We start from the raw sequence: 72,089 nt of genomic DNA on the forward strand, positions 1-72,089 counted from the left end.
TATTGATACCCACATTTAAAATTTAGAGGGGCCCACCATAGTATTTATTTTTCATCCAATCTGTTTATAAGGTCACAAGGACTTGAATCAATAAAATAAAATAAAAATAAATAAATATCATATTGGTCCGGAACTTCTGTGACGCCAAGAGAGTTTCAATGGTAGACGTTGAATCTCATTGTTTTCTGCAGTGTGGTCCACATGACATTAGATCTGTTTTTTTTTTGTCCCAAGCCTTAAGATTGGCTCACCAAATGGATGGGCGGTTGGATGAGCCACATCCATCAGGGTGGGGTCCACAAACGTGGCCCACCGTAGCACGAGCTCGCCAAATGGGTAAACGGTTTGGATGACATATATAAGTCATGGAAGGGCCCACCGTCCAGATGGCTGGACGGTGGGATACAAAACCTACATTTATGGTGGGGTCCAACCCACCTGCTGACGCCAGCAGCAGCTGCTGTGGCAGCTGCAAAACAGGTGCACGGCGTGGATGAAATCCACAACACGGTGGGACCCGTCCAAAGGGACGGACGGTGTGGATTAAGGCCCATACATCGCGTGGACTCCACCCGTCCAGATTACTGGATGGCGTGGGTATAACATATACTAGTGGTGGGTTCCACACACGTGGCCCACCTTACATATATATATATATATATAAAATATAATATAATATATTATATTATATTATATTATAATATAATATATCATATTATAATATAATATAATAACATACACCAGTGGTGGGTCCCACACACGTGGCCCACCTTATATATATATATATATAATATAATATAATATATCATATTATAATATAATATAATATACATAAATCATAAAGAGTCACCGTCTAGACCCTGAATGTTCTGGACGGTGCAGATCCATGCATACTTACATGGTGGGTCTTCACATGGGGTGGGCCCCACTTGGACACACGCATGATGGTGTGGTCCGACTAGATGGAGGGATGGCGTGAATGGGTCCCATGGACCCCACCGTCTGTACACACTTCACTGTTAGTGCACCCACGTCAGTGCACCCCCTGTCAGTCCACACCCATGCCAGTACACATACTCCATGTTAGCCACCTCCACAGGGATCGATACCAAGACCTCAAGTGTTGAAACGAGGCATCTTTCACTTGGTCTGCCACCTGAGCTATGGTCTGGGTGGGTCCCAGCATTGAAACGAGGTATCTCTCACTCAATCTACCACGTGAGCTATGTGGTGCTGGGACCTACGTCAGAGTACACTTCACTGGCAGCCACATCCCACGGTTAGCCACCTCATCAAGGTGGGCTCCCTATGGACGGTTGGGATAGCATATAAACATCATGGCATGTCCCACATGGATGGGGTCCACCGGTAAATGGCTTGGATGATATACACACATTATAGGTGGGCCATAATCATAGAAAGAGAGAGAGAGAAAAAAAGAGAGAGACATCGGCAAAGATGGAGGGGCCCTGCCACTATGGGCCCCTCTTTGATACAAAGCCTACATCAAGGTGGGTCCCACCATAAGTGGGCCCTTACATCACAAAGAAAAATTAGTGGAGATTTAAGATCACCCACCGTTCCTTCTTGCTCCCCAGGCTTCCTTTGCTCCTTAGCTTCAATCCTAACGGAGGAGATGGAGTTTGGATGGTTGAGATGAGAGATGAGAGAGTAGGAAGTAGGTCACACACAAAGCTCTCTTGGAGGTTTGGGAAAATGCTTGGACGTGGGATTTTTTGCTTGCTTGGGAAAGTGAGTTAGTAAATGAGAGAGAGGGTTGTAAAGAGAGGGAGAGAAAGAGATGGGTGATGGATGTGGTGGTGATGGATGTGTAAGATACTTTTTGACTTTTGTGGTAGATTGTGTAAGAAGGGGTATGAGCTTGTAAGAAACTTTTGACTTTAGGGGTTGCTTGGGGAAGGGTGAGAGGTGATGTGTACTTGACATGTACTTGACATGATATGATTGATTTGTTGATTGATTGATGTGACAAGTCGTAGAGATTCTCTCAGAATTCGTACCCGCGGTGTTTCCCTCGCACCAAACGCTGGCCCACATCTCCTGGTTAAAGTATCGCCTTGGCACGCGAGACGCGGTATCGAAACCTTGGCGACGACGTGGTCGCTAGGGTACAAGTCTCGGGTTGAGTTGACTCGGGTTGATGGCATGTGACTCAGGGTCGCGCGCAAATGCCGGTTAAGGGTCGAAGGTTGCCGAAATTCGACCGGAAAGACCGCAGAAGTCTACGGAATGGTATGGTCTAGGATACGAGTCTTAAAAAAAGAATCAAAGCATTTCAAACAAATCACAAGACAAGATATACGTGAAAAAACTCCAACAAAGGTAAAAACCACGGATGCAAACTTTCACTATGAAGAAAAAAGAAGATTACAAGGCAATATACTAACCTCTCCCTTGTAATCTTCATTTTTCTTCATAGTGGAAGTTTGCATCTGTGATTTTTTACCCTTGTTGGGATTTTTCCACGTATATCTTGTCTTGTGGTTTGTTTGGAATGCTTTGATTCTGTTTCTGGTTTATATTTCTTCCTGTTTATCGTTTGTGGGTGAGACCGGAGATTGGATCTCGGTTCACTGCGTTGTTGGCGTGCTACGCAACACTCTTAACCAAACACCTTCTTTGAATGCCTTCGTCACTTCCATATACTAAGCTCCGGTTGTGAAAAGAGAAACCACATACTGAAGCTTTAACTTCCAACTGATCGCTTCACTTGCTAATATAAATAACTAACCAAAACTCAACCTTCTATTATTCATGTTTCTAGCGTAATCCGAATCCACACAACATACAAGTTTTTCTTCTAATTTTCGAATGTTAAGACGTAGTCCTTCATACCTCGTAGATATCGAAGTAGCTATTTTATTGCCTCTCAATGTTGCTTGCCGGGGTTTGACATGTATTTACTTACAACATTGACTACATGTGAAATATCACGTCTCATAGAGACCATGTCATACATCAATTTGCCGTTTGCGCTCAAGTAGAGCACATGAGACAAATGCTTTTCTTCATCTATAGTGGGATATTACTAGGGCAGTACACGAACCGAGTTAGCTCGGTTGGTCGCTCGACTCGACTCGAAAAATCTCGATTCAACTCGATTTGAAACTGAGTTATAACGTCATGGATTTTCGCTATTTTGGATTTTCAAAAACCCTTGAAAATTTTTATTATAATTAACTTATATTGTCACTTACTAACCATTAACACTCGATGTTAGCCTATACGTGAACGGTACCAATAAAGAACCACACAAATCCGATTAATCGACCGTAAGAAGCCAATGAATTCAGCCGACCACTTAAATACCGAGTTTAGCCACATGATTTGTTCACATGGGGCCCAAATTTAGTTGTCCTGTCACTGACTAATTAAGGTAATCGCAACTAAATAAAGACCCACCTAAAGTCGAGACAACTAGGGGTCAGATCTTAATTAATAAACCAAACTGACCTATTATTCTTTTAGCCTAAGAACCAAACTGACCCGTCATTTACACTAGTTGCGAATAGGCCATACCATAAATTTAGCTAATTCAAACTCTAAACATGGTGCACAAGAAATCTCGCTACCCAATTCATTCCAGAAATGCCCTAATTATCCAAACAAGCTCTAGACCACTCGTTAGTGGGCCACTAAACCCGAGGCTATAGAAATATGTTTATCTTAATGAGCTTGACGTCTATCGCAGGACATCGAGCTGAGATCGTGTCTCGAATCATTGGACTTGGACTCATAAGTCGAGTGCTTGGATTGTGTAAATACCTTATATGAAAATATGGAACTTAAGTGAAATAAGTCCATCTGTTCTTTCACAAAGTTGTAACTTTGGGACCGTCAATTCACGACCAAATTCGGGGTACCGACTAATGATATTGCCCCACACATATCTATATAGCCGTGGCCCCGATCGACCATTGGTAACCGTCAAACAGACTTCTGATCATACTCGTCAATCGATGTGTCCAAATGGCAGGCCAATTATGTCTGTCTGTAGATCATCACTAGGGCCAATTATCCTATGATGGGTGTCGACTCCTACGCCCCATAGTGGCCCCCAAATGGTAGAAAAATACTTCCCTAGGGCTAGTATAGTAAAAACTTTAGGGCCATTTACACCAAATCTGGTATTATATAAAGCATTCATTTGGGCACCCCCTCCTCCCATACGAATTTCAACAAGAGAGAAAGGAAGGGAGAGAGAAAGAGGAAGAGAGGAAGAGAGTGAGGTCCTTGGTGCTTGCTTGAACTGGAATTCGTTCGACCAAATCCAAGCCATTACCGTTTTTCTCCGTCGAATCCACCTCGATGCACAATCGAAGGTAAGAAATGCTTCCCATCACCAATTTAAACTATCTCATGTTAGATTCTATGAATCTTACCTACGTTTTCTTTGATTTGATTAGGAATTGATATTTTTTCCTAAAACCCCAACCCTATAGGCGCTAAGTCGGACTAATCATTGTAAAGGTGCAGACCATTATGCTTAGGTTTTCATTTATCGACCCTTGAGGGTGTCAGTTAATGATGTCTTGTGGTGAACGATTTGTAAATATCTAACATGTCTATATTTCGAGTTTGATTGCAATATGTGTCATTGGTTGTTTATTGATGTTTACATGTTTGATAAAATGCCCAGGTGATTAAATGCGTTGTTCTAATGATGCTCACATGTTTGGTTGAATGCTCGATTGGATGTGTTGATTTGTTGATGCTTACATATTTGATTAAATGCTCTAGTGAATCTATTATTCCATAGAGGCTCACATATTTGGTAAAATGCCTAGGTGATTAGATGAGCGTTCTATATATGCTCTCATGTTTGATAAAATTCTTATGTGGTTGTGTCGTTGAATCTATATTGACAGCATGATGAATTGCTAAGTTTGTAGTGATGCTTAGGTTGCTTAAAATGTCAGGTCGGTCGGTAAATTGCCTAAACCAAGGTGTGGCCCTAGTTCGGTCGGCTACTATAGGTTTGTTTGATCAACCTGGGTGAACACGGATGACCGACAGTAGCTAGACTACATGGTCTGCTTGCACCCAATGCCAGTTGCGTCGGGGTTCTCTAAGGTCAATTAAATTAGTCCATTAGCTAACTAATCATGTATGTTCACAATGTATGACATGGTTAAATTGAATCTAGGATACCACGTTTCTAATGGATGGTCTATTCATAACTATTATTGCGATACGATCCCCCTAAGACTCATGTACCGGATATGGTAGTATAGGACACCGAATCCAAGCTGTCGGCCTACGTCGGGGTGATGAGCCTCCCCCTAGTGACCAGTGAGCACTAATGGAGGTGATAGGTCATTGTTCGAACGACCCCCGTCAAATTACCTGGCCAATAGTTCTGTGCTAGAGTATCGTTCGAATGACCCGGATGTGAATGGAATTGGGTGATGAGCCATTTTCTTTATGTGTTTTTGATTTGATGTGATAAGCCCGCACCTTAGAACTGAGTGATCATACTTGGTGTTTGGGTGATGACTCATATCGGGTTGATCCTCATACCTTTGGGTATCATACTGTACCTTTGAAATTATTGATTGGTGAGATAAACAGGCGATACCTAAAGTTGGATCAAGGGATACTTCTAAGGAACCGCTATATGCGGTAACGAGCCATGTGATCAGGATAGGGACTCGTGATATAACGTCGGTATGCTAGCTTCGCCAATATGCTGTATGAATGGAACTAAATAATTACTTAGCTAACATACGCATCAATCGCATTGGATTAGATAGGATGTGACGATTTGGCGTTAGACTCGTGTGATGAGGGAGTGTTGGCATTTGCAAAATAGGCATTGATGTCGCATGTGAGGGAGTGTTAGATTGAAAGTGCATGCATTATTTCATAATCTCATTCATACACTTAACAGGAGTATTGAGGAAATGCTTGATGTCTTGTTTATCATTAACTGTGTTGATTGAGTTAATAACACATGTAACTTAGAACTAATAGAACCACTGAGTTAGCTACTTACTCCCACCTGGGATGGTGTTTTAAAACACCAACCAGGCATTGTTGTTGATGCGGGTTCTACCGAAGCCTTTGGCGGGTAGACTTTGGTCCGCTTGCACTTTCGCCGTGATTCCTTGGGAGCGTCGGGCGAAGCTGGAAGACCTTGCTTTTATTTTAGTTCTCTGCTTTATGTGTAAATTTTATTGCATGTTCGTTGTGTCTTGTATAATCCTCATTTTGGGCGATCATCACTATCGGAATTGTATTTTTGACTCTTAGCCCCATATTTTTAAATCTTTTGTTATCTCTATCTCGCTTTAGTTTCTCTAAGATGAATTTCGCAACTGTTATTATCTGTGTGTGAAATGAATTTGAATCTGAATGAGGACACATGTGTGTTTTCATTTGGTTAACACTTGGGAACTCGGGACCAAAGTCTATGTACTCGGGTGCCGATTTTCGGGGCGTTACATGAGTTCGAGCCGAGTCGAGCTGATTTTTTGAGCTCAAAAAAATTTCGAACTAAGTTTGAGCTTGCCTAAGCTCAACTTGACTCGGATTGAACCCAACTCGAATTGAAATCGGATCGAACAAGTTCGGTGACTCGGTTACTTTGATATTGATGTTGCTCACCAAGTGTTTGATGAAATGACTCAACGAAGCGTCGACTGGTGGCAAGAAAGGTATGTTTCATTCAATAAATACCATTTTTTCTTGATTTTGATGTTTCCTACAACGTGTTTGATGGGCATGAACCGATTACCTGTAAAACCGATGTTGGTGTTTTACATATAGTGATAATTTGAAGGTGCAGTTCATGTGTTTATAAAAATACTGCATGGGTGATCTTGGCTCGAACTAGCCCGAGCTGCTGATCGGATCGAACCGAGCCGAGCTGGCCAGTCAGGCTTGAGGACCGAGTCAAGCTAAGTTCGAGCTGAGGTCAGCTAGTGGCCGTGCCGAGTCGAGTTATGCCAAGCTTAACTCAGATCGACTCGTATACACCTCTAAATATTACTATAAAGAAAGCTGAAAGTAAGCAGCATGGGGTGTGCTAACCGGTTTAGCCTTGTCTATCCTAAACTTGACCAACACTTTCTCAAGATATTTTTCCTAATACAATTGTAACCTATTTCTATCCCTATCTTTATATATATATATCAATGCTGAGAATCCTCTTTAAAACCCCTATATCTTTCATCTCAAATGTCCCTGATAATTAAGTTTTCAATATATTGATCTTAGATATGCTATAGTTGGCAATAAGCATGTCATCAATATATAATACCAGGATAATGAATTCTCCATCACTTACTGCCTTAAAGTAGACACAATGATCATATTCACTTCTGGTAAACTACTTACTTGCCATAAAAGAATCAAATCTTTTATACCATTGCCTTGGCGATTGTTTTAGGCTGTACAATGACATTCTCAACTTGCAAACCTTATTCTCTGACCTCTGTATCTTGAACCCTTTTGGTTGCTTCATGTAAATATGTTTTTCCAATTCCCCATATAGGAAAGTGATCTTTACATCCATTTGTTTCGGTTCTAGATTGTATTGGGCAATCGCCATGATCTTCTGGTGCTTCGATGGAGCAACTGCTATTTCAGTTGGTGAAATATGAGGAGATGTCATGGTGGATTTGGTTTTCGACTTATTCGTCCTTCGATTAAGTGTAACGACTGATAAAGGTGATGTTCTTTTCTTTCTTTTAGCTCAATCTGGGAAGAAAGTTAAGCTATAATCTCTTCTTAAGATTTATTTATTAATTTCTGATAATGGCTCTCATACCAATCGACAAAAGTATCCATTGCTTGTAAATGATTTAAATAGAAGGGAAGATCAAGAGCCATACTAGCTTCTTAGAAAGAAGAATGTAGAAAGTAGTAGAGTTCGACGTTGTCAACAACTGGTCGATTAAAAGGGAGTTGGTTACAAGTTTTCTGGGTGAATGGATAGGGGATGCATTGAACTAAACTGAATTTTTGAGCAAGCAAGTTTGGGCAATATTGCTTGATCCCGACCTAAGCATTTTTGCCGGAATCGATCGTACCTTCATAGGGAAGGTCTCGAACGATGAGGTAACTCTCCCAAGCTAGGTGTGTCTAGGATGCCTCATGGTCGTTCTCCTGTGTAAATCGACCAGTAAACCAACCAGGATAGTATTCTCCATCATGAAATGGAGTGAACGATCGATTTCATTTATTTCTACTCAATGAAAAAATAAATTGTTCATATAGGAAGAGAATGGTTGGATTGATTGAGGGGAATGGATGATGTGTTCGCCATGGGAAGAGTAAACAGCCTTAGAGTGGATGGAGTGGTATACGATGGTGTTGAAGGTCAAATATTGCATATTAGACCTCAGTTATCACCTGATTTTACGAACATGATACTGTTTAATGGCCTATTTCAATCGTGTTTGTGTTGCAAGATGAATTTAGGAGCCTGGACTGAAAAATGGTATTAAAAGCATGAATTTAATGCTCATAAATCACCAAGGTAAGAGATGGACCTCAGGGGACTGAGATCGAAGAATTTACATGCCAGAGATCTAAGAAAATCAAGCCATTCATGCTAAAGAGGCTTGAAAATCGTCCACAATGCAAGATCACAGGGTTTCCACCATTCGTTTGGCTCAAAGCCTTATATCTGGCCTGAAATCCAAAATTAACCGTACACGTTGAATTTCAGCCATTGGATCCTTTTGGAAGTGGCCCAATAGACAGATTAAGTCTTAAAATACTAATTTAGAGCCCACCTGATATCTGGATATGCTTCAATTTTAGTCTCAACCCCTTAAATGAGGTGGCAAAACGGATGGACGAAGTGGATTTCTCACGAACATCATGATGGACCTACATGCACATTGCATGTACATAGGGTACACATGCACGAGATGTGCACCGGATAGAGAGTCCGGTCAAACAGAGGGCTGACCGACTCAAACTCCTTCCTGCGCGAGATGTCCAATGGACGCACCTACCCGATCCGGTTTTGAGTAGTGAGGCCCACCCATCATCCAAATGGATAATCCGGACCATCTATATGCTCTAGATGGGGGGCTCGACCTTAGTAATGGTGGCCTTTTGGCCCCATGCACATGTATACATATGGATCGTTAGAAAATGCAGGATGAATGACGAGTTGATTTGATACACTGGACTGCACCAATACTCGACCAAAACCACTCCTTTTCGACTGAAATTTCGCCATGAATCCAATGATCGAGGTGGATTTCATCGAAAACATCACTATGGGGCCCATCGAACATGTCAGCGCAATAACTTTCTAAAACGGATGTCTGGATGCATCCGAGAGTTGCAGGGAGTTGTGGCCCACCATCCTTGATCGGTTGGATGATCTGAACTGTTTAGAGGAATCCCAAGCAAAAAAAAAGACCAAAGCCATAGAGAAAAACCAAGTTTTTGACACTTCCTTTGGCTGAAAATTCCACCCGAACACAACATGTTTGCATTTTTGCGAATTGCATTGCGAAAGGCTTTCTCCACTGTCTCCAGCACTCTAAATCATCCCTGAAGCCTATTAAAGTGAGGGAGGACGTGGAGAACATCTATCTCTGGATGAAGAAAAGAAGAGAGAGAGAGAGAGAGAGAGAGAGAGAGAGAGAGAGAGAGAGAGAGAGTGAGAAATCGGGGGTCGGCCGTGGACGACTTCATGCTTAATCTTTCCTATTCATTATTTCTATTTCTTCTTTCCTTCAAGTTTAGATGATCATGGTTATGGCTAGCTAAACCTCTTAGCTAGGGCTAAGAGGTGAAGCATGTAGCGTGATGGGTAGTTTTTTATGGCTTTAATTCATGTTTAGGAACTCTCTTTGATTATAGTTTGATTATATGGAATATTCATAGTTTTTAATGGTTTGTTGTGACTTAAATTACAATGGATCTGCGATAGCTTTGGATATTTTCTATACATGTATGGAGGTTATGGTCGTAGGAACACTGTTGTTCACCATCGTCTCACGGGCATGGTTGGATGACGGAACCTTTCCCTATGTTCATAACTCTCTTAGATTGGATGTGGATTAGTTAAATTCTGTTGTTTACTTTGTCTCATGGGCATCGTTTTGTGATGGAATCAAGTCTAATTCTCATAACTCTCATATCTTGAAAATTGGATCAAAGGAAGTTCAGATTTGATTTTTAAGGTTATATCCTCCAGCTGGATGAAGATGGGACTCTAAATCCAGTTGTGTTCTTGAATCAAGCGTAAATCTCCTTGATCTCTATAAGCGGATCCTTAGAAACCCTAGTTTCCCATCTTTGAATTTTACAAATTTTAATTAAAGTGTTTCACCATTATTCTCTTAAATTTACCTGATTTAGATTACATCTTCGTCTAATTCTAGTTCTAGTTACTTTCAGATTATGTATAAGGTTTAGTCCCTGTGGATTCGACCTCGGTCTTACCGAGATTATTACTATATCGCAACCCTATACTTGGGGTGTGAACAAGAAGGATGAAAGTACTCATAGATATACATTTGAAGAAGCCACAATGGTCCTCCTTTAAGAAATAGACCGTTAGTGGTAACTTTGTAAATACTCTTGTACAAGTGGTTGAGTACAAAAGGTGCTAAAGCAACTTTTCGACCTTAAGCAAGGGCCTTGGCCAGATGAACGTATTCATTAGTAACTTGTAGGGCATTCATGCAGAGCAGGTAATAGAAAATCCAAAGTAGCAAAAAAACCATGTGTTCCTTGTAACTGACTGGTTCACTGCGATTATAGTAAGCTTGCAGAAAGTGAGAATAGGCTTTACCATATTTATTCAAAAAACATTTTACCTCTTTCTATGTGAAACTTAGATAAACGACTTCACCAAAAAGAAGAAGTTGAGTGACAGGTGTGATGTCGAAGATGGTTGGACTCATGCGATTGCAGCCAAAGAAGAATGTATTGGTAGAAGAGCTCTAGAATGTCGAAGATGCAACAAGGATAGCGAGATCTGAAGGCTAATCGTAGATGGAGAGCTTGATGCACTTATAAATGGCTGATTCTCTCCATGTTGTCTCATATTGAGATGAGACACGAGCATACCAAATGACCCATTTAGGGAGGGGTTTTGGCCATGATCGAGGATTCTTTAGAGCATTAGAAGGATCATGAATGTTTTCTGACTGGATCAACAAAGTTTTGCCAGGGCAAATTAGAAACAAAGTGTCCATCATACTGACTTCTTCAACACCAGTCGTTGGAGTGAATGCCGGGCCTATATATTAGTAGTCTCTAATGGGTGATTGCAAGATCATTTTATCGATGTATTTCTTCGTGAGAGCATCCATCAATGTGACGAGATCATTTTACTGGAATGATGGGTAAAAGATGAGGAGGCAGCCATTGCTTGAGAAAATGTTGAAATTCAAAGTTACTTTGAAGAAGAGGGAATGAAGGCATAAGAATGAAAATGGATTTCGAAACAATGCTTATATCGGCCGAGGTAGAGGAGTATTTGTTAGGGTATAATTGCAATTTTATGTGAAATGATGTAATAACACGTGTTGGCATGGGGTTCGATTCTTGCTTCGATAAAAGGCAACCATCCCTAACGTATTATGATGAATCGGCCGAGGGAAGTTATTGGCCTGCTGCCACGTGTGGATAATAAATACTGAATTAATGAGGCGTCACACGACGCTTTCACCTTTTTCGAAAGGCGAAGTGTTCACACCCCAAGTATAGAGTTGTGATGTAGTAATAAACTCGGTAAGACTGAGGTCGAATCCACAGAGACTGTACCTTGTACGTAATTTGAAAGTAACTCGAACTAGAACTAGGCGAAGATGTAATCTAAATCAGGTAAAAAGAAGGGAATAATTGTGAATTTATCAATTAAAACTTGTAAAATTTAAAGGTGGGAAACTAGGGTTCAAGGATCTACTTGTAGAGATCAGGGAGATCGTATGCTTGATTCAGGAACGCAACTGGACTTAGAGTCCCATCTTCATCCAGTTGGAAGATATAACCATGAAAATCAAATCTGAACTTCCTTTGATCCAGTTTTCAAGAGATGAGAGGTATGAGAATTAGACTTGATTCCATCAGAAGATCATGTCCATGAGACAAAGCAAACAACAGAATTTAACCAATCCATAACCAATTTGAGAGAGTTATGAACGTCATCCAACCTTGCCCGTGAGACGATGGTGAACAATAGGGCTCCTACAACCATAACCTCTATTCATGCATAGAAAATACTTAAAGATATCGCAAATCCATTGTAATTTAAGTCACAACAAACCATTAAAAACGATGAATATTCCATATAATCAAACTAGAATCGAAGAGAGTTCAATACACATGAATCAAAGCCGTAGAACACACCCCATCATGCTACAAGCTTCACCTCTTAGCCCTAGCTAAGAGGTTTAGCCTGACATAATCATGCTAAAATCTCAGAAAAGGAAATGAATAAACAAAGAAAAAAAAAGAAAAGGAAGAAAGATCTCCTGAAAACCGGCTTCACACTACTTCAAGATGCCTCCACGGCTGCCCACGTCCTCGGATCTGATTTGATGCCCTTCTCCATGCTCGCTCTCCTCCTTTTATAGACTAAGGTGGTCGGTGGAGTGGTTGTTTACACACAGCAACATGTGCAGCCGCGAAAACGCAAGTTGAGTTGCATTTTGATGGAATTTTCGGACGGTGGACGATCCAAGAGTCAATTTTGCCTCCATGGTTGGGTTAAAGATCCCCTATGAAGGTTCTGAACGGTTTGGATCACCCATCTGACCACAAACAGAGGCCCACAACTCCCCGCAACGTCCAGAAAAATCGGACGTGTGTTTCTTACGAATTTTACTGCGATGGCATGTTCGGTGGGGCCCACAGAGATGTTTTCAGAGAAATCCACCCCGTTCATTGGATTCCTGACGAAATTTTAGTAAAAAAGAAGTAATTTTAGTCGAGTTTTGGTGTGGTCCACTTATTAAAACAACTCACCGTTTATCCTGCATTTTCTAGAGATCCACGTGTGTACGTTTGTATGGGGCCAAAAGGCCACCATGGTTAGGGTCTTCCCCACCCCAAGGATGCAATGGACGGTCCAGATCAGTGATTCGGACGATTAGTGGGGTCCACTGGGCATCGCAGCGTTGGACAATGTTGGACGCTATCTCCTAGCGCGAGACGGAGTGGAAAGAGACAGGCGGGGCTTAGTCAAAGAATGTTGACCAATCCCGTGTTGTGTGCATGCGCGTGCAATGTGTGCACACTCAACCCCATGTGGAGTCAACTATGATGTATATGAGGAATCTGTTCCGTCTATCCCTTTTCTCATCTAATTTAAGTGGTTGAGACCGAAATTGAGGCATATCCAGAAATTAGCTGGGCCCCAGATCAGTATTTTAGGGGCTGATCTGTCTGTTTGGTTACTTCAACAAGGATAAAATGGCTGAAATTCAACGTGTATGGTTAATTTATGGTCTTCAGGCTAAATATAAAGTTTCAAGCCAAACGAATGGTAGGAACCTTGTGATCTTGCATTCTGGGCGATTTTCAGGCCCGTTTAACGTGAGTGACGTGATTTTCTCAGATCTCTGACGTGTAAATTCTTCGATCTTAGTCCCCTAAGGTTTGTCCCTTGCCTTGGTGATTTTTGAGCATTAAATCCATGTTTTTAGTACCATTTTCCAGTCTAGGCTCCTAAATATACCTTGCAACACAAATACGATTAAAATAGGCCGTTAAACAGCATCATGTTTGTAAATTCAGGTAATAACTGGGGTCTAATATGCAATATTTGACCCTTAACACGAAGTGACTTGGGGGGCAATGTTCATCCCATTATCGCCATTCCTTATGAGAACCAATCAGAATAGGCTACGTGTGATCTATACAGATCTGCATGGTATATTTGAAGATTTGAAGAAGAGTTTTTGGTAATAACAACTGGAATGTATCAAACAATGCCACATCATTATTTAAGCGACTGATAGAAGAGCAATCGTGAAGGGGCGATTACGAGACATATGACAAAAGAAGAAACAGAGGAAGTCATGTAGTGGTGAACAGTTATGGCAATCGTTAGAACATGGGAATGATCCAGATGACCGGATTAAGGTAATAAATAGTAAAGTAACCAAACATGAAAATTTTATCTATACTAACCTAATCAAACCAAACATTACCTTTCAATTATCCTTTTAATTACCAGTCAATTTACATTACATAGTGTAATCTTTTATCTTCCCTGTCAAGCTATTTCTTAGTATAACCCTTTACTTTCAGCTAGCTGTTTACATTCCGTAGTGTAACGTAGCACTAATCAAGTAGCTGGTAGTTTTAGCTGTAATTTGAGTCTATGCTTTCACGCTGGATTCAGTTCTTTATTTAGAAATGTGTTTTGCAGCTGTTCTCTGCAATCGACTGTAAGAATCCCTCTCTCATTTTACTTTCTATGTATTGAAAAGTCCTTTCGTATGAAAGGCAAATGTGTAACCTATCATTAGAGGAAGAACCCCACCCTCTAAATATCGCCTAATCCTATTTACACATTAACAAGTGGTTGAACAGGTGGCCGATCTCATCAGATCTTGGTCATACACTATGTGTTAGCCTATCTTGGGGCTTGGGGTCATAGTTATTTGGTTTGAATTGAGCCTTAATTCCAATTATGGCATGCCCGTATTCCAACTGCCGACTGCCGAAAACCAAACACAGCAACCAACAGAAGTTAGGTCTCTCTAAATATAGAAAACTAGCAGCATGGTAAACAATTCTGTAGGCAAAATTCCCTAGCTAATTTGGTGAAGCCCAACCTCTACAAAGCCCATCTTTACAAGAAAGTAATAAAATTTGTTTTTTTTTTCTTTCTTTTTTCAAGGATAGTAATTTCCTAGGGAAACTACTTCCCTTTGCTTGTGAAAATCTTTCTCCTTATGTGTGAGTCTCATATACATCAATCCATGCACCCAATTTACAAGGCACATTATAGATGGACCACTGAGGTAGGACATGGCATGGATACACTTGAATTGAGCCTCAGGTGAAATAAAAGCAAAAGTAGTCCATCATATTCAGGCTGGATTGGGCATGGTGTAATTGGGCCTCAGGTGTGTTTGGTTTGAGGAAATTTAATTCGAATAAGGAGTTGTTGTTTGAAGTATGAGCCGTAAATCAACCATAACTTTTGATCTGAGTATTGTTACGGGACGCGTAACCTATCAATACCATAATGGGCCATTTGGGGTCAACCAGGATGTGGGTTGCATCTATCCGTTTTGTGAGAAAACGCATGCTTTCATATAAAAAATAAAATTAAAAAAAAAAACCATTACCATTTCATGCTAGGACTCCACTAAGATTTATCTGAACTTTCTATTTTTGGTAAATTAGACTTTAAATTCGTTTTATTATTCTGGATAACTTTTAATTAGGATTAAAATTTTATTATTTTGGATAATTTTAAATTAGGATTTTAGTTTTTCTTTATTACTATAATAATTGAGAAATCATACACATTACACATTATTCAATAAAATATTCGACTTTTCTCTCTTATTATTTCTTGCAGATTCAAGAACCACCCATCTTCCTCTTCACTTTTCATGTTCTTCTCTACTATGTTAGTTTGGCATTCATTTAGTCCAAATACGTCAAGCCCCACGTAGGATTGGACCTGGATTTGATGGACTACTTCCACTTCAGCTGTTTGGCTTTCTTTTGGTCTATCCATGTTAGGAATGTATCTATGCCATGTCCTACATCAACTACACTTCTTAAATCACACTAATAAAATAATCCTAGCCATCTAATTGATGTCTATCACAACAGTTTGATAGAAGTAAAATACTAAGTGGTCCAAATTCTAAGGGCACGATCAGATGGTAAATATCATAACTACATTTTAGTTTTTAAGCTATGATTCCACCCACAACTAATTGGTTAATCTAAAACTATGCCGTTTTTCAGGATAATGATATGACCTATCCTAATAAGGAAAACAACATTTTACAAGTGGGTCTCCATTCCCATCCCACAATTCTCAAATCAAAATTCCTCGGAACATGCATTTCAGGTGCATGCACTTCTCTACTTTTGAATAATTGACCAAAGCCAGACGGCCGTCAGCTTTGGTCAATTTTTTGGTACGCATAAAAATCAACCAATCACGTGAGAGTCTCTTAATTTGATATCTCCATCCATTGAAATCAACTGAGGACAAACCAAATAGTGGACCCCATAAGCCGCCGATACCATCCACATCTTATAAGTCGGGCCTTCCCCTAGCTAGGTTTTTCTACTTGTCCTTCTTTATTGAATTAAACATTTCCATCTCCATAGAAGATAAGCGTAAGGTAGGAGTAACCATGGCCACTCAAAGCAAGATCCTGATCTTTGGAGGAACTGGGTATATTGGAAAATACATGGTGAAGGCAAGCCTCTCAATGGGCCATCCTACGTATGTTTATGTGCGCCCCACCTTCAATAATAACAACATTTCCAGGCTAGAGTTATTACAGGAATTCAAGTCCATGGGAGTGAAGATTTTTCAGGTACATATATCTTTCACTTGAGTTTCAACTTAGAGAAATGAAAGAGGAATTACAATTTTCAGTTGGCTTGATAGGCCCACCTCCTCATGATCTGACCTGATCGTATGGTGAGTGAGCGTTGAAATTGAATAGGGCGTGAGACATACGTCATCTTTAAATTCACTTCAGTCCCTTTTTGTTTTTTTTGTCACATGCCCTAAAAGATATGAGAAAAAAATGGATGGACCGTATCAATCTAATACATACATCATGATGGCCCCACGGAAGCTTCACATGTCGATGTGACTTATTTCCTTCTCTCCAGCAAGAAGCGAAATTTCTTGACGTGCGAAATTCATGACACGGGCCTTATGATGATGTATTTGTTAGATCCACACCGTCCATCCATTTTCAGATCATTTTAGGATGTGAATCTTAAAAAAGGTAAGATCCAAAGCTCAAGTGGACCACACCACAGGAAATTATATGAATTGACGCTCCTGTTGAAAACTTCTTAGGGCCACAAATGGCTCTGATCAAGCCGTTACTTATATATGTTTTACCTTCATCTAAGTATGGGTGACATTATGAACAAGTTAGATGGTAAATAAGCCTCACGGTTGGCACTAGGAAAGTTTCAATGGCAGTTTGTTTAATGCCCCCGATTTCTGTGGTGTGGTCCACTTGGGCTTTGGATGTAACTCATTTTTGGGATCATGCTTTAAAATTATCTTGAAAAATTGTTGGACGGTGTGAATCAAACACAAAAATCATGGTGGGCATGAAGAAGTTCTACACATTAAAAGTTAGTGTTGTGTGGTAAGCAATTTATCTCAGAGAGAAATTTGGCCTATCTTGTGAACTGGACTCATCAAATGGCACCATGCAATGATAAGTGCCGGCACCGAAATTTCCTGTTACCATTCAAGATGGAGTCTGTGTCGCCAACAGTTGGCCCGCACCTATGTTTTGAACCGTCCATATTATTCTTATTATCACAAATATAATTATTTTGTTTTGTTTGTTTGTTTTTTTTTCCTAAAATCACACCCGATAAATGATCTTATCTATGAATTTATAGTTGAGTGCGAGCCATTGAAAACGTTCTTACATTATTATTATTGTTATTATTCTGAATTCATTTCGGACATAGAGGTGGTGGCTAAAATCATCCTTTCAATGTAAGTTTCATGAGTAGTGTAAGTATCTAGAGCCCACAACCCTTGATAAATATCAGCTTGATTCAAAACTTCCGTGATTCCATAAAGATTTCAACGGTGAGATTTCAATCCCTACTGTTTTATGTGATCTGATCCAAAACTTTTGTGATTATTTCTTGGGCTCGTGCCCTCAAATGAGTGCAAAATGCCGGACGATGGGCTCACAGAGCTTTGACATGAGCTAGCTGGGACGCAGATTGCATACTGACAGCGTCAGTAGGGCGGTGGCTACTGACAGAGCTCCGCTGGTCAGGCATCAGTATATATGTTTTTATTTTTATTTTTATTTTTAACACACGCACACACACCTCCACACACTCACGCCGTAGTGGGCTTTCACCACCTATAGATACTCGAACCCTTAACCAAGTGTTGAAACTCCTGGGAGCCTACCACCCGAGCAAGAGCAAGGATCCTCATCAATATGTATGTGTTTTAGAGAAGCAGTCACTCTATTTTTATTTTTATTTTTCAAATTATTGTAGAGAGGGAGCCTGAAAATGAGGGACATCCAAATCTCGAGTGGACCACGCTACAAGAAAATAGTGGCAATTGCCCACTATTAAAAGCTTCTTAAGTCTCACTGTAATGTTTATTTGTCATCTAACCTGTTGATCACGCACACGTGGATGAAGAGAAACCACAAATATCAACTTAATATAAAAATTTTGTACCTCCTAAGAGAATGTTCAATGACCACTCTTTTCTGTGGTGTGGATCATATGAGATTTGGATCTGCCTCATTTTTGGGCTCATGCCATAAAATAGTCTGCAGAAATGGATGGAAGGCGTGGATAATATATATACAACATGAGGGGCCTGTAGAGCACTGTAAGTAGCCACCTCCCTATCGCGGCTGTCAGATCTGGGACCCACCATTGGCACGTGGTGCAAGGACTTTGCGGGATCCATCGTCAGCATACTGTGTAAGGACTCTGTAAACCCCACCGTGGTGTATGCGTTTTATCTGTACCTTCCATCCTTTCTACCAACTCATTTCAGAGCATGATCCCAAAATTGAAAGATATCCAAAGCTCAAGTAGACCACACCATATAAAGTAATGAGAATTGAACACCTACTGTTGAAAACTTCTTATGGCTACAGATGTTTTGGATCAAGCTGATATTTATATTTTCCCTTTTCCCATCTTTATAACCTTATGAACAGCTTGGATAGTAAATAAACATGGTAGTGGCCCAAGGTAAGTTTCAATTGTGGGTATCATTGTCCCTCTACTCTTTGTGGTGTGGTCCACTTGAACTTTGGATCTGTCTCATTTTTTAAGCTCATGACTTAAAATGATCTTGCAAAATGAATGAATGGTAACACATACATCATTGTGGGGCTCACAAAAGTTTGCTACGTCGCCGTTGGTCAGTTGCTATGTTTACCCAATGTGGAAATACGTATACAATGAAAATGTTAATATGTATGTATTTTTATTTTTTTTATTTTTAAAAAATTTACAGTTAATATCGCCTGAGGCCATGAGCGGTGACGTGGATAGTAAGAGGAGGTGGGACATAAATTCACTTTGCGCTCAACATAGACGATCCACACACAATAATAACATATTTCTTTGGAATATCTTATATAATATGGTCCGAGTGTTGCACTCCTATGAGAGTTTACCACGATTTTGTTGCAAAAAATATTGATTTTTAAATATATTTTAAATAAAATATAATATATATTATATAAAAAAAGTTTTGGAAAAAGCTTTTTGGGGGTTTTTTAAGAATAGTCGCACATGGAAAATGGAAGAGAAGTTTTTGTGGTTTAAATGAAAACAGTGAAGTATTGTAATATTTACTTACCTAGTCCAAGGACTATGGACCTTGCGTGTTCCAATGCGTGGCACTGGAACACCCGTGCGCGCGCTTGCGCTCGGACTCGGGCTCGGGCTCGGTGCGAGGGCGCGGGCATGTGAGGCAGTGTGGCTGTAGAGGCGCTAGTGGCGCACTTTGCATTGAGACATTAAACCACTATGCCATTAGTCCTTCTGAATATATAGAGAGCTGAAAAAAGAGCTGTTGCGGCAAGTCTGTAACAGCTGTGCCATTAGTGCAGGGTCCAGCAGTAACTGCTACATGGCTAGCCCAACAGCTAGAAAACGGCTAGCTGCTGTCTCACAACAGTCAGCATGCAGCAGCTTAATGGCCTATGGACAACAATCAGAAAACGGCCATAAAACGGCTAGTTTTCTCTAACAGCTAGAAAATGGTCATGGGATTTAATTTCCTGGACCATAACCCCAGCCACCATAGCCTATAAAAGGAGGGCCTAGATGGGTTTCCAAACCATCTCTCAACCCACTCTAACAGACCCACACGAACTGAGATAGTCCTCCACTCTTCTCTGGTAATTCCAGCAAGACAGCAAGGGTTGAACCTTTGCTTGAAGAACAGAGCAACAGTGTGGTCTAGAATAGTTCGACTGAACCAGTGGTTGAAGATTTAACCAGTGCAGTGGTGTAAATCTCATAATTTTTTCTTCTCTTTCTTTCTTCTGGGATTTTTTCTTTTATTGTATTTCTGCCAGACTGAGTGTAACAGAGTTCCAACAGGCGGGCCTTCGTGTTTGTTAAACGCAGACCCACACCAGGCTCGTCGTATCTTAGAAACGGTTTGCCTGTAACCTATCAGCATATTCAATTCACTTGAATAGAGGCAAATAACATTTTAAGGACAGTGTTTTAGACGTGCTTCAGCCTGTCCATATTTCAGATTAATTTGCGTTTTTCGGATTCCATATTTTACAGAAAAAATATTATTCTGTAAATTTCCAACACATTTGACCTTGTTTTAGCTAAGAGAGACATGGAACACCCAAGCTTTTTAGGGCCAATATGTCGTATATTGTGAATCCACTTCATTCATCAAGTGATAATTCTATATTAGGTCCTTTCTCTTGGTCCAGTGGGAGACTCCCAGGAGTTTCAACACCGGGTCAAGGGGTCGAGCACCCATAGGTGGTGAAATCCCACCTAGGCGTGAGTGTGCGGTGGTGTGTGTGCGTGTGTTTAAAAAAAGAAGAGAAAAAAGTGATAATTCTATATTCACATCATCCTAGTTAACTGTGCTAAGATAGGTGAAATCGATCCATGGGAATGATATAAATTTTTGATTGAAACATTTAGTTCATGCAAGCATTGTTGCTTACTTGAATATTGAACGAGCCTGATTTTTGTATACTCTCTTCAACTTGGTGAGTTACATATGATAAATGAGTTTGACAGAATATATACATCATCGTGACCACACACATGAACCTATAATTGGCATCCCATCTCTGATATTTCTTGTGGTATGCCCCCAACTGAGTTATAGATTTAGCAACATGGCGTGCTCTAAAGAGCGATGCAGTAATAACTTAACAAAATTGAAGTTGATCCATATAAAATTTAGTGAGAATATACTAGGAATTTAATTTAAGGGAAACAATTGGTACAAGTTTTTAATCCAACGAAATAGAAGAGTTGTAAAATAATTAATAAAAATGACTAAGGATTCGAAAATTCCCAAGCAATAAACTTTTAATCTAATTCGTCTTCTTGAGTTGATAACTCGGTGTTCGAATTATCTCTGACATTATCGAAATATATCCGATTTTATCTCCAACTCGGCGATAACGATAACACTGGTAGCGATACCAATAACATTGATAATATTAGAAATTTCAAGTATTAGAATGTATTGCTAAGTATCGCCAACATATCAACATCGCTAATGTAATCACCAATATTTTTTTTAACTATGTAAATTCTAGGTTTGACTTGTATTGCCAATTCATCAATATCACTAATGTATCACCAATATTTTCAACTATATAAATTCTAGGTAATACTTGTATTATAAATGTATCAACGATATTTTAATAATATCACCAACATATTGATATCATCAAAATTTTGTTTATTAGAAATTTTTTTATTTCATTTTTTTTTTCATGGGCACATGGTTATATGCAGTATTCAATTTGTAATTGATGATATTGATAATATCTCGATATTATCAATATCGCAATATGCGCGATATTGAGACCACAATCTTTCGTTTCCTTTTCAATTTTGATTTCTTTGTGGAATATCATGTGTTGTTGATATTTTGCAATATTAATGAATGTTTGGAAGGAAGGTTAGATAATTAAATAGGCCAAATGAGATGGTAGACTGATTTCTTATAACAACATATGCTTTTAAGGCCTCAGTAAATGTAAACTTGTTATGTATGCATTCTTTTTTGCATTTTTTTTTAAATTTCTAAATATGCAAATTAATATGTACATTTTAACATCTCCTAAAGTTTCGTTGAAAATTTCACCATTTTCCTATGTTTTCCAGCATTTCTGGTTATCAGCGACATTATTAGCGATATAGATATTGTTTCTGTATCCCTGGCCAGCGAAACTTATAGCAACACTAATACTTCGAACACTGAACTCAACTAGAATTAGAATTCAATCCGTTTTAATTGGAAGATAATACAATAACATCAACAAAAACATCCAATATAGATTAGAATTATGATATGTGTGATCTCTTAAGAAGATATAGGTAATCACATAGCAGGAAATTGAACGAATTTAATTTAACCAAAGGTAACAATGGATTAAACAACTTTACAGATTGATTCATTTTTCAATTTAAGAATTTAATCATATTCAATCATAATTCAATATAACAACCTTAACTTTCATTGAAAAATGAATTAACTATCAAATATTCATTAAAAGCATTATCTCTTAACTTTAGATAAGAGATTAGCCAAATATGACTAATATCTTAAACAAAACGAAAAGAAAAACTCTAAAAATAAACTAGAACCGATGGATTGAGAATGAATGATGATTCTAAAGAAGTTTTGTCACTCTTAGGTCTTTCTCTCAAGCTCTAATTCATCCTTGGATCAGCTTAGAATATCATTTTAAATAGAAAAAATTCGCACCAACTTGAAATCAACTTCAAATTTACGCACTTATGTTACACTTCGGTTGCACTGAGTCCAGCTAAATTTCATAAAAATATATCTAAAATCTCTGTCTCCCTTAGGTTACACCGAACTCTCATTCGGTGACACCGAACATGACTTCGGTTGGACCAACATGTTGAGCCGAATTATCTCTGAAAACCATGATTTATCATTAGACTATTCTGTGCAATCGGACCGAACCAACCTCAGGTGGGATCGAACTGTTTGTTACTTCTGTTCTTATACTTTGTGATATTTCACTCAATTCTTCACCATTTATCCTTGGTTTCTTGGATTTATGACATGTGAATTATTCAATAATGTCCTCCAAATTTTCAATTCTTTACTTGATTAATCTTTGCACTTTAATCATCATTCTTAAGTATAATTTCGTCTTTGTTTTCCATATTACATTGCATGTATAAAATATATGTTAGTTAATCAATTAAGTACTTTGAATATATGAAAACTAATGCAATTAAGAAGATAAATATATAATATTTAGACATTATCAGGTTTAACTAAGGTTAGGGTGGTTAATCAAGGTTAGGGGCTTAATGCATAATTAAAGAGGCTAATGAGGCTTGGTTGTAGATTCTATGGATATGGGGAGAGGAGATGTAAGGTATGGAGAAGAGATGAAAGTGTTTACTTTTATGTTACATGAGATGGGGTTAGTATGGGGAGGTGATGTCATGGGGAGGGGTAGAGATTTCCCCACACATATGATACTTGGTGCACGTGTGAGTAATGTGTGTGGCGTAAATGTGTAGGCATGTTGTGTATGATGTCATGTGTGTTTGAGAGAAATCCAATCCGTTCACAAGTTTTTTAAGTTTATTTTACCTAGGGGACCAAAATATGAGGCGAATCCAGTGCTCAAGTGGGCCACAATCCAAGAAAAAGCGAACCATTAAAGGCCATTATCAAAATTACTCCTGCTATGGATTACACCTGGGCATTGGATCAGCCTTGATTTTGGTCACTTGCCCTAAATGAGAAATGAAAAATGGTGGATGGGTCAGATTTGTCAGTCTCACAAAAGTAGGCCCCACCAGGATTAAGGCCTGCATCCAAACATGGGATGTTTGGAGACATGCGGTGATGGTGGGCCCAACGTGTTGCTTGAGAGAAATTCAATCCATCTGTAAGTTTTGATAGTTAATTTTACTTTGGGTACCGAAAGATGGGGCATAATATTGCGCGCTCAAACTGGCCACAATTTAAGAAAAAGTGGATCGTTAACACCACCATATGACTTTTTCCTACTGTGGGACCTACCTATCGATTTTGGGTCCACTAACTAAAAATGGGAAAAATGCTGAACGTGTGTGATTTGTTACAAGCCTTGCAAAAGTGGGACCCACCAAGATAAAGGGCTGCATTACCATGACATGGCACCTATCGCATCTCCGCCAACTCGAGAGAAATTGAAGCCGTCCATAATTTTAGCCATCCAGTGATCAAAGAGGGCCACAATGCAAGAAAAAATAGGCTGTTAAACGCCATCGTTGGATTTATTTATTTATTTTATTTTTTTCTATTGTGCAACCCACTTGGGCATTGGATTAGCCTTGATTTTGGGCCATGCTCTAAAATATGAACGAGAAAATGGCAGTGTTGGATTTGTCAGAAGCCAAACGAAGGTGGCCTCACATGATTCAAAAGGTTTTTGGTTAATTTAATTAGTAAATACCAAAATAATTTTATGGCACATGAGACTCACAATAGCAGTTCTGTGTAAAGCCAAGTCGAGGGCGAGCAAGAGGGCTCAGCTCAAAACTCAACTCAGACCTCAACTCACTACATAATAATAATAATAATAATAAATTTTCACCGGTGCATGTCTTCCATGCCATCATAGTGGACCCCACCTGTTTTCATGATAACATTGATAATCATAGTGGAACCCACCGGATTCAATTCTCAATTTTCATGATAAAATTGATAATCACAAGAGCATTCAGGATAACCATAACCTAAATCAAAACTTGCCTTACAGTTCAACTTTCATTCTTTCAGCTTTTGATTTTTCCATTAATGGCTTTTACGCTATGTCAATCTTTTTAAAGATCCTTAATAGGTATCCCTTTTCGATGATAACTGTTTTTTTGGCTGAGTATTCTTTTTCCTTTTTTTTTTCTTCAATTCTTTTTATTGAACATGATGGACAAATTTCCCGAGTTGGTTCCTTCCATGCTTAGTAATTACCAGGTTAATAATCCAATATCGAACTAAAACCTTAGTGTGTAAGCTAGATGTGACATGTGAAATCATGACTTAATCAATGTTTAAAACCTCTAATCATGAATTAACAATTCGAACTTAATTGTGAAATCTAACAGGTAGCTGAATGCAGGAGTAATAAATTACCAACATTACGTATCTTATACTTCTACATCAAAGATGACCTTCAGAATCACTCGAATTCACAAGAATTTTTAGAAAAAATTTCAAAAAATTTCACAATTTTTACTAAAGATTGAGAAAACACTGGTTAGGTAACCTAATCTCTCATCCCCAATCTAAAATCTACATTGTCTTCAATATAAAAGATATAAACATGTAACACACATGAGACAACGAAATTAAAGAGAAGTGATGGAAGGATAATACCTAATGAAGGAGTTAAGAGGCTTCTTCCAAAGAGATCTCAGCGTGGCGGTGGTTCGCACAAGATTCAATCTGATGAAATCAAACTATCCTAAAACAACTGGCAAGCAAACTATCCTAAAACAACTGGCAAGCAAACTATCCTAACGGCATAAAGCCGAGTACCCTATAACGACATCAAGCAAACTATCCTAGTCCTATGAAAGCAGGGGAAAAACTACTTAGTCATGCCGCAAGGTTCCTCTTCCGGCCAATATTTCGATAAATTTATTTGAAGGTTTCTCAACAAGATCATCAAGAAGCCCTTTTTACAATAGGCTTGGATGCCCTGAAGCATGACTATCCAGAGAAATTTATGTACCTCATCAAAAAATTGTTGTTGAATCGCTTGAGGTATCTAAAGGATATATGATTCACCTGTGATAGAAAAAGTGTCAAAGTTAGTATCTCATGGTGAATAAGAGACTACAAGTAAATAGAATTCAAATTTTTTTTCAGAAAGTGATGTAGTCATAACATAGTCCGAAGTTTCAGACTCCAGTTCAATTTCCAGCTCTTCCTCCCTTAATGGTAAGCATTCAAGATCTGGGGAAAGGGGTTTTCAGAATAAGGGTTCTTTCAGTCCGTGACAACTACCGAGGTATTGCCTTGCGATGTATCCACTTTTTCTTTTATTATAAGTTCGTTTGAATATGCAAAGTGTGTCAAGCAATCATCCAAAGAGTTGAAAAATTCAGCTGAGAATGACTCATTATTCACATTAAAGTGTGTGATGATTTGCCCAAGGATTCTATTGTCTTTGAAAGTGGATGGAGGCATGCTCTCTTGCTCTTGCCTTGCATAGACAAGTTGAGGATCAATAAGCGACACATTGATGTGAACACTCTGCTCATTGAAGCTACTTAGTAGAGGCATTGAATCATTAAAAGTGTAAAGCTCGGATGGTGGCCTCAACTGGGTGGTTTCAACTTCCAGAGTCATATCAAGCGACTCGTCCATCTCCCGAATCATATCATCATTCAATTCTGGGGAGTGGTCTAAACATGCACCACAAAGGTTAGAAAATTTAGGTGAAAGCGGTTCATCCTCCACGTTTAAATTGGCCATGTCAGATTGGTGGAGTAGATCACTATGGTCGACAACTTTCTGAACCTCTTGATCATTGATATGGGCCAAACTTGAGATTGAATCCCAATACACATAATCTTTCAATTGAGTGCAGTACACACTTGGAATGAGATTGCTTTCCTTACATTCTGTTCCTAGATTGGATTGAGGTTCAAATAAACTAAAATCTTCCTCATCATTAAAATCAAGTGTGTCATGTGAGTGAAGTGTGTCAATATCATTATATTTAAAAATCAACAATGTCTCTTGATTATTCATTTGGATCGTCATCGAGATTGACTCATCGGGACTACAATCCAACTCTTCATTCAAAATTCCAGAGTTCGCCAAAAGCAAGTTAGGATTACTTTCCTCGCATTGTGTTTCTAGGTTGAGTTGTGGCTGGGATGAAAAAGCCCTCATTATCTCATCATAAGTAGGGAATCCAAAAGAGTAATCAACAAAATCAATTGGCGGTTCATCTCTTCAATGTGTCGAGTTGACATCACTTTCCTTGCACTGTATTTGTAATTTGGGTTGCGGTTGGGATGAATTAGTCTCCATTAGCCTATCGAGCCGTGATTCAATTATTTCTAATAATTTTCTCATATCAGTAACATAGTCTATGTAACTCTGAAGTGGCTCCTCTTGGATCGTTTCTATTGGATATTCAAAAGTAGCTGATCCAAGAGGGTTGTTACCATGATGTTTTACTGACTCAATTTCGAAATATTTCTGTTTCCACTGATTATAATCATACGAATCATAGGTCGGGAGTTGATAAATGTCATCATTCCAATAATCACGTACTGTTTTCTTAACTCATGGAATGCAATTATTTTTCCACAGATAATCACCGAAGGACTTCTTAATCGGTGGAGCATCATATTTCGATTGGTCGAAGAAATTTTCAGAAAATATTTGAGGCATAAGCTGTTTCCTATCATAATCATCATACATCAAAAAACTTTCCCAAGATTTCTTAGCTAGCTTAGCATACACACGTTCCAACTCTTGCATGGTGAAACCCTAATTCTAAATTTAATCATAAGAATAAAAGAAAAATCCTATACCAATAAGAGATCTAGAAATAGAAAAAGAGAATTAGAAAGAAGTTACTAGATTGAAAGTTCCTATGTTAGAAACCTGCAAAACAAATCAAAACAAGTCAGTTTCTAAAAATAGAAAGTCTAAAGTTAGAAAGTTCCTAAAATAAAAATTAAACTTCTAAAAACTGAAAATAGAAAGTTTCTAAAAACTAAATTAGGAAAATTATAAACCTAAAATAGAAAGTAAGTTTCTAAAAATAAAAATAAAAAATCTTAGAATAGAAAATTTCTAAAAATAAAAAAGAAAACCTAATCTAAAAATAGAAGATAGAAAAACTAGAAAATTAGAAAGGGATTACCAATTTAAAAGGTCTATATCAGGATCCTACAAAACGGTAAGTTAGATTAGTTTATAGAAATCAAATAGGAAAACTTAAACCTAGAATTAAAAATTGGAAAAACCCTAATCTTAACCTAATTCTAAAACGAGTTAATCTCATAAGACCTCTATGCATAGCAATAACATCAATATTATTTTGTCATGGTCGACCAAGTAACATATGACAAACTTTCATGTTGACTATGTTACAAAGTACTTGATCCTTATAATTTTACCAATTGAAAACGAGACAATGCATTGTTCGGTTACCTCTGTTTTGTTGACCTCCTTGATCCATCTAATCGTGTATGGAGATGAATGCTTTCCTGTTTTTAGTTGCAACTTTTTCACCATTATTTTCGACATGAGATTCTCACTGCTCCTAACATCGATGATCACATTACAAACTTTTTGGCTTACGGTGCACCTCGTTTGAAAGACGTTGTCTCGTTGTAAATTTATTTTTACCTTTGGTATGTATAATGGCTTCCTCACGATCAAAGTGGTGGCCTGCGATTTACCATCATCTGATGGTGCTTTCCAGAAATCGGGGTTGTGTCGTACAACGACCACAGGTAATTGAGCATCACTTTGAACTCGGGGCGGAATTAATGTATTCGTAATATGGTTGAGGGTTGCCTGCAACCCTTGCATGGTCAATTTACTCTCCCTATGGAAAGTTTTTATTCTTTTCTGAAAGATAACGAATCCCTGGATCACCATCCACAAGATTTTTATTCATACCTTCGTTGTTTGCCATCGGCTTGAGGGGAATCCTCGCTCTGGTACCAATTGACGCAGGGATGAACGTGATGAGGTTAATCACTGTCTTTCTCAAGGATAACTACTCCGAATCCACGGAGCTTCTCTGGACTCCTCACAGAGACTTCTCAAATCCAAGAGGAAAGAGAGCAAGAAAATAAAAATAAATTCTAATAAATTCGAAGTTTAATTGATCAATGAAATAAATGAGTTCATAGGGATACCAAGCAATGAGAGAAAAATTAGAAGCAAACTATAACTATAACTTTCTAAAATTCGTAACTTATTATAAATAGTAAATTTACTTAATTTTATAGTATCCTATGTGGCTTAACCATGTTATTCTCCTAATTATTCTAAGCACTTTTAATGTTGGACACAACTCCTAAAGCCCAATGGATGAAGAGTTATAATCAAACTAAAACTTACTATTTATAGTAAAAACGGAACTAAACATGGAATTCAGCTGTTGATATGATAGAATCTCAAAAATTCGGCATGGGCAACCCAGCATAGCCGGGTTGGTTGGCTAAAGTAGCTCGTCCTATCCTAAAATCATATTAGTACATTGAGTAACTCATTTCGGTTTACGAGATATGCCTGTTTTAAGGTTCTGATGGTCTTGATGACTTCTACCTCTGATCGGGCCTTCTTTGGTCCATCTTGGACATGAAAGTGTCCGGAACCTGCTCTACATTAGCTTCGGATCCAACTTTTATACAATCATTATAGACAATGAACCATCCTCATACATTGAAGATGCGAGCTCTTTTAATACAACTTTTTAGAATGAAGCTATTAATAGTGAAATAGACTTTATATTGCACAACAACACTTGAAAATTGGTAAATCTATCTTTGAGTAACAAACCTATAAATTGTAAATGAGTTTTTAAGATTAAGCTTAGATCAGAAGTGTCTGTTGAGAAATTCTAGGTTAGGCTCTTAAGTCTATTTTCAGAAGAGCATAATTAGAAAGAGGTATTCCATTAATTTATCTTTGAGGTATTATTTAGTGTGAGGTTCATTATGCGAGTAAGAGAGAGGTAAGCCTTGTATTTTTATCTATTGTTTTTAGTAATAAAGACAGTTTTATATCACTACCCATGGAGTAGGCAAATTATCGAACCAAATAAATGCCTATGCATCCTCTCTTGTTTTCATTTGGCCTTTTTGGTTTGTTCTCTCTCTCTCTCTCTCTCTCTCTCTCTCTCTCTCTCTCTCTCTTGTTTTTTCTTTCTTGGCTCTCCTACATTGATCATGAACAAGTGTTTTTCTGTAATAATTATAACATAAATATAAGTTTTTAACTATAATTTCTATTTTAAAATTAATGGTGACTTGTCCTTTTCACGTGTGTCACTCATGTACAGGCATCCCAACCATTCAAATCATAGGGAACAATAAATGACTTAGCTCGGAAGTCACAATGACCAAACAATACTATCTACCGAATTGATGACCACTAGATATATCTTGTGGGGCCACCAATATACTCAGCCCAAATAATCTAATGGTCAAATCAAAACCATTGATCATATGACACCAACCAAATATGAGTCTTACATGCCATCCAATCTATTAATCGAATAGACCCTCCAAGATGTATGAACATTATAAAAATAAAAAATAAAAATCCAGCATTAAAAAACTCAAGTGGTCCACACATGTGATCTGGCAAAGTGAACTTAAAAGAGGTACACTTGATGGTTGGAGTGTATGATATTTACGCCACAGTGGGACCAATACACAACGAGCTTATTCTACAAAGCACTATAGAAGAACTAGACACAGTAATCAAATGTTCCAAGAGCACAACTTTCATGTTAATACGAATCGCAATTATCACTTACACCTGTATGAAAACTGTTAAGAGTTACCTTTGGTTTCACCTAGTATCATGTAATTTCATGATATTTTTAATGATAATATATTGTAATTTGGTGCATGGGATCCTTAACTTTTATGATATATGCTGCAACCAAACGAACCATAGAAGAATTGCCTTTAATTGGTAGTCTATCTACCATTCAATGGTTATTCATATTGTTTAGTTTTTTTTTTCCCAGCCTCTATTTGCTAAGAATTTCTAGTTCATCTGTTTTTCTGTAAAAGGGAAATTTGGATGAGCATGAGAAGCTGGTCTCCGCACTTCGACAAGTAGATATCGTGATCTCTACACTTGCAACTCCTCAGCATAAAGATCAATTTAAAATCTTGGATGCCGTGAAGGAAGCTGGTAATATTAAGGTAACTAATGATTTCTCATTTCTCAAAAGCTGCATAAGAGAGCAAAGACATTTTTTTAAAGAGGCAACATGTGTAAATATGTCGCATGTTTGCTACATCAAGGCCAATCATTAAATGGGCCCATTGTTAACTAGTCTCACTCTCAATTTGACGCTTGTTGTCCCATTTATAGCCCGTATGTGGATCATCCGATGAGTGGGCCGACCTTCTTTTTGGACCAAGGCAGATGAACTATATCGGTAACGTGCTTTGATTTGGTTACGATATGTCATGTGGTCAAGCTTACCATGTATCACCTCTTAATTAGCCCAACCTTGTTATTGTCCAGGTTTGGGCCACATTGGGTCAAGCTCAAGCCAGAAAATGAACCAATTTTGATAAATGAGTTGAGCTCAGGTCTAGACTAATTGATGTAGAGTGGGTCGCAGACAATTTCCTGGCTGAGATGGATTAAAAAAGGCCCGGTTGATGACAGAAGTGATCCGGACTGTCAAACCTTTTAAATCAGGCGTATCTTGCAATCCGGAATGAGTTATTGAGCATTTTTTGTCGAAAACCTTGCGCACTAGTAGACATTATGACCGTCTATAAATAGTAAGTTTACTATTCTAGGAGTTTTAGTTATAGTATGATTTTGAAATATCTCTCATCGCTTGGTATCCCTATTTAAAAGGTTGTGAAATCGTTTATTTGATTCATCAATTAATTTCGAATTTTATAAAATTTATCTTCTTTTTTCTTGCTCTTTTCCTCGTGGATTCGGAACAGTTATGCCCTTGAGGAAGACGGTGCTCGACCTCATGTCCTTCCTTGCATTACTAATCCACCTGCAATGCCAAATGATCCAAACTGCCTGACCATAACCCAAAATGAAACATCTGTCGCATGCTTTAGTATTTCCTCACCAATTCTACCACAACCAGTTCCAACTACTAATGGGTCAGGTTTGAGTAGGGCCCGGGCTCGTGCATGTGCTCGGTCTCCATAAATTTTAAGTTGGTGGTTGGGTGAGTAGGAAATGGGTTGCACGTGGCACGCATGTTGAGTAAATGGGCTAAGCTTGGGCTGACCAAACCTAACACATTGCCAGGCCTACTGTTAGCATTTCTATAGTTTATTTCCAATGCTTTGGGTTACATATGGACTAAAAAAAAGGACTTGCAAATGTTAAAACTAATGAAGAGGAAATCAAGAAAGGAATTCTGATTATGTTTCCTCTTCAACTGTTTTCCACCTAATCTAAAATAGTCCTCTCTCATTCTTATCTCTCTCTGTTGCCTTACAGAGGTTTATCCCATCAGAATTCGGTTGTGAAACGGATCGAGTATCTGCGCTCCCTCCCTTCCAAGCCCTCATTGATATTCGAAAGGAGGTGCGGCGAGCCACTGAAGCATCTGGGATCCCATACACCTTCATAACTGCAAACTGCTATGCAGCATACTTCATTGATTTTCTATTACATCCCCAAGAGAATAGAGATGAAGTTCTCATCTACGGCACTGGCGAAGCAAAAGGTACCCACAAACACTCCCAGTGAGAAATACCAAGGGGATATAAGCATACATGGATAAAAAGGAAATCTAGCGTGAAGAATGCAACATCTAGCTTGTATATATACCATGAATGCACATCGTGTATGATCCTTGGAGATTTCTTCCCTTACTTCTTTTTTTTTTTTCACTTACACATGTGGACCACCTAATTAGAGGAGGGCTTAGATTTTTTGTTGGCAAAGATGTGTTCACATAGGGCTTCACCTACTGAAAGGGCAAATCTATCACACATGTGCAACATTGGCATTCTAGATTACCCACGTGCCTCTTGAATTTCCTCCTAAGGCGGCCTTCAAGTAAATCACCTTGGCATTTCAGTATAATTTAAAATCCATGGATTTAGACTAAGGTAGCTAATAGGGGTGCACATGGAACTGGTAGAACCGGTAAACTGGACCGGAAGTGACTAGACCGTACAGTTTGGTCCGGTTCTTAAGTGCACCGGTTCCGGTTCCTGTTATGAAAATCAAAGAACCGGTTAGTTTGGTTCAGTTCTCAATTTGGGGTTATGCAGAACTGAATCGGACCGGACCGTAGAACCAAACCCTGGAACCGAACCTGGAACCAGACCCCTTGGTCAATATATATATATATATATATATATATATATATATTTGAAACATAAAAAATTATACCATTCATCAAATGGATCACAACACAAATTGACATTGGCTGAAAAATCATTTTGAGAACATGAAAGGGTTATAAAAACAAACCATGAAAAGAATACTCTCTGTGAAAATTTTCAGTAGAAGAGCTTGGGCTGGATTTTTAAAAACCATGCAAATGGGCTGGATTATAAAAAGTCCAGAACCGTAGAATTGAACCGGAACTGAACCGGTTTTTTACGGTCCGATTCCAATTCGGTTCTAGGGTGCAAATGGTCTGGTTCCGGTTCTAGTTTTCTTGGAACAATTGGGAATGGTTTGGTTCCAGTTTCCCCTCAGAAAAGGACCGAACCGTGTGCACCCCTGGTAGCTAACTCCAATTACTTGAGATAAGGCTCAGATGATGAAGAGTTTTATACTCTTGATAAAAATAAAGAGAAGTGCCACGACATCCAATAAGATCTTGGGTATGACAAGCCCTCGTCTTGAAATCAGATTAGTCAACACATCAGCTAAGCCACATTGAGGGTTGCAATGGATTGGTCTAGGAATGGTCAGGGTTGGCCCTAGCCCGGCCTCAACCTCACCGGGCTAAGAAGGCCCTGACCCTACATGACCACCCAAGCCAAGGCAAAAGATTTAAGTGATCAAAGGTTGAAAAAGTCCTATTTAAAGCTTTTGTGAGTTATCTTTCATGTATCATGAGTCCCATGGGAAAATTGGTAGGACTAGGCCTAACAGGCCAGTTGAGCCACATATCATTGGCACAAACCCAACTCTCTTGGAACTAGGCCTCAATTTCAACCCCTGGTGGTCCTGAGGGAAATTTAGGCCTGGTAGCCTGGTTCACCTCTAAGCCACAGAGAGAAATGAGTCTGCGAAAAGATGACAAACAATCTATATTCAATGCACATGAATGGCCAAAATCCCCTCTTTTATCTCTTCTCACTTCTAATTGCCTCAATCCTTCAATCCTTTTTCAATAGCTATTGAAGTGACATTCTTATCAATATCTTGAAATTTTAAAATAATGGCCTAAATCTTGTATGTTTACTAATGATTTTACAAACCAACCCAGTGGTGATGAATTTTGAAGAAGATGTTGCTGCTTACACGATCATGGTCGTTAATGATCCAAGAACCTGCAATCGTATTGTCACCTACAGGCCCCCAAAAAATTTTGTTAGTCAGCTCGATTTGATCTCACTCTGGGAGAAACGGACCAAGAAGATTTTGAAGAGGAATTACATATCTGAAGAAGAAGCCGTGGCTCTCTCACAGAGTAAGAACTCTAGAAGCTCTTTCTCATTTACAATGCTCTTTCTGGTCAGTGCTAAAATAGATAAAGCTGTCTCCCTTTCTTAAGGAGTTATTTGAATGCCTGTAACTTTTTAAGATGTAAATGAGTTTCACCTGAAAGTAAGTTTGAGTTGTTTAGGGCAAGTGGAATCATTTCCTTTCCTCAGGATTTCAAATGCACTGAAAAGCTGTGACTTACAAGTTGTGACTTATATACTCTATCCAAACAATTCTTGCAAGTTACCTGTAAGCTAGCCCTTTACAACTAATACAACTTACAGACTTTGTAGCAGGGAGGGACGTGATGAGGTTGATCACTGTCTTCATCAGGGAATAACTCTGAATCCACGGAGCTCTCTAGACTCACCACAGAGCTTCCTTGAATCCATGAGGGATAAAAGTAGGCATAATTCCTAATAAATTTGAAATAATTTGATTGATGATTAAAAAAAAAAAAAACAAAAACAAAAAACAAAATTACCACCCTTTAAATAATGAGCTCAAACCTAAGACAGCGTTTTAAACTTAGTCTCCAACTCAAACACCCTAAAAACGTGACTTACTATAAATAGTAAACTTACTATTTATAGACAACCTCTATTCCTACTAGACTTCATGGTTTTCGGTAAAAAAATAGAAAGTGCCTAATTTGGCCCAACCACATTCTTCTCCTAACTTCTCTAAGCCCTTTTTCATATTGGGCACAACTTCTATAACTCATAAGGATCAAAACTTATACTCCAACTAAAACTTACTATTTATAGTAAAAACAAAAATAAATGGGACTGTTGACCGTCGATCTGATAGAATCTTGCAAATTTGGCATCGGCAACCTAGTGTAGCGGAGTTGGTTGGCTTAAGTAGGTTCTCCTACCCTAAAATCATATATAATATGTCGAAAAACCCATCCCAGTTTGCCAGATATGACTGATTTAAGGTTCTGACGGTTCAGATCATTTCCACATTCGATCGGGCCTTCCCTGGTCCATCTTTGCCATGAAAGTATCTGTGACCCGCTCTACATAAAAATACCAACTTATGAACGATGACAAACACATACAATCATTCATATGATCAAGGTTAAATGCTTTATTAGTGGATGTTAGTGTTAGCTTGGATTCTAATCTTAAATCTCATGGTGAACCTATCTTTGATGTGCATTTTGAACATTAGAGTTCAAATGATGAGTATTTTCTACCAACTGACTGCATTTAACTTTTACAGCTTTACCCCACCCTGGAAACATCCAGATCTCTATCCTTCATGAATGCTTCATCAAGGGTGATCTGGTGAACATGGAACAAGAAGAAGACTTCTTGGAGGCTTTTGAGTTATACCCAAATTATGATTACACTTCTATTGATCATCTTCTTGATATTTGTGTCGTTAATCCACCAAAAGTAAAGTACGCGGCATTTTAACTTATAAGGATTTTCTCGCATCACTAGCTTGGGGTAGCAGATGGTTTCCACAAAATGTCATGTGTGGCCATGAGTAAATCTGCTAAGAGTTTCCCTTACATAGTTCTTGTTTTGGATTTAAGTAGGTCAATATTTTTATGTTTGCATGATTTTATAAGGTGTGATCCATGTGAATGGTTATGCAATGTGTTTAACCATGAAAATACTTATGCATGATGAGAATAATGGAACTTCAAGCACATATATTTTATGGATTTTTGGTAGCCCATGTACATATTTAAATAGCCTGACCTGTATGTAGAACATTTGAACTGTGCATACGGTGCGCCATTCCATATCAATGACATGCTGCGAAAATCAATTTCGTCTACTCATAAATAACTACTACTAATCCAAAATAGTGGACAATTTTCTAGAGTCATTATATTATGTTTGGACATTCTACATCTGTCACGCCCTAAAAATGAAGCATGCATGGTCCCTGACTTCAGTCTTCAGACATGACTCCGGCAATTTTTATTTTTTTTGTGCAGTTAGTAATGTTTGCCTCAACTATGATACGCAACATTGCAACCAAGATGTGAGAGCAACATATAAATATTATTTCACAGGGTAACATTTATAAGTATAACAAATGCACAAGTTTCAATTTCATAGATACATACGTCACAAAATTCTAAAAGAACGAAACATCATAGAGCGCCAATATAATCCTTGATATACTACTCTTGCCATTTGCCATTGGCCTAAAAAATATAAAGATAAATGTATGTCGTGCCCCAAACTTGGTGACCGGGCTCACAAAATTTTCGGTCATCAAATTTTGGAGTTGATAACCTATGTAATACCCTGATTTTGCCTTCTAACTCCTATACACCAAGTTTCGAAGTGATATACTACAAGGAGAATTTTCAAGGAGCATAACCACAAGTGTACCAAAACAACATCACCATCACATATCAACTATATATCAAGTTTGTACAATGTTGAAAAGAGAAATATAATATATAACAATAGTTCAAAAGATCAGGCGTGCGCTCCAGCGCCTCAATACCCCTAATACGCTCTAGCATAACTTAAAGCATAAACAAACATGCATAAGCTTCCTACGATGCTTGGTAGAGTGTGTGTATATGCATAATACATATGACAAGTATATCATTATCAAATTAAGTGAAAATGATGGAAGGCTATACCACCATGTCCATGGACATTATCAGTCATACCAAGGCTATATAATAGAAAGGTCTACATGTCCAAGTGTCATATGAATAGATGCAATACAAACATGCCAATTATCATCTAATTCATACATCGGAACAATTCCCAACTGGAACTTCACCAGGTTTAATACACGATCATTGGTTCACAGCACCATTGCAATAGTAAAAAGCCTCACTACTCACATCGTCAGTGTAATGCCAATGCCCACCCGACTCATCAATATCAGCCTCATTTCCGAGCTAGTCAGATTGGACCACAGATTGGACCACAATCGCTACTATACACTCCAAGCAAGTGAGGTCGTACCCCTTTCCAACCAACCATGCAACAGGGAAAGACACAATCAACTGGTATTTGGCACTCGTGCGCACATCTATCCACTCAGTCTTGACTCTTGATGTTAGAATACCCTACTAACACCACATGGTTTATGAACTTTCACCATAAAGACATCTTACATGCTTAGATGCTTAGAACATATTTTCGATGTCCATACCTACTAACCATGATACGGTTGTGGTGGCCACCACCTTGATACTGCCATGGTATGTATGTAAACGTGTCTGCATCATGTAGTATGCATGTGTTACATTCAAGTCAGTCGATAGTCATGCGATATGTGCAACATGTGGGTGACCCTATCTCATACAAGTCCCCAAATACCCTGAACCGTAGGAAGAACATATGTAAGTTTACCTTGCATTAGGTAAACTTTAATCAATGATATCAGTACCAACCACCATCCAATCATCGGGCGTCAATCACTATCCATAATAAAGCATACATATGATGCGTTATGAGCATATGAATGAGTAGATCATTAATGTACTAAGCATGATACTAATGGTGTGAAGCAACATCACTAATAGCCTAAGTATACTAGCATGTTATAAACACATCATCATACCGTACATGTCCTTAATCTCATAAGAATGCATGGGCTAAGTAAGGTCCATGATTAATCATGGTTGACCTTATAAGAGACTTCAATATGGGCCCCACAAAGCTCTAAAGGCTCAGTGAAAAATGATGGCCTATGTCTATACAATTCATGGCCCAGATGTGGGCTTAAATAAGGAATCTTTAGTGGCCTCACCTGATGGTAGCTATAGGAATTCATAGGGTGGGAGTTGGTCACTACTACATCCTGAGCGTTTACTAAATGAAAATGTCCCAAAGATGGACATCTTTAAAGGTGTAAACAGTTCATGTGGCATGGCCGACTTAAGTAAGCCCCATCATATCATGCACTCAAATGATCATAGTTGTTTCCTTAGGTGTGTGGTCCACTTAAAAACTGGGCCCCACACCTTAAAATAAGCTGTCAGATGATTGGACAGTTTGGATACAGCAAATACATCACGGTGGGACCCCACAGCAGGCCACAAGGGGTCCGAGATCTGGTAGCGAATAAAATTTACGGTGGGCCCAGCTCCTTACATGCATTCCACCTGAAATTTGGATGTACCTTGTTTTAGGTTTGCCTACAAAGGCCCATGGGGGTGGGCACCTGGGAAAAACACATACATCATGGTGGGACTTAACAGTGGGTCCCACAGCCCTTAGTTGATCTTCAAACAAACATCGCTGTAGGCTGTCAATCCTACTGTTTTCCGTTAGTGTGGTCTAACTAAGATTTGGATACGTTTCATTCCTAGGCCCATATCATAAAATGATCTGATAAAATAGATGGACAGTGTGGATGGAGCACATACACCATGGTGGGGCCAGTAGTGGGCCCCACCTCATCCCTGGATGCTGTTTGCTGTTGTCTGCATTTTTATTTTTATTTGAAAACATGCAGTTGGGGTCCACTTCAAGAAATCCACTCCGTCCATCAGCTTGCCTAGGTCATGGTAACAAAATACAGACATCAGGGTGGACCGCACACTATCCATGCTGGACAGAGTGGATAGGAGGGTCCCACCTCCAGCAAAATGAGAGGGCAACATCAATATAAGACATATACACCACGATGGGTACCACATTAACAGGCCCACTATCAAACGAAACGGAGAGATTGATGGGTTGATCGACTCGTGCACTCATGCTGATGGATAGACGGTTGGATTGCCTCTAGCTTCCCTCCTAATCTCCCTCTAACTCTCTCCCAACCTCTCTTTTCTCACAAACTTCAGGTTACGAGATGATCATGCAAATCAGATGAGGATAGCCCGTGATCCTTTGCCAACAAGTTCCTATAGTCAGAAATTATGTGGGGCTCACCAAGAAGCATGTCTATCAAATATCTATTCCATTCATTAGTTTCGCAAGTTTATGAAGGGATAGGAACGAAAAAAATGTGGTACATCCAAAACTCTAGCGTGTCAAGCTACAAGAAACAGTGGATATTGAATACTTACCATTTAAACTTTTGTTGGGCTATAAAATTTGTGGATCAAGGTAATATTTGTGTTTTCAGTTTAGCCTGGTTGGAATAACTTTATTAACGGTTTGGATGGTAACATCAGGTGCTAGGAAGGTTTTGACCGTGAGCATATCCATTAGTCATGTGGTCCACCTGAGTTTTGAATCTGCCTCTTTTTTTGGGATCCTGTTTTATTATGGGCTTGCGAAAGTGATGGATGGAGTGAATATCTCATGGGTCAAGCTAGGCTTAGGCTGCCTATCAGGCCTAAGGGTTGGGTTTGGGCTTCAATTGGGATTTGACTTACTATCAAAGCCCATCAACTCAGCCCAGGCCATTATCATTTTAAAAATTTTAAAATTTAAAATTTTCCCCATTGCCAATCTCACTCTTTCCTCTTTTAAAACCCATTAATCTCTCTCTCTCTCTCTCTCTCTCTCTCTCTCTCTCTCTCTCTCTCTCTCTCCATGATTTTTAATTTTGGGCTTCGTCTCGAGCCAAGCCCTGTAATAATAATTCAGGTTGGGCCCGGGCTAAACTATTTTGACCTTTCAAAGGCCTAAGCTAGGTTTTAACTTAAGTTGAAAATTTTGAGCAGTCTTTGATAGAGCTTGGCCCATCCCTAACCCAGAAGCAGAGACCCAGGCCTCACAATGATGTATGTGCCTTAAATCCATGCTGTCTGACCATTTTGAAAGCTCATTTTACGGCGTGATCCCAAAAATGAAATTTACTCAAATCTTCAGTGTACTACACAAGAAACAATTGTAATTGAATCCCCACCATTAAAAAGTTCATAGATTCCAATGGAGTGTAAATTTGCCATCCAACCCGTTGATAAGGTCACAAACACCCAGATGAAAAGACCACACAAGTATCATCCTAATCCAAATCTTTTATGGCCCACAAGAAGTTTTTAATGGTCAAGCACCACTGTTTTGTGTACTATTACAGTCTATCTGGGATTTGGAACTGCTTCAGTTTTTGATATGTCCTAAAATGAGCTTTTCAATATGGGGATGGACGAGGTGGATGTAGTCACATACATCACAGCGGGCCCCACACTCTGGGGTTCCACCCAAAGGACGGCCTGTAAGAAAAACTATTTAGAGACTATTTTAGACCGTTAATTTTTTTAATATTTTCTTTTAAAGACACACACCCACACACTAGCGCTGCAATAGGATTTCACCACCTATGGATACTCAAACCCTTGACCAGGTGTTGAAACTCCTAAGAGTCTACCACCGGAGTAAGAGTAAGGATCCAATTTTAGAGCCAAATGATCCACAGCGTAGCTTCCACCAAATCCTGAGTTTTTTTTTGCCAAACGATCCACGGGAATGATCAATAGATACATTTGAACTTACGATAATTTCATACATTCCAGCTATGAGCGGATGTGTATGTGGTATCCAAACCGTGCATCTGGTGAGTCCCCTCATGTTCGCCCTATGCCCAAAGAATCACCTTCATCCAAAGTTTAGGTGCACCACACAACAAGGAGCAATGAACAATTACGCCTAAAACCTGTGTATTCGCGTGATGTTGCCCGCATGTCCCCTGGGCTAGGTTTGTTCTTCATCATGGTAGGTTGCATCTGATGAATGGATTGGATGGCATATACACGACACGGTGGACCCCACATTCCACCTAAAAGTTTCAAGGGTGAGCATCACCCTCCTAAACGTCGCCCAATGTTCCCATCTGTGTGGCCCCCTTGAGTTATGGATCTAGGTTGGATGCACTCACTCGTCACGGTGGGCCCCACACTGCTTGAAATACCTTTTGAAGAGAACGGATTGGCTAGTCCCCCTGCCACTAGCCCGGAGGCTAGTGGTTGGTGCGCTGTGGGCCCCACCATGATGTATGTGTTTCATCAATGCTGTTCATCCATTTTTAAAGATCATTTTAGACATACAGCTAAAAATTAGAGAGATATAAATCTCAGGCGGACCACACCACAGGAAAACAATAGTGATTGGATATCCACCATTAAAATCCCCCTAAGGTCCACTATACTGTTTATTTGATATCCGATCTGTTGATTAGGTCATAAAAACCTAGAGGAAGGTAAAAAAACAAAGATAAGCTTGATCCAAAACTTTTATGGCCCTCGAAAAGTTTTTAATGGTCTACGTTCATTAAACACTGTTTCCTGTAACGTGGTCCACTTGAGATTGGGATATACATCATGTTTTATGTCATAAATAAAATGATCTAGAAAAATAGATGGACGGCATGGATGAAACAAATACATCATGGTGAAGCCCATAGAGCACCGACCATCAGCCATTGGCTGGTGGAAGGGGGAGTAGCCAATCCGTTTACCCTTTTGAACGTATGTCATCATTCCCCAGAATCCACGGCGTAGGTCACACGTGAAACACGTATCAGTCAGTCGTTAGACGTCTTACACACGTTCCAGGTGTGCGCCTCAATACCAAAAATATCCAAGATTTTAAAAAAGGAAACCTGAAATTGTTGGATTTTTTCTACTTTTATGTGTGGTCATTTTCTCCAAAAAAAAGAAAAAAAAAGGGAAAGGACGCCTATTCACCGGACATCAGATTGCCTGCAGATGGGCCCACCCATGTAACATCAGCCTAATATGTAGTCATGCAAAAATATCGTACTCACAGGACAATCGTCCTATTCCCCCACTCGAATTTGGACCATTGCTTGTTTTGTCACCATCCGTTTGCTGGCCACAGATTGGATGGTTAAGGCCGCAGGTTGGAGTTTAACAACGTGTACTCCTAGTCGGCTAGTTGGGCCAGTTGGAAAAATGTGTTAGAAATACTGAAAGATAAAATAAAATTAATTATTTTCATTTCACCTTATATTAGACCATGTACACCGCGATGGCACCGCCTTACAATGCTTTGTTAGGGCACAACCACTTGCAAAGTGTACCAACTAGCACCATTACACCCACACTGCCCACGATTTTATACACCAGAACACGCAAATGGATCATCTCAATCTCTAAAGCCTCTATTTTTTTATTTTGATTTTTGATTTTTGATTTATTATTATTATTTTTTTATGAGTTAGGCTGTTAGTACACACCCATGTGTGTACACACACTCTTGTTAACCACCCCCGGCGATTGATACCAAGACCTCAAGTGTTGAAACGAGGTATCTCTTGAACCATGGATCTGGGTGTTCTCCGACTAAGAATGTTATACACACCTTCACATATAAACTCCTAATCTACTCTTCTAATCTTTGATACGGGACAAAACACATGGTATAAATGTTTTGGCGGCAAAACCAAATTCCCTAAATTTTTGAATATTTGATTTTTTCAAAAAACCACGAATTTATCTTAACCGTTCAAGAGATAAGATTCCACCATGGTACGAGTTGGCACAACCAATCCTAGCCATTCAATCTTTGAACAATAAGATCATAGAATGATCAGTGGCGTACATTCAAGTGTATTTCCCCAGTGGTTAGGATCTCTTTCCGTGAAAGGAGGACAGTCCATTACCCTTTAATCTATGACACCACCACGATGGGGTACACTTCATGAATGGTCGAAATGTCGTGACACCACGTGAGTAAAAGCCCAATCACTATCTAACGTGAAAGAAAACAAGAAAAAATATTTCACTTTCACTCGTGTAAAAGTAGAGCGAGACATCGGACATCTAAGCCGCAGGTACATTGCATGTGCCATTGAATACCGTGGGCTCCACCACGATTGCAACGTGCTGAAAAAGTCAGGCCTGTCCCTCTCAAGTGGGCCATCTTCAACAAATCGTTTGAGATAAGCGAACTTGTTAATGGTCCAAATCTAGTGTACGCGTGTGGCTCGCCTGATGGAGTGCTAAGATCATCGGCACCGTACGTTCCACTTTATATGGTGGCTATGTCGGATGGGTACGCCACCAATCTCATGGTGTTGATGATACCAAGTTATGTGGGCCCAATGATATATTTGTTATATCTACGCTGTACCCCATTTTGCAAAATAGTTTTAGGGGGCGTTTGACTCACGGTGTTAGATAGGCAACATGGAATTGCATTTGGTAGCGTGCAAATTCCATCCAGCCTTTGGAAAGAATGGAAAATGTTGGATTAAGTTTTACAGATTTTCATTTGGTCATGTTGGATTAGGATGGCTCCCACCTAAACTTTTAAAAAGTTTTATGACTATGAGCAAGTTCTGTGAGTCCCGCCATGATGTATGAACTATGTCCATACTGTCCACTTATTTTTTTATATCATTTTAGGACATGTCTCCAAAAATCAAGTATATCCAAAGCTCAAGTGGACCTCACTATAGAAAGCAGTGAAGATTGAATGCCTATCATTGAAAACTTCTTAGGAGCTACTGAAGTTTTAGTTCAAGTTGATATTTGTGTTTTCCCTTCATTCAGGTTTGTTTGACCTTATGGACAAGTTGAAAAGCAAATAAACATCATGGTGGACCTTAAGAAGATTTTTAACAATGGACATTATTATCCCACCATTTTTTATGTTGTGGTCCACATAAGCTTTGGATACTCATCATTTTTTGAGCCCATGACATAAAATGAAGTTGCAAAATAAATGAATGATATAGATATAACATATATACACATATATATTCAAAGATATTATTCTTAATTATTTCAAATGATAGTTCGTATATCCATTTAATGAAGAACAAAATAATAATTGAATATCACCGTGACACAAATAGATTATGAAAATGTATTTGTGCCATGGTATCACAGCGTAACAGGGGACAATCCATATCACATATAATATAATAATTATACTTTTTAATCCCATACCACTTAAAGTATCATCCAAAAAATGAGGCAAGCCTATGTGAAGCACACCAAAGAACCACAGTAAAATCAATATTGTTGAAACCTTCATAAAGTTCACCATAATATTTATTTGTCACAGAGCATGTGCAACAGGTTACCCAGACGAGAATGTAGGGAAAAAAGAAATATCTGGAATTTTGTTGACCTCAAGAAGTTTTGAATGGTAGATGTCCAATCTTATATGGTGTGGTCCACTTGAGATTTGGATTTTGGGTTAAAGCACTATGACGATCTCACCGAATGGATGGATGGTTTGGATGTAATGCATACGATCATGTTGAGGCCACGTCACTAGGTAACCTAAACACACCTTCCGGTGGTGTGCGGCACACTAGTAATCCGCTTCCGAGATCGTACTGCCCTTGTCTGACTGGCAGGAGAGTGGATAAGGTGAGACACTGGATCCACCGAGGTAGGTGGGATGCCTGACTGTGGGGCTCACATTGATGTATATGTCTTAAATCTACACCGTACAACAAATTTGAAGCCTTATTTTAGGGCATGACTCAAAAAATGAAGTAGATCCAAATCTTATGTGGACCATAATACAATAAACAATAGTGATTGAATCATCACCATTATAAACTTCATGAGAGCTACCAGAATGTTTATTTGCCGTCCAATCTTTTGATGAGGTCACATGTCTATGAAGAGATCACACAAATATCAGCCTGATCCAAAACTTTTATAGCTCGTTAGAAAGTTTTTAATGGTCAATTACCACGATTTCCTGCATCACGGTCCACTTAAGATTTAGAGTCGCTTCATTTTTTGAATCATGTCCTAAAATGAGCTTACGAATGGATAGGATGGATGTAGTCACATGCATCACAGTAGTGGGACCTGCAGTGAGGGTCCCACCGACCATGATAGATCCGTGGACCTAATCTGGTGCGAATGGATAGGATGGATGTAGTCACATGCATCACAGTAGTGGGACCTGCAGTGAGGGTCCCACGGACCATGATAGGTCCGTGGACCTAGTCTGCTCCAGTCCATGGAGCCACCTTGATGTATATGTTTTAACCTCACCGACCATTTTTTTTTTTAATTATTTTAATGCATGAGCCAGAAAAAAGAGGTAGATCTAAGGATCGAGTCTACTACACCAAGGAAAAATAACGGTGACAATGACAACACTATTAAAACCTTCCAAAGGCCCACCATTATACTTGCCATCTGAAGGTCAGATAGACATGTATGAAGAGAAACACCAAAGGGAATTAGGTAAGCCCAAACACCAAAAATGAAGCATGGTCAGATCTTAGGTGATCACACCATAGGAAACAGTCCAGTTGTGATTGAATCCCCACCATTAAAAACTTCTTGGAGTCCATCAGAATGCTTATTTTCCATCCACTTGTTGATAAGGTTACAAATACTCATATAAAGAGACCACACAAATATCATCTTAATTCAGAGCTTCTGTGGCCCATAAGAAGTTTTAATGATCATTTACTGTGGTTTCCTCTACTATAGCCTATCTTAGATTTGGAAATGCTTCATTTTTTGGATCATGCTTTAAAATGAGTCTTAGAAGTTTTTAATAATAATTTACTACGTTTTCTGTACTATGGTAAAGTCTGATATTTGGCAATGCTTCATTTTTTGGATCATGCCCTAGAATGAGTTTTAAAGGTTTTAGTGATAATTTACTACATTTTCAGATACTATGGGTTTATCTGATATTTGGAAATGCTTCATTTTTTGGATCACGCTCTAAAATGACTTTTAAAAGTTTTTAATGATAATTTACTACTGTTTTTGTACCATACTCTATCTAATATTTGGGCATGCTTCATTTTTTGGATCATGCCCTTAAATGAGTTTTAAAAGTTTTTAATGATAATTTACTATAGTTTCCTTACCATAGTTTATCTGATATTTGGAAATGCTTGATTTTTTGGAACATGCCTTAAAATGAGATTTTCAATACAGATGGACGGCATAGATCTGCGCTCAGAAAGCACAAATATTAGCTTGATCAAAACGTTGCAGTTTGAAAGAAGTTTTTAATGGTGGGCTATCTGCATGTTTTTTTGGACTCATGCCCTAAAATGGTGTGAAAACTTGACCGGACTACATGGAACGTTGCAGTTTGAAAGAAGTTTTTAATGGTGGGCTATCTGCATGTTTTTTTGGACTCATGCCCTAAAATGGTGTGAAAACTTGACCGGACTACATGGATAAAACACATACATCATGGTGGGCCCACGGAGCCCCTGCTAGGACCTTGCAGGAGACAATGATCAGCGTCTTCAGATGTCCCGCACATGTTTACTGCGTGGAAAGGTCCACGTCGAAAGTGATGTACGAGCAGTCCAGCGCACCTTTAACTTGAAATGAATAATTGCATGCTGCGTGGTATGTGAACTTCGAATGTATCGTTTTAGTAGAACATCTGATGCGTGCAAAACATGGACCATGCAATGCTGATCAGATGGAATGAAAATCAGCCCTACCCATTAATCAAGTAGGTCACACCATCACACTGAGTCAAATCAACCTCTGCTCATTTGACTTTCTCCTTCTGTGGATGGATCAGCCTAACCCCGTTCCAAGTGGCCATTTTCTTTTTCCATGGCTCACCAAAAATTTTTATCCGGCTGAAAATTAGGCTTTTGAGGTTCTAAGGGGTGCCGCATCAGGTGAACTATTCGGATTATATGCCCATAACAAATGTGCTAAAGTACACACAGGTGCGCACTTATTAAGGTGCACAGGTGAGCATTCTCAGCGCGCGCGCTCTCTCTCTCTCTATGTATATGGAAATGGTACTACTAGGTGAACCTCATGCCAACTTTTCATGAGGTTGAGCTATGCAGGTCCCACTGTAATGTGTGCAGAACATTTATCCCATGAGTCAGATGCACAATTTCATGATGGGTTACAGGCTTAAAAATCAAGTCAATCCATGGCTTGGGTGGGCCACACCACATATAATAGTTGAGAAGAGTTACCCTCCTATTAAAACATTCACAATCATTTATTAAGCCTGAGAAGTAGTTCACAGATTCAAATCATCTATAGTGTGTGTCTCACTTGGACGAGGGGTTGGACCAAGTTTCAACCGCATCCAAAACTCTTATGGGCACCCACCAAGTACTCTTATATATTTTATGCATGTCTTCGCATGCTTTTAGATGGTATGGTCCACTTGAGTTCCGCATACCATTGATTATTGGGATATCTCATAACTTTATGGAGAACCATCAAGTGCATAGTGTTAATGTTAGTAGCAGATCACCGTAGGGCCCACGTAACTGGACCTCGTGAAAAGTTCCCATGAGATTAGACCTTATAGTACCATTTCCATATATATATATATATATATATATATATAAGCAATACAAACGCAACAAGTTGATATTTACGGGGGTCAAAATAAAGTTTAGACAACCACTGGAAAATATAAACCGTTTATCTTACCAAAAAATCTGCCACGTCATTAGCTTTTCCGAAATAAGCTGTGCCTGTCGCTGTCTGCACTTGTTGGGAAGCTTCCTAGCAAATTTCACTAGGGTTCTTGTCCGCTACAGCTGGCCCATCAGACTAACAAAACCTACCGAAAATAAAAGCCCTCACATTCGCTCCTCTTGTTGCCGACAAACCTGATAGTTCACCACTATTTTGGAAATGGTGGAGAAACATCTTTCCTAGGATTGGTGATGGGTCGCCACGGGGCAGCACTTTAGCCTCAAACTTAGCCAAGGGTTCAGCTGAGGCTTAAAATCTAGGTTCGTTATCCAAGCCGGGCTAGGTTAGGGCTAACGATAAATAGCTTTAACCAGGTGATCCAACCATGAACTTGCAAAAAAGAAAAGAATTAAAAAAATAAATAAATAAAAATTGATTTGACAACACTTGCAAGTGATCCCAAAACATGAGGCTCAAAAGCACCTTTAATTTTAAGATTATGTTCCTGTCTATGTGGATTTCTGTCTAGCCTTCCTTGGCTCAAAAGGTTAACCTTGTGTGCCTGTATAATGGATAGATGAAGGAGACCCTGGCCAGTGCAGGAGACCCTCCGATGCCCAAGTCATGTAAAGAATCTGGGTCTAGTCGAGCAAGAAGTTTTGGGCTAGAGATTGTGTGTGTCTTTCACCATTAGAAATGATCCTATTTATAGTTAAGAAGAGGGCGGTGAAGTAGAAAAGATCTCCCTATTTAGTAGGGACAAGTGTAGAGGAATTCGAATCCCGGATATATCATAGATATTCTCCAAGATCTTCGTCTGAAATCTCTGAGAGATCCGTGTTGCGGTGGTCTCCTAAGATCTTTAGTCGGGATCTTGGGTAAGGTTGGAATCTTTGAGGACGATGTTGTGCTGACCTGGGGTTTCGCCGACTTGGCAATTTTGCGAAGGGTGGGCAAAGCTTAGTCAACCTTAGGCTCCTCGACCCATAGTTGATGGTGGTCATGGAGCTGAATTCGAGCTGGTTCCTTGGTCAGAAGTGGTCTTAAACCGAGTCGGCTATTTGTTCGGACCTGCGTAGCCCCTCCGACCTGATCTTTTATTGATTGACCTATTTTTCCCATAACAGTTTCTATGATTAAAATCATTTATATGAAGAGATTCTTTTTTCAAATGGATGAAATAGTGAAAAGGTAGTTCCTCACGGTTTCAAACTTTTGATTATGTCATTCTTATTCTTTCCGCCGAACTAGTCCTATGTGGTTAAGTCCAAGGTCAAGGCCTTTCTAGCTTATGAGTATCGGGCCGGGCCAAGATAAACTCTTGCCCAGCCCTACCCTAGCTCGACACATTGCCACCCTTAAATCTTTTCTTCTCACATGTGGCTTTCATTTATGGTTATCAATACCTTCCAAATTGTTGGCCTATTGTGAATGGAACAAGTCTATAAGTTAAGATTGATCAAGCAATCCTAACCTTTTGATCAATATTTTCAAAGTGGGTGTTTAAAAGTGACATTGTAAGTGGTCCAAATTCAAAAGGGAAAATATGATGGTTATGGTTAGTGCAATTTTGAATTACGTTCCAGTGGACGTTGGCCTCGCATAGTGAGGTGCTCACACTCGAATGTGTCCCCTGCGTGTTACAGTATTGATTTTGGATGGCTAGACTTGTAATAATACATTTGAAAGACTTAGAGTTATCACTAGTTGAGGAAAAGACTAGAATCTATGGTCGACTAGACCCATACAATCTTCTTAAGTTGGAAAATTGAAGTTTTTGCAAGTGAAAGTAACTCCTACATAAAGTCTACGACTGAAAATTCTAGATAAGGATCCTTTTCTTCTTCTTTTTTTTAAATATTAGCTTAGCTTGTTAGTACACCCCACTTAAGTTCACACTTCACTGTTAGCCACCCCCACTAGGGAATCGATACCAAGACCTTAGTGTTGAAGACCTCGGTGACAATGGAAGAAGGGGTTAATCACCCTTAACTGCCCGTGCATGCATGCGATTTCTACTCTACAGATCTAGATTTTTTAAAGAATTTTTGAGATTTTGAAAAGCTTTATATCAATAATCTAACCTAGTTACTAACGATGTCAAAATCTGACTAGTGAATTACTACTCCCCCAAATCACTATTAAGGATATGTAATATGGAATGTATGAAGAATGCAACAATATATATAAGGTACTATAAGGTCAAACTTTGTGGGTCCCACCATGATGTGTGACAGACATCCATCCTATCAATCAGATGCACCCTTCTATGATAGGCTATGGGCCAAAAAATCAGCTCAATCCATGACTTAGGTAGGCCACACCATAGACAACAATTGAGAGTAGATATCCATGGATTGAAATATTCATGATCATTTGTAGGGCCCACTAAGGTATAGTTTAGAAATCCAGTCCATCTATTGTGTGTGTCCCATTTTGATGAGGGGTTATATTAATTTTTAGTTATATCTAAAAGTCAGGTGGGTCCAACAAGTGCTTTTAGATATTTTAGGCATGATTTCACAGTATTCTAGATGGTGTGGCCCACTTGAGTTTCGAATATGGCTGATTTTTGGGATATTCCATAACTTAGAGACTCACTAAATGTATAGTGTGGATGTCTAATAAACATCACAGTGCGTTCCACACAGCTCGACCTCATGGGAAGCTCCCATAAGGTCAACCTTATAGTAATAGCAAAATGCATGACTACACCGTTAAGGAGATTGCAGTGTCTCGACCTAAAGTGAACTTAAGGAGTCAATAACTACTTAGTAAAGTTAAACAACTATAGTATGTCAATGATCAAAGAGATGAAAAATATGCTTCAAGCAAACCCGGTTTATGATGCATTAGGATTGGGAAAGACCATCAAGGTACACAATATACTGAAATTGCGTAGAATAGTCTACCACTGCTAGTTTCTTCGTGGCTAACTTCCAATATATCACATGTTTCTTTACCCATTTCACATATGCAAATGTGTTTAAATTTATCGGGGAAAACCGCACAATAAATAGCATTGAGAGCTTTTGCATCATACGTATACAGCACTGTCTCATCGATGCTCTATTTGGATTTATTTTTAAAAGATCTAATGATTTTACCATAACCACGACTTGTTCTACTAGCATGGTCTATCCTTGTTCGACAATTGATCAAACCATAGGGGTAAGGGATCTTCAAAAGACCCTCATTTTCGCCTTTCATTAATAGACAGTTAGATCTATCAAAATAATGTGGTTGTGTGACGGAATACCCCTTTTGGGTAGATATAATTCTTAAGCTCATTGGGTCAGTTCGACCATGGTTTATACTGCAAATTGCATACGAAACTTACTGACTCAGTTGGACCTATAGGCTTTATTGTAGATTAAGTTTTGGGAGTTGATTGAGTTGTATTTCTAAGAAGTTTTCAAGCTCACGAATCAACAGCTCCATATAAAAGTGAATCAACAATTTGGATGGTCCAGACCATTGAACAACTAGTCCACATATACCCGTGGTTAAATGTCACCACCATTCTAAAAATGGTGGTGAACTATTATTGGAGCCTAACCCGTTCTAAATATGTTGGTGAACTATTATTGGAGCCTAACCCCACCCCTCATCATCTCTCATCTACTTTCATTTATTAATATTTTAAAAATGGTGATCCATCTTCAATAGTTTTAGTTGTATAAAAATCTTGACCATCCAAGCTGCTAATTCAGCTTTAGATGATGCAAGAACCATAAATTACATTTGATTAGATGGTACAAAATAATATATGTTATCTTATGAATTTGGACACTTTCCTATTTTTATTTTAACCATTCTTTTCATAGCCATCAATTAGGTAGTCAGGATTACTTAATAATAAGTATTATCTTTTAGATATCCTCATCTATAAACTGCTCCATGAATTGCATGATCTTGTACTCATAACCGTGCTCTCTCCATGTGTGGGCCTGATGCTAGTGCATAAATGATTAAGCAAGCAATAGATCAATGTCCAACCATCAGACTTTTTCTTTTTTTTTCCCAACCAGCAGATAAGTTTCAACCTATCATTTATGTGCCTTATCCAACCTGCTTATGAGGTTGGCTCCAACACGAAGTTGATCAAGAGAAAAAATCAACCCCATCTACTGATCATATGGTAAATAACACCATAGAAAATAATGGATAGTCACTAATATAATAAAAACATAGGGTCAGCACAGAGAGCCTAACATCATGGACAGGCTTAGATTTCATGCACATGATAACACCGAGGAATTATCCACTGAAGGGACAAGAAATTAGTGGTAGATTCAGTTGGACGAGTTTTACTTGGCTGGACCTTAAAACCAGCAATGTGGGTGAAACCCTAACTATATGGCTCGCCTCAATGTATTTGTCTCATATCCATGCTTTCCATCTATTTTTATAGCTTATTTTAGTATACACTCTAAAAAATAGAGCAGATAAAAATTTCAGGTGGACCACATCACTGGAAACATTGGTCATTGAACTTTCATCATTAAAATCTTCCTAGCGTCCACCATAATGTTTGTTGAGCATCCAACCTATTGATAAGGTCACACAGACCTCAATGAAAGAAAATATATCAGCTTGATCTAAAAAAAAAATTTGGCTCATAAAATTTTTTAATGGTCCATAACCATTGTTTCCGGTGGTGTGGTTCACCTAAATTTTGAATCTGGTTCATTTTAAAAATAGATGAACTGCGTAGAGATACAATGCATACATCAAGGTGGGCCCCATGATTGGGGTCTCACCCACATCTCTAATTATGGGTCACTTGCTTTTGCTCAACCGTGCTTGATTTAAGCTGTTAATGAGGTGGACCTGCAACTATTACTCCATGTTCAGAAAAATCCGGGCACTTCATTCATTATTCTTTCCGTGCATGGAGTCCTGGATTGCATCCGCCATGACATGCAGTTACGTGGCCGGGCCCACCGTGATGTATCTTCTAATCCACGCCGTCCATACATACTTTTACATCATTTTAAGGCATGTGAACAAAAATGAGGAAGATCCAACGCTCAATTGGACCACACCAAATAACAAGCTTGGGTTGCATTATATGTAGGTTGCATTAAATGGAAGAGTAATCTTTGGTGTGGTCCACTTGAGCGTTGGATCTGTCTCATTTTTGCTTTCATGCTTATAATGATGTGAGAGAAGGGATGGACGGCGTGGATTAGCAGATTCCTCACGGTAGGCCCGCCCACAGAGCCGCCCGTTCGTGGCCATAGAAGGGCGGAGTTAGGACGCAATCCGCGTCCCTTCGCCTTGGATGCGGATTGGCTGGTGCACCACACCACCGACTTGGCTTGTGTGTTGACGTCACCATTTCTGTGGGTCCCTCCATTAGGTATGTGTTATATCCAAACCGTCCGACCATTTTGCAAGCTCATTTGAAGGCTTAAGCCGAAAAATGTAACAGATCCAAAGATCAAGTGGACCACACTGTAAAATGCAGTGAGGGATTGAATGTCTACCATTCAAACCCTTTTGAGGTCATAGAAGTTTTGAATTAATATAACATTTGTTTTTCCTCAGGTCTGTATAACTTCATGGACAGATTAGATGGAAAATAAACATTATAATGGCTACGAATGCTTTAAAGATGAGAATCATTATTTTGGTCTATTTAAGCTCTGGATATGACTGATTTTCAGGCTCACTTACTAAAATGATCTCAACAAATGAATGAAACATGTGGATATAATATATCCATCATTTTAAAGCTCTTGTAATTTTAATCTCCTTTGAACTGTTCATACAGCCAGGAGCTCAAGGAGATGTCTGGTACACGGCCAATCCGCTTCCCTTTGCCTGGCATAACGGTTAAAACAGTTAGGAATGGCATCCATGGCCAACATCTTCTTTATTACATGCAGTGTCTGTCTCCTGTTAGGACGCTGCCCAAGTACCTACTGTGATGTATGTATTTCACCAACACCTTCCTTTCTTTGCCCGCTCATTTTATAATATGAATCTGGTAATGAAGTGGAAAGATTAAGTTGACTAGCCCGAATAGTGGGGATAATGACGTCCACCATTATAACCCTATTAGGGCCATCATGATATTTATTTGCCATACACCACCTGTTCAAAAGGTCACATGGACATGAATAAAGGTAAAACACAAATATGACTTCATCCAAAACTTCTGCAATCCCAACAAGTTTTTAATAGTGGGCTGTCAATCCCTACTGTTTCTATGATATGGTCCGCTTGAGCTTGAGATTTGCTTTAATTTTGGATTAGTGTCATTAAAATGATATGGCAGAACATGGCAACGTGGATAAAATGCATCATTATGGTAGATTTGATGTGGGTGCATTTTCATAATATTGTAGGGTGGCCCATTTGATGGGGTTTTTGTGATCCAGAATGGCCATGATGTGAATTTTATTGTGGGACTTTTAAGATGTGGGATAGCCCGTGGGGAGGTCTTGTTCAGTTTACCTACAAGGGCCAGGATAAAAAAATATTTTGGCACTTCTCGATATTTTTTGTATCAAGTGGTATTAGAGCAGGAGGCCAGTGTTCAAGTCTCCTTATCGGTGTAATCTGTCAATTGGTTTGTCAAGGGTGGCCTAATTAAAAGGATACTCTTGCAACAGGATCTCATAGAGCTTTGACCATATCTTAGGGACATTTCAATAGGCCATTGGAGCCAATTTCATTGAGGCTGAGGAACCAAAGTAAGTCCAGTAAGGTTGGATAGGTTGATATTTGATTGTTCCAATCCCAAGAAACTACTTTCAAACATGTTTTGCATGGCTCCATCTCTAACAACGACACATAACTTAATTAAATCTCGTCATATTATAGCCTCACTGAATTTCGTATTCCCCCGCCTCATCAAATCACATTTAGTCACAGGCAATCCACTTTATAATACGACAATCTAGGCAATGTGTCAGGTCAACATAAAGGGCTATCGGTAAGTGATGCAACAACAAAAGGGGACGAGAATGAAATAAAGGCTTTGAAGCAAATATCATTTCAAACACTTGTCAAAGCCTTTAAAAGGCATCTTCTCAATTATGATGATTTTTTTCCACCATGCATTTGAGAAATGTGGGCCCTGTGGAATCTGGATCATGAATATGGTGGTCCACATTACATCTACTGTGCTTCCCAAGTATAACCTTGTTCCAAAATTCAAGTAGGAGGCCATTTTTTGTATCAAGTGGTATTAGAGTAAGAGGCCAGTGTTCAAGTCTCCTTATCGGTGTGATCTGTCAGTCGGTTTGTCAAGGGTGGCCTAATTAAAAGGATACTCTTGCAACAGGATCCCATAGAGCTTGGATCATATCTTAGGGATATTTCAGTAGGCCATTGGAACCAATTTCATTGAGGCTGAGGAACCAAAGTAAGTCCAGTAAGGTTGGATGGGTTGATATTTGATTGTTCCAATCCCAAGAAACTACTTTCAAACATGTTTTGCATGGCTCCATCTCTAACAACGACACGTAACTTAATTAAATCTCATCATATTATAGCCTCACTGAATTTCGTATTCCCCGGCCTCATCAAATCACATTTAGCCACAGGCAATCCACTTTATAATACGACAATCTAGGCAATGTGTTAGGTCAACATAAAGGGCTATCGGTAAGTGATGCAATAACAAAAGGGGACGAGAATGAAATAAAGGCTTTGAAGCAAATATCATTTCAAACACTTGTCAAAGCCTTTAAAAGGCATCTTCTCAGTTATGATGATTTTTTTCCACCATGCATTTGAGAAATGTGGGCCCTGTGGAATCTGGATCATGAATATGGTGGTCCACATTACATCTACTGTGCTTCCCAAGTATAACCCTGTTCCAAAATTCAAGTAGGACACGCCACTGGAAGCAGTAGTGTACAATCACATCTATAGACTGTATATTCATATGGTCTGGCCTACCTGAGTTATTGAATGGCCTGCATTTTCATGTCTCCCTTCACACTGGTGGTTTGCCCACCCTCCCCAACGTCTTCCATGCTCCCTTTTGATGTGTCCCACCTAATTTATGAATCAGATTGGATTCCAGAATCTGTGTAACATTCCTGTTGCGCACCATACTCACGGTTTCAATTTTTACAAATGTACCACGGTGGACCCCACACAACTCAGACATATAGTAGCATGACGTGTATATGAACCCATGGGAAAACAACCCCTGAAATTGAACTCATCATGTTGCTAGCCCTAACTCCATATCGAGTTGGACTGAGCCGACTGTTCAAAGACTCAAAACAAGTCTACTTGAATCAATATTTAATAAATAATATTTAGATGCGGACTGATCAAAGACTCAAAACAAGTCTACTTGAATCAATATTTAATAAATAATATTTAGATTAGTAATAAATGTCTAAATTAATTAATTAATTATATTTATAGAGAGAAATGCACACCAAAGTTTCGAATCAGGATAAAAGTTGAGCTTTGAGCTTTCGTCACGAGTTCTCAAAAAGTTTCTGTAAGTTCGTGCAGGTGAGCATTTCAATTTCTCTCTTTATGCAGGCATGGTCACATGCACACTTACGCACATACGTTCCTTTATATATGTGTCATGGGTGTCTAATCTGAACAATCCATGTGATGCGGCATCCTATGAAACCTCAAGGAACTAATTTTTACCTCATCTAAAACTTCAGTAGGCCATAATAAAGAGAGATGCAAATCAAGAGAGGAAACTTTTTTTTTAAATGGCCCACCAAAGTTTTGGATCAAAGTAAAAATTAGAGCCAGGGGGTTTCATGGGGTGATGCATCTTGTAGACCATTCAGATTTTAGACTCGCATCACATTTGATGACTCAAAAAGTTAGCATGAGCTCCATGGGAATATGAGCATTTGTGTGTGTGTGTATAGTCAGTGGATTCTCTCTTCCTTACTTTTGCGTAAAACCTACTTTCCAACCGGGTCAATTCCAGTAGACCAAGTTGATAGCAAGTCTACCTGGTCAAACACCTTGATCCATAGCTCAAGTGATAGACTGAGTGAAAGATACATCATTTCAACACTGAGGTCTTGGTATCAATCACTAGTGGGGGTGGCTAACAGCGTAGTGTCAACTGACAGTGTTGTGTACTAACAAGCTAACAAAAAATTAAATCAATGACGAGTCCAGATTCGAGTTGGCTTGGACCAAGACCTGTACTCACCGACTATTAGAACGATCCTTAGTTAATTAGGATCGTTAACTAAGAGATCCAATGCACTAAAAGCAGTTGGAAGTTATAGTGGTCGTAGCCAAGTCAGGCCACCTTCATGGTGGAACCAATCGATCTTGACCGTGCACTATGTCCAGACCACACTTGTGAGTGCAAGTTTTAGGAAGTTCAAGATCATTGACATGAAAGTAAGTCTAATCAACTATTTGTTTTATCTCTTTTCTTTTGGCCCACCATGGATTGCCTATGATTCTAAAGAATCACTTTTATTAGCCAATCCTAGCCATCCAATTCAGTTTTGTGGAAAATGTACGGCTATAAAACATAAAGCCAAAGTAAGGATGGATTCAATTATGGACGGTTGTGATTTCTAATATGGTATGGATGATTTTTTTTTTCTTTAATTAGTGGATAGCTCGTGTGATAATGAATCGGTTAGGGGGCTGAAATTCAGTACCAATTATTAAACAAGCTGTGTCTTTAACTCCTCAAGACCGGAATTAGCCCATTTTCACCGGCAAACATGGTCTCAAAATCAGGTAATTGCATCATCCTGTCCACAGATTAACTCAGATCAATATGTCATATTTTTGGCTACTCTTTTTACATTTTAACCATTCCCTGAAGGCCAACAATCATGGCTTAGGAAGGGACATTATGAGGTCAATCTTCCACCGGGGATAATTACTCCGAATTCACGAAACTTTCTAGACTCCTGATAGAGCTTCCTCGAATCCACGAGTGATAAAAGTATTAATAATTCTTAATAAATTCAAAATGACTTAATTAATTATATAAAAAAAAATGAAATTACAACTCTTTAAATACAGAACTCAAACTTATGATTTTAGACTTCATTCCAACTCAAATAGTAAAAAACATAACTTTTAATAAATAGTAAACTTACTTTTTATAAACAACCTCTATTCCTAGTAGAGTGCATCGTTTTTAACCAAATTTAGCAATTGTCTAATTTGGCCTAACCTTCTCATGTTGGCCATGGTTTCTATATATAACTTTAGAGATGAAAGGTTATACTTCAACTAAAACTTATTGTTTATAGTAAAAACAAAACTAATTAGGATTTTTTACCGCCATTCTAATGAAATCTCGTAAATCTGGAGTGGGTAATTCAGCATAGCGGGTTTGGTTGGTTTAAGTAGCTACTCCTACCTCAAAATCATATATAATATGTCCAAAAACTCATAGAGGTTTGTGAGATATGACCGATTTAAAGTTCCAACGGTCTAGATCCTTTTCGCCTCCAATCGGGCTTTCTCTTATCCATCTTTGCCATGAAAGTGCTTTAAATCAAATTGGGATACTACCCTCCCTAAGTCATTGTAAATTTCCAAGCACAGTTCATGAGCAGAGTTGCCAACGGCTTGGTTTGAGCTAGTCCTTTGCATAGATCTTGTATGCATGCGTACGGATCTTCATACACTGCCATCTACAAATATCTCGTCGTCGTCGTTAGTCGTGGAATGCATGATGTGAATCCATTGAAAAAGGAATACAAGCATCCAAATGCATTGAAGAGCAGTGCCCACATTTACGCACGTCATGTTGAAAGCAACCCCATCACTCCCACATCTATCACTGGGAGTTTATCCAATCCCAGTTCGCCCCTTCGTACATTATACACGACTTCTCAATTCTGGCAAGTGGGGCCCATGGTTCTTCAATCCAGGCCATTGATATGTTCCATTCCACTGTTGATGGTTATCCATTTTAATTTGTGGCATGCAGGTCGCTGGGTAAGAAGAGAAATATAGTAACATTGTGTATTTAGTAAGATTGGTTCTAGGGATATATGATTCTGGGTGATTTTCGGGCCAACTTAAATCCATAGTGGGACACAACAGATGAGTGGTTTGGATTGTCTCACCATGGCTTCAATTGTTAGAATTGAAACATGTGTACATGCACGGACGGTATGCAGTGTCGGCTGGGTTCAATTTTGACTAGTTGGCCCTTGGTTGCCAAACGGACCATTTTACCTTCTTGGGACTTTATTCAGTTGGTGTGGATTGATTGGATGTGGACCACAACCTATCAACGGTGGAAACCAACGGACTAGTTGATGCACAATCCAATGACAGTGGAAAGCAATGTACCAATGGTATAGATTAATGAACCATGCCCCCTATTGACTTCATTATTAATTAATGTTAAAATAATATGTAAGAATTGCTAACATGACCACACGTTTTATGTTTCAATAACGACTTCTCATATTTCAAGAATGTATTTTCATATTCTAAAGGTATGTTTTATGTTTGTAGGATTTTTTTTTTTTTGATCATTTTAGTCATCATGTCTTAAATTTGTCTTGTAATTAGGTTTGTTAATGGCATCAACAGACCACTCGATCTCATCAAGCAACTATTCATCCCATCCAACAGTTATCGCCCACTCAATTTCGTCGAGAAAATTCTAGCTTATTCTATTTGCTCATTAGGTTGTTTTGTGGTCCAAATCGAGATGATAGAAGGTAGCTTCGATCCCATCAAAAAGCCTTAGATGGATAAAAGCACGCAATTTTGTGAATTTGTGGGAATTGTTTCTTATTCTGGGTGCGACACTATATATGAGTGTAATTGTGGAATTAGGGTTAAGAGAAAAGTTTACTGGACTATTCTAAAGAGGGAAAAACTTTTTTGACAGCTTGGGAAAGGAGAAAGAGGGTTTCTATATTTTGATACACAAGAGATCCCCAAAAGGCTGAAAGAGTTTTTTTTTTTTTTGGCTATGACCAATGGCGTCTCTCTCTCTAGAAATAAAAGGACTTCGAAGCTTTAAGACGAAGAACTTCATGAGTAAACACTTGCCAAGGTGCTTTACTTGCCTGAACATTCTACTCCATATAGAAACCGCTATTGTGTCATGTATCGAGACCCCAGAGAAATTTGTGACACCATACACAAGCCCCATAAACAAGGCCCTGCACTAATGTGAAGACCCACCTCACAAGATCCTAAGGATCTTTCTTCGCGCTATAGCACTGACCTATTGCAACATCCACAACAAGGCGTAGAGTTCTCCCTCAACTCATTCAAGTACCAATGGCATAGCCAAAACGAGATTCTAATCATACTCCTACTCAGATCTTGATGTAGAGCAGGTTGCGGACAGTTTCACGGCCAAGATGGATCAGAAAAGGCCCGGTCGACGACAGAAGTGATCCGAACCATCGGACCTTAGATAGGGCGTATCTCACAATCCAGAATGAGTTAGCTGACATAAAATATATGATTTTGGGGGTAGAATGAGCTACTTTAGCCAACCAACCCCGCTATGCCAGGTTATGCAGCCCAAAATTGCGAAAAACCCTTGGATCGACGGTCGTTTCCCTGTTTTAATTTCGTTTTTACTATAAATAGTAAGTTTTAGTTTGATTATAACTCTTCATCCGTCGGGCTTTAGGAGTTGCGCCCAACGTGAAAAGAGCTTAGAATAATTAGGAGAACAGTTTAGTGAAGCCAAATAGGACACTTACTATTTTTGGCCGAAAACCTTGTGCACTAGTAGACATCACGACCGTCTATAAATAGTAAGTTTACTATTTATAGTAAGTCGCGGATTCTAGGAGTTTGAGTTGTAGTTTGATTTTGATTTCTTTCCCATTGCTTGGTACCCCTATTTAAAGGGTTATGAACTCGTTTTTATTAATCAATTAATCAATTTCGATTTATTAGAATTTATTTCTATTTTTTGCTTTCTTTCCTCGTGGATTCGAGAAGTCTCTGTGAAGAGTCTAGAGAAGCTCCGTAGATTCGGAGTAGTTATCCTCATCACGTTCATCCTTGCGTCAATTGGTATCAAAGCGAGGATTTCTCCTCGGGCCGATGGCAAACAATGAAGGTATGAATCAAAATTCTGTGGACGGTGATCCAGGGATTCGTTATCTTTTAGAAAGAATGAAAGCTTTCTACCAGGAGAGTCAGTTGACCATGCAAGGGCTACAGGCAACTCTCGACCGTCTTGCGGATGCGCTACTTCTGCCTCGAGCCCTAGGCGGTGCTCCACCACCTTTGGTTGCTCCCTCACCCATGGTGGCTCCACCACTTATGGTTGCTATATGACGCAACCCCGATTTTCATAGAGCACTACCAGTGGCAAACCGTAGGGCTACACCAGATGATTCAAGTTCTAGCGACGAGGACCTTAATGAGGGTTTTGCCCGACAACCAATCCACGGAGGATCATTTAGATTGTGTTGAAAGAGACTATTAAGGTAAGGCTAAACTTCCTAGTTTTAACGGTTTATTACGTATAGAAGATTTTCTCAATTGGCTAGCCGAAGTAGAGAGATATTTTGATTACATGGACGTGCCAAATCATAAAATGGTAAAATTGGTAGCGTTTAAATTAAAATCTGGTGCTTCTGCATGGTGGGAATAATTACAACTCTCACGAGCCCGCCAGAACAAGGTGACCATCTCGTCATGGCCACGGATAAGACGTCTTCTTCGATCACGATTTCTCCCCAGTGATTATGAGCAGATATTATTTCAGTAATATCAAAATTGCAGACAAGGAAATCGAACCGTCACAGATTACACTGAAGAATTTCAACGGTTGGCTACACGAAATGATCTATCAGAATCTGAGTCACAGAAGGTGGCACGATTTATAGGTAGGTTGCGACCGACAATTCAGGACCGAGTTCAGATGTACCCAGTCGGGACCGTGGATGAAGCAGTTCAATTGGCGGGTAGGGTAGAAACACAACTTGCAAGAGCTCCTGCTCGTCCATATCCTTCAACTCGACCCCCCATGATAGGTCGCACGCAGTATCTAGTGCTGCCACTAGGAAAAAACCCAGTACCTCAACTTCCTACAACCGCAAACCGTGATACGGGGAGCGGCTCATCCAGACCTCAACGTGCAACACCCACAACAGCAGGTCCGAGTAGGATTCCAAATCCTTGTGCTCGGCCAAGGTCGAATAATTGTTACTGCTGTGGCCAACCAAACCACTTATCAAACACTTGTCATCAACGTCCTGCAGCACACTTAACTATAAACGAAGGGGGCACTGAAGATGAGGCCGCAGAAGAAGACCATCGCTTTGATGAACATGAACAAACTACCGAAGAAATAGCAGGTGGTGATGAAATGTCGGGCGAGGATCATGGCGAATTTCTAGTTGTGAGACGATTACTGTATACCCCACGAAAGGAATTACATCCACAGCGACACAATATATTTCGTACTCAGTGCACCGTCAACGGAAAGGTCTGTGATGTGATCATAGACAGTGGTAGTAGCGAGAACGTCGTCTCGAGAGTGATGGTGGACAAGTTGCGGCTACCAACGATGAAACATCCTTCCCTGTACTCAATTGGTTGGATAAAAAAGGTGAATGAGACAAAGGTAACTGAACAATGCACTATCTCATTTTCAATTGGCAAAAATTATAAGGATCAAATACTTTGTGACATGGTCAATATGGAAGCTTGTCATATGTTACTCGGTTGACCCTGGCAGTCAGACCGTGATGCGACCCATCGGGGACGAGATAATGTCTACGTATTCGTCAAGGATAGTTGAAAAATAATCTTTGCCCCTATGGCACCAGAGAACTACCATAAAGCCTCTAAAGTGGAGGGGAGTTCCCTCTTGACCATTCGAGATTTCATGGAGAAATCCAAGGAAACCGGCGAGGTATATGCCGTAGTGGTGAAGGGCGAGGAAGAGGAACCCTCAAACATCCCTCCAAGTTTAAAACTGTTACTAAACGAATTCAAAGAAGTCTGGCATGAGGATTTACCTAATGGATTGCCCTCCATGAGGGACATCTAACATCACATACACCTCGTCCCTGGTGCTAGCCTTCCCAACTGCCCTCATTATCGGATGAGTCCGAAGGAGTGTGAGATACTTCAGGGGCAAGTGGAGGAATTGATCTGTAAGGGTCTCTTGAGAGAGTGCATGAGCCCATGTGCCGTACCAGCAATATTAATGTCAAAAAAAGATGGAAGCTAGCGCATGTGTGTCGACAGTCGGGCAATCAACAAAATTACCATCAAATATCAGTTTCCAATACCATGGTTGGACGACATGCTCGATATGTTAGAAGGGGCCAAGGTATTCTCTAAACTAGATCTAAGGAGCGGGTACCATTAGATTCATATTCGACCCGGTGATGACTGAAAAATGACATTGAAGACTAAGGAAGGGTTGTATGAGTGGCTGGTCATGCCCTTCGGCCTATCGAACACACCAAGTACTTTTATGCGTTTGATGAATCAAGTTCTAAAACCGTTCACTGGCCGATTTGTGGTAGTATATTTTGATGACATATTGATATATAGCCAGGATGAGGCGGAGCACAGGAAATATCTCAGGCAGGTGCTGTAGGTCCTACATATTAACAAGTTGTACCTTAACTTAAAGAAGTGTAGTTTTTTAACTGACAGCCTGTTGTTTCTAGGATTTGTTGTAACGTCCACGGGCATTCGTGTGGACGATGAAAAGGTGCGAACTATTAGGGAATGGCCGATCCCGATAAACATTTATGAGGTGAGGAGTTTTCATGGGTTTGTGACTTGGATGTAATTGTGGAATTAGGGTTAAGAGAAAAGTTTACTAGACTATTCTAGAAAGGGGAAAACTTTTTTGACAGCTTGGGAAAGGAGAGAGGGTTTCTAGATTTTGATACACGAGATTACCAAAAGGCTAAAAGAGTTTTTTTTTTTTTTTTTTGCTATAACCGATAGCGTCTCTCTCTAGAAATAAAAGGACTTCGACGCTTTAAGACAGAACTTCACGAGTAAACACTTGCCAAGGTGCTTTACTTGCCCGAACATTCTACTCCATATAGAAACCGTTTTTGTGTCATGTATCGAGACCCCAGAGAAATTTGTGACGCCATACACAAGCCCCATAAACAAGGCCCTGCACTAATGTGAAGACCCACCTCACAAGATCCTAGGGATCTATCTTCGCGCTATAGCACTGACCTATTGCAACATCCGCAGCAAGGCGTAGAGTTCTCCTTCAACTCATTCAAGTACCAATGGCATAGCCGAAACGAGATTCTAATCATACTCCTACTCATATCTCCAACGTCTTGATCAAACCTATTGCGCCATTAGCGCCTAGCGCCGTGTGAAGGCCTACTAAGACCTAATCTTACCTCACGTAGCATATGAGACCCACTGCTTCACTTGATTAATCAAAGCTTTCACCCTCTATTCTTATAATATGATAGTTTTAAGGTTTTTTCCTTTTAATCAAGGGCTTTCGCATGGGGCTGTAATTAAAGACTTGTGCCAGACCACAGCTTAAAATACAATCTCACCCCAAATATTAACAAAAGTCACTTGTTATGCATTATTGATATGCACGCCTTCATAAATTAAATGAAAGGAATGGGAAACATCCCTGGCTGTCCTAAATATCTAAAACATTCTGCATGGAGTCCACAACCTTTAGGCACATCTCACAAGACATCGGTTATCCCACACTTCGTCAGCTATAATTTTATCAAATGCCATGCTAGCTACATGCTACTTGACGCCTTCACCTCTCATGGACTCATGACACCAACCTCAATCCAACGGCTAAATGATACACCTGAGACCCAAAGGCTAACGGAAATACCAAGATCCCATATCACAATCTCTTAACTAACAAAGGAGATTTTGTTGCAAACAGTCCAGTACCAAGATCTTGTATCCATGACACCCTCATGCTCCTATATAAGTAAGAGCAAAGGCATAATAGGCACCAAGTTAGCTCCCAGTGATGGAGATTTTCCATCTTAATTAGTCCCCTCACACAGTATGACCATACATCTCACGATATGATGTCAATAGTTGTCCTAAGTACCTATGACGGTCATGGCTCAACATGGTACTAAATTAATGGATCACAACTCTCCCCATTGAACACTATCATGTCCGTTCTTAAATTTCTAAAGACTACCAAAGGAATTACTCATGCAACCGGTATCTATGTGAATTTAATGGGACACCACACACTAGCTAAGGCATGTTAAACTACTCAGAAGGATATATGGTCACCAGCCACATTTAAGATCAACCCTATCATATCCATAAGGCCAGTGGATAATGGTTCACATTAGTTTTCAAGAGCACAATTGCAACAAGCCTAAGGTATGCATGGATCACTACATCCTAATCATTAGATGTTCATTAAGCTTAGTTTAAAATAAAGCAGCAGTCAAAACTAAAAGTTGACATTTGAAGAACCTCAATTGATCAGTAGAAAACCTTCATACACAATCCAACCTTTAAAACCCTTGACTAACAATATAAATCATAAGATGAGTCTATAAATAACATCTTGGATAATTAAGTGGATCCCTTATTAAATCATGTAAGTTCAATAGACCTTAATGATACACCTAGGTACACTCACTTTTGTCGGCCATAAGATAATCTTGTAGAACAAGCTAAAACATATGTTATCAGGACCTTTCACCCCACATATTCTTAAGTTTAGGGATTAATTAAAGTTAATCAGTCCATTTGGTCCAAACACGTCATGTCTCCTAGTTGACATGTACTTAATCGTGACAATGTAAATGTCCAATAAGTCCAACTCAAGAGCCTATATCCTTAGTGCCCACCCTCCTACGTAGGCTAGGGCCAAAGAATATCAACTTATTATCATTGTCAGTCCCTCACAAAAGATAATCAAAATAAGAATAACCACATGTTTGTCCCATAACTTCTTCTTATTTTTTTCTTTTTTTTTGGTTTGTCCCATAACCTGTCAAGTAGTTATGGCTAATAGAGCATTGAGATTGATAACCCATAACTCTCCTTTGACCAGTGGACATTGTTTCTAATTTCAAGTTCCACAGTCAAAAACATCCCTCTTTATACGTTCGGAAGATTCTCCAAAGCTATTCTTCAAGAACGCGGATTGCGGCCGCTATCCTGTGGGTAGGAGCTTTGAGTGGCCACCATGATGTGATGTACAGGTTTTATTCACACTGTCCATCCATTTTTCGATCCATATCATAAACTTTTATGAGATAGTATAAATTAAAATTTAGCTAAATCGAAGGTTCAAGTGGACCACACCACACAAAGTAGCAATAATAATGATTCTCACTTGAAACTTTTCTAAGGCCTATCATGATGTTTATTTGCCATCCGACCTCTTCATAGAGTTACGTAAACATGGATGAAGAGAAAATACAAATATCAGCTCCATCCAAAACTTCCGTGGCCTCCAAAAAGTTTTCAAGGGTAATAATTTAATCCCCATTGTGTGGTCCACATCTGTCTTGGATCTACCTCAGTTTTAAACTTATATTATAAAATGATATGGAAAAAAAATAAAAAATGAACGGTGTGGAAAAGACCCATACATCATGGTGACCACTCAAAGCTCTTGCCCGTTCCCAGCTTGAGATGGACGGGACTAGGAAGCAATCCACGTCCGCTCTTAAAGCCTTTTCCTTGAACGCGGACCATAGTGGATTCGTTTTCAACCACATGCTACTGTATTTATTTTCAGCCATGCATGACATTGTCTCATGCCGTTCCAAAACGTAATCCTATCTGATATTTTGGAGCATGGAATATGGGGACGCGGTTTGTCTAGTGATGCTGACACCATCCAGGTGGCTAGTGTTCGGTGCCGTGTGGACCCACCATGATGTATGTGTTTTATCATAATGTTCATCCATTTTCAAAGATAATTTTAGGGCTTGATCCTAAAAATGAGGTAGATCTAAATCTCAGGTGGACCACACCATGGGAAAACAGTTGTGATTGAAGTCCACCATTAAAAACCTCCTAGGGCCCACTATAATGGTTATTTAACATCTAACCTGTTAATTAGGTCATACCGGCTTGGATCAAGGGAAAAAATATATATCAGCTTGATACAAAACTTTTGTGGTCCCCAATAAGTTTTTAACGGTGGTCGTTCAATCAACCCTATGTGGTTCACTTGAGATTTGGATCAACCTCATTTTTGAGATCATACCATAAAATGATCTGGAAGAATGGTTTGGACGGCATGGATGACACACACATCATGGTAGGGTCCACATAGAACCGACCACTAGCCATTGGCTAGTGGCAGGGTGAGTAGCCGATCCGTTTCCGGTATATGGACTCTATCAATGGTAGGCAGCTGCAGACCAATGGTCTGGATCACTGGACCCCGGGCCCCCACTTGTTAGTACCGACAACTGCTGTACACTGTGGTGGACTATTCGGTAATTGCTCTCAAGATGTGGAGAGATGTGAAAGCGTGCGAATTCCAACGTATAAAATATGTAAAGATGCGAAGCCCCTTCGTAGCCTCTAAACCAGTGGTCATGCGCCCACTTAAATGACGCATGAGGCCCATCACCAATGATGGGCATCTTCGACTTCTTTAGATCCATGAAAAAGGAACAGACATTGGGGTGTGTTTGCTAGCGTTTATTAAATGGTAGTAACTGTTACAAGTTGAAACTCAGCTGAGTCATGGATGAGTCACCCTATTTCCAGCTAGGGCTGCATATCGGTTGGTTCGGTTTGGCTCCAACGAATTGTTTTCAACAGTTCTGTGAAAAAAACCTAGAACCAAAACCGGACTGTTTGTACCTTAGAATCGAATTGGAACCGAACTGTATAACACTAGAGCGGTTCTAGTTCACTTCTACCATTCTAGGTTTTTTATAAACTAACCGAATTACGTGGTTTATCTAGTTCACTTCTACCATTCTAGGTTTTTTATAAACTAACCGAATTACGTGGTTTATTTTTATAATCTAGCCTAAGCTCCTTTATTGAAAATTTTCTCTAAGGGTAATATGTCATGATTTGTTTTTATGATCCATTAGATAATGATTTAGTTTCTTTATGTTTTTATATATATAACTTAAGTATTTACTGATCGAGAGGTTTGATTTGAGGGTCCGTTTTACAATCTGATTTAGGGCTGATTCGGTTCTACAAAATTCTAAACCGAGAACCGAACCTTCTATATTTTCAAAATCAAAATTAAAATCAGTGCACTTTAGAACCAGACCAAATTGTACAGTCTGGCCAATTCTGGTCTTGTTTACCGGTTCTCTTCGGACGGTGTGCACACCTATTTTCAGCTCTCACATGTGGTTCCAATGGACTTGACCATTTCTGCGTCAACTCAGATGAGCATCAAACCATCGATCCAAGTCAACACAGACCGTCAAAATCGTTGTTAAAAAAAAGTTAAATTCAACACAAAGTGATTGGGTTTGTCTTGAACCTTGATGAAATTTTATCTAATTGAGTAAATAACATTAATTCTGAGAGCGTGTGATGTCATATACTAAACACAATCCTGACCATTTTCTACTTAAATTGGAAAGAAAAAAAGAAAAAGAAAAAAAAAAAGCTGTCTCTGTTTAGTAAATGACATCAAACGCACACCAATGTGTAAGAGTCAGCTCACCCACGATGTCTCTGTCCCGGCTCTGTAGAGTCGTCCTCGATCCATACAACACAAGAAATGGAAAGGAACGGAAAGATCTTTCACCAGAGGATCTGCACAGTATACTCGGGCTTGCAATTTGCACAAGTAGGCCCATGGTCACGTCTTCCAGCCCGATGGTTCGTTGGTCCCAGTTGTAAATGGGCCATGCCAAATCACATTCATCCAATTTCTGGCCTTCAAATGGATGGTTATGGGTCCTTACACTTGCTCCCGTGGTAGACTCCCAGGAGTTTGGACACCGGGTCAAAGGTTTGAGTACCCATAGGTGGTGAAATTCCACCTGCGTGAGTGTTTGTGGGGGTGTGTGTGCGTGTGTAAAAATAAAATATTAAAAACTATATATATATATATATATATATATATATATATATATATATATATATATATATATATATATATATATATATATACCGCAATAGGGGAACCAGTCTCTTGGGACTCGGATTGCGTAGCCTAGCGCAAATCACCGACATGGTACTGTGGGGACGCGGTTTGACTACCGGCTCTGCCAGTAGCCAGTGGCTTTGTGGGCCATGATGAATGTATATCATCCATTTATTTTTCTGAATCATTTTATGATATGATCTTAAAAATGAGGTCGAACCAAATCTTGAGTTGACCTCATCGTATAGGAAACAATGTAATTGAACGCCCACCATTAAAAACTTCCTGGGAGTATAAAGTTTTGGATCAAGCTGATATTTGTTTTTTTCCCTTAATATAGGTCTGTATGGCCTAATCAACAGGGTGAATGTCAAATAAACATTACGGTGGGGCCTAGCCCTAGAAAGTTTTTAATGGTAGATATTCAATCGTTACTACTATTTTCATGTGGTGTGGTCCACCTGAGATTTAGATCTGCCTCATTTTCAGGATCAAAGCTAAAATGATCTTGGAAAAATGGATGGACAGCATGGATAAAACATATTCGTTATAGTGGGGTGCAAAGAGCACCGTCTAACCACCAAACTACTGTCAGCCAGCCTCACTGGCCAAACCGCGTCCGCTTTTTCCAGCACCACGGCCCTGACGCCAGGGCTGCGTACGACCCCGCGTAATCTCCGGTACCTCGCCGATTAGGAGGCTTTCGGGCTGTGGTCCATCCATGATGAGTCTCATCAGACCATCTATCAAAATCGGTAGATTGTGGGCTCGAACGACACCAACCGATATATGTGTGTGAAGTGTTTGACCAAGATGGCCAATTAATATTTTTCGACTAAGATGGGTGACTTCAACTAAGTTAGCTGACTTTGTTGTTGTCCAATCAAGATGTCAGAGTTTGACTAAAATGGCCGAGATTGATATTTTTATATGGCTGAGTAATCACATTTATTGTACCAAACAATGAATCAACATCGCATCGCCTTTGCCAAAAGCAAAGACAAAGCGATGTATGGTATTTCTGATCATTCTTGAAAGCCCCAATTGGAAAGAACACATGTTATAGCAAGAGAAATATATAACATATTAAATATCTTCAAGCATACTTAGAGTGCTTTTTATGAAATCACAGCTGGCAATATGATAAGACAGGGAGCGACTGAGAGATATTCAAAAGCAAACTGGTTAGCGAAAAGGCATCCAGGAAGCGTGTCCAAAAGTAGACCAAGCGGTTAAAAGGTGTCAAAAAGTAAACCAAGCGGCCAAGAGGTGTTCGGAAGTGGAACGAGTGGCCGAGAGGCGTTGAGAAGTGAAACGAGTGGCTGAGAGGCGTTCAGAAGCGGAACGTACAGAGAAAAACATATCAAGAAAGATAGAAAGATTTGGAAGACTACATGACAACGGATCAACCTCCATATTAAAGAAAGAAACATCTATAAGAATTAATACTACACATCATTAGATGACCGACAAAAGCAATAAAGCCCATGTGTAGCCGATAAACGACTAGCAACCAAAGCAAAGCTTAGCCGAGATAAGAGGAATAGTAAGGAAGAAAAAACGTAATAGAAAGAAGGATCTACAGAAAATAAAATTCAACTACTGTAATCATTGTAGTAATTAAAAAAATATCTAGAAGAATAAGTTATGCAATAGAACTCTTTAAATAGCTGAAGAAACCAATAAATCCAACCTAAATCCAATCCACAACACAGTCAAATAAAAAGAAATATATTTTTTATCTCAGCTTATCCTAAGAGTATTGATAATTTAGTAGCGATAATTTTTAACTATTTGTTTCATGAGATGCATTCTTACAACTGCTCTTAATGACATATTGTAAGTTTTTCCTTTTGTTTAATTGTATTGGTATGATGAAAAAGTCCTTTTTTAAAGGCAATACCCAACTCATTTCCAGGGGAAGAACTCTACTTTTCTATTAATCACCTTATCATTCCAAAATTCTGTTATGGCTGAATAAGTGATTAATCTTCTCAAAATCTGATTACATACGTTTGCATATGACGTATATGCTTATTTCAATGCTTGGAGTCGAAAGTTGATCAGTTTGGAAGGAGCTGCGGTATCGATTATATCACACGCACACACGTCATACGTGATAGAAAACGAATTGAGTGCTAACAAAAGAATTAGAAAAAAAAAAAAACTCAATATGAAGTTAATCCAAGTTAGTTGGTATAAGGAGCCCGTTAAGTCCTTCCCATCTAGCCATGGATGGTCCATGCCCATTAGGCCTCTTGGGAAGAGAAATACTAAAATGGTCCACATTCAACTTGAGTAAGCCAAAGATGACTAGCTAAGATCTTCTGACATGGAATTTTTTTGGGTGTGGTCATGGTTGCACAACACGTTTATAGTGTGCCAGGCCTGGGTCCAGTACCAAGTAAAGCCCGAGTACAATATCCCAACCCTTGGGTCCGAAGGTCTCACGCCATAATTCATTTCCTCCCCGTTAAAGAAAGTTTATTGCGATGGTCCGCAGACTACTGGTTAGAAATTCCTGTTTGTGAAGGACCGTCCTTCCAACTAAAGGGATGAAGCACGGTACCTTTCATATAAGATAGAGATTGCCTAGCCAGGAGGTTGTTGGATGGTACTCTCTGGGCTCCACCATGATGTACATGTTTTATTCACCATGTTTATCTATTTTTTCATATCATTTTAGAACATAAACCTAAATTTGAGATAGATGAAAATCTAAATTGAACCACATTGCAAAAAAAAAAAAAAAGTTGTGATTGAACTCTCATCATTAAATACTTTATGATTGAACTCTCATCATTAAAAACTTTCAAAGGACTATTTAAATGTTTACTTGCCATCCAATCTATTATTTGGGTAACATAGACATGATAATGGGAAAGTACAAATATCAGCTTCGTCCAATACTTTTGTGACTCTCATAAGTTTTTAATGGTAGGCATTCAATTTCTACTATTCTTGTGGTGTGGTCCACGCGGAATTGGATCTGACTTAGTTTTGAGCTCATGCACTAAAATAATCTAATAAATGAATAAGCGGCATAGATAAAATACATACATTGTGATGGGGCTCATAAAGCAATCCTCTTCTTGTGTTTGGAACCTTGATTTCAGAATCCTGTAATCCAAAAGTAGCTATGCACGGTATATTTATAGGTATTTAAATTTAATTACTAAATTAATTTTAATATTTTTAATGTCTATATGTATGCAACATTTGACACAATGATAATAATAAGCCAATTGAAATATATACTTTGCTAGAAAATTATGAAATTTCAAGTCTTAAAAGAGCTACAAGCATAGGATCACATCTGAGTGACTAACCAATGATTTTTAATTGTTGATTTACATGGACAATATTTGGACGGCACAAATTATCCTTAGTAAAGTAATTATAGTGGGCCATGTGCCCAATAAATTAGTAATATAATGACACATGTTACACGTACAACTCTTATAAGAATTTTTAAAGTATCCAAGCTTATATCTTGGATTTCAACCCCT

General features: G+C 39.1%; 1 protein-coding gene across 1 annotated transcript; it reads left to right on the forward strand.

Moving 5' to 3' along the window:
* Nucleotides 1–16,223: 16,223 nt before the first annotated feature.
* LOC131235275 (isoeugenol synthase 1-like) lies at nt 16,224–35,984 on the forward strand. The gene is made up of 5 exons (XM_058232411.1): nt 16,224–16,520; nt 30,715–30,849; nt 32,135–32,363; nt 34,089–34,292; nt 35,534–35,984. Exons 1-5 carry the CDS (start codon nt 16,335–16,337, stop codon nt 35,728–35,730), a joined length of 951 nt encoding a protein of 316 aa, XP_058088394.1. The 5' UTR covers nt 16,224–16,334; the 3' UTR covers nt 35,731–35,984.
* The last annotated feature ends 36,105 nt before the right edge of the window (nt 35,985–72,089 follow it).

Source organism: Magnolia sinica, chromosome 19, assembly GCF_029962835.1.
Source record: "Magnolia sinica isolate HGM2019 chromosome 19, MsV1, whole genome shotgun sequence".
NCBI classification, from domain to species: domain Eukaryota; kingdom Viridiplantae; phylum Streptophyta; class Magnoliopsida; order Magnoliales; family Magnoliaceae; genus Magnolia; species Magnolia sinica.

Bases quoted from the DNA above. Each gene is read 5' to 3' on its own strand.
- LOC131235275 (XM_058232411.1), top strand. From the start codon at position 16,335: ATGGCCACTCAAAGCAAGATCCTGATCTTTGGAGGAACTGGGTATATT. The intron at 16,521-30,714 runs GTACATATATCT...TTTCTGTAAAAG, and splicing joins TGGGAGTGAAGATTTTTCAG to GGAAATTTGGATGAGCATGA. The intron at 34,293-35,533 runs GTAAGAACTCTA...TAACTTTTACAG, and splicing joins AGCCGTGGCTCTCTCACAGA to CTTTACCCCACCCTGGAAAC.